This window comes from Microcebus murinus, chromosome 3 (genome assembly GCF_040939455.1).
Source record: "Microcebus murinus isolate Inina chromosome 3, M.murinus_Inina_mat1.0, whole genome shotgun sequence".
In the NCBI taxonomy this organism is placed as follows: Eukaryota; Metazoa; Chordata; class Mammalia; order Primates; family Cheirogaleidae; genus Microcebus; species Microcebus murinus.
In genome coordinates, this window is record NC_134106.1 from 18,084,825 (window position 1) to 18,156,913 (window position 72,089).

The 72,089-nt window shown below is 40.9% G+C and overlaps 1 long non-coding RNA gene across 1 annotated transcript; it reads right to left on the reverse strand.

The window, feature by feature from the left end:
• Positions 1–22,165: 22,165 nt before the first annotated feature.
• On the reverse strand, positions 22,166–42,793 carry LOC105884307 (uncharacterized). Its single transcript, XR_001160162.2, has 3 exons — positions 42,710–42,793; positions 23,250–23,467; positions 22,166–22,503 (listed from the first exon to the last, which is right to left on the reverse strand). It is a non-coding gene; the product is annotated as an uncharacterized LOC105884307 (long non-coding RNA).
• Positions 42,794–72,089: the final 29,296 nt, after the last annotated feature.

The window sequence follows — 72,089 nt, forward strand, 5'->3', positions numbered from 1 at the left end:
ACTGGAGACCTCGTCAAGAGCATTTTTATGGAAGTGGTGGAGAATCCACCCAAATGAGATTTTCTCATTTGGGTGGATTCAAGGAAAAAAAGGAAGAGAAAAATTGGGGACAGTCTTTATCATAGATAATTCTTTTGAAGAGATTTGCTTTTGAAGGAGCAAAATGAGATGACTGTTAAAGTGAAAAATGAAATCAAGATATATAAGTTTATTTGCTTTAAAAATAAGAAACATAGTGGGATGTTTATAAATTAATGGAATATGCCTCATTCTCTAAAGTCTAGTATTCTCAGGGTATCAGAATATCTGATGCATTTTGGGGGAAATAATAAATATAAACATATCTATCCATAAATTCCCTTAAGATTTTGAGAGCTGGTCTGGTCTCCAAGGAGCTGATTTTAATCTTTGCCCTCTCCAAATTAGACAACTTCAGAGAGTAGAGCAATAAATAACATCTCTGATGTCTTACAGCATCAATTGATGTTGGCCAGTATGACAGTTCCTAGTAATTGAAGAACCCATGATTGACTTAGTTCTGCCTCCTCCACACTCTGTCTCTGAAACGTGAAGGACTCCCAGAGGGAAGGAGGCCATCAGGGAAAGATGGGAAGGGAAACCAAAAGCGACTTCCAGACAATCCTTACTTAAATGCCAAGTTCATTGCATTTTGATGCTTTTGATTTAATCACTTTTCTGTTTCCTAGCTCACCACTTTGGCTTCTTCACCCAACGAGAATAAGAGGAAATAAAGCGAGTCAGGAGTAGCATTAATTTTTTCTTTATTTTTCTGAATTTTGTCATCACTGTCTTGTAGATCAGGGAAAAATAAATAAATATTCTTCCATATGTCATCCTGAAGTCCCATCTCCCTTTTCTGGGCTAGGGCTTTCTCTTCCTTGTCTCTCTGCTCTCTAAACAGATTCTTTCCATTTCTACACTACTACATTTCCTGCCAAAACACAAACTGAATCAGGGGTGAAATTGCAAGGAAGACGTGAAGCTCAGTCTGGACAATGATTAAACTCAGATGTAATAACCAGGGAACCATGTAAGCCACAGGCAGGCTGCTGATACCAAGGAAACGAGGAGTTGATTAGCATGGTCCCAGGGTTAACAACTAGGGGAAATGAGAAAAATGATTAACAACAAGAAAGCATTGAGCAGTGTCATTCCCTGCTGGGCCCTGGTGGTCAAGTGGCTGAGGAGTCCTTCCAGATTCCACACTTCTTTGTTCCCTGCACTCAGTCTGTCACCAACTGCTGCAGCCAACAACTTCTGACTTTTCTCAAAACACTTTTCTTTTGTATTTCTGCAATCTTAGGCAAGCTCGAGGCCTCCAAGCATTGTAGCTCCATGCCTGTCTTTGCCTTGGGTAAAAATACTCTCCAGATGGCTTCCACCAAAGAAGTTTCTGCACAGCAGCAAGAATGTGCATTTGTAATTCACTCTATTTCCAAGTGCTTCCAAAATCAAATTTAGAGTCCTGATCTTGAGCTTTTGGATTTTCTATCATTTGCAGGTCTGTCACCAGGTTCCCTTCAGAACTGTAATGAATTCATGTCTTCTCTTTTAGATCCCCACATTCTCCCCTCTTCTGGCCCCCACCTCAGAGCTGGCAGGCTTTACCTGGGCTATTCAATGTGCTCTTGGAGATCAGGTACACTCTCAACCCCAGTTGATATGATTCTGATATGATAACATTTTAATAACCCCATAAACACTGTACACACTAAGTAGACAGCAAGCACTTCAGAAAAAAAGTAATTCATATAGTTCATTGTTACAGCAAATTAATGGGTGGGAGACATTAAGCATGACTTACCCAGGCAGGTGTATGTCTTCATAAACCTTAGCTTATCAGCATTCTGAGCCGAGGGGTATAATCTTTAGCAAACAAACTGTAATCCCTTCTGCATAACAACAAGATAGCCCTTGCCTTGGCTCAATGAGAAAATTCATAAAGCAAATGTCTGGGGAGAATGGGCTGGTGTGCTTTGTCAGGGATGCTGTAACCGAGCACTCACTGCATTGTCTGCATTTACAGAAACTTTACAGCACAGCATAGGAGCCCCCCACCCCTAGTTCGGCTCCTGACAAGCCCCAATGGCAGGAACTCACAACAGACGTGTAGATAGAATGATTACATTTTGGAATCTGCTTGACTTATTTTCTTTCTAGACTCCTAACTAGAAAGGTTTCTTTGGAATTCATTCAAAACTAACCCCAAGCCAAAGTCTCAAACTAAACATATGGCAAATGTTTCATGTAGGTATGGGGACTTCTCGGTCCCATCACCATATACACCAGGGGTCCTCAAACTTTTTAAACAGGGGGCCAGTTCACTGTCCCTCAGACCGTTGGAGGGCCGTTGGAGAGTGCGGCGCACATTCCACACATGCGCACTGTGGGCCCAGGACAAGTTGGCTGCTAAGCAGGACAGGCAGCGGCAGCAAAAACACCCAGCAGACTGGATAAATGTCCTCAGCAGGCCGCATGTGGCCTGCGGGCCGTAGTTTGAGGATGCCTGGTGTACACTGATCTCAGTATTGTACCAAAAATCCAGATATTAACCTGTACTCTGATGTTACTATGTGGGCATAGCTCAAATTCTGCAACAGTTATATTTTTAAAACATTAAACCATGCTTTAAATGTACTGCTGCTGCCCCTTGCTAGTTTAAGAAAGTCAAACTCTTTTGTAAAATAAAATGTTTCCTAATATAAACTTTTATTTCTACATGTATCTAGTTTGTAAGTTTAAATTTTGCAAACTTGCCTTCCTCATATCTGGCTCCACTGTCATTATTGCTGATCATTCAGAACAGAAATCTAGGTGCACAAATTTACAAAAGGTAATCAAATAGGATAATTTGTGAGAAGATACAGAATTCCTAGTTATTCTCATACATTCCTCAAAGGAATTCAAGGGATTCCTAGTTATTCTCATACATTCCCCAAAATTAAGAAAACAAAACAAAAAAATATGCAATTATATTATTAAAATACACATCAATAGCATTTAATCTCTATAAAATCACTACAAATTAGGCAAAGAAATCATTATTATTAATATTACTATTTCACAGATGGAGAAAGTGAAATCTAAAGAGAGGTTAAACAAACAAAAAATTTTGGGTTATTGAGCAGCATAGCTAAGACTAAGCCAGGCCCAGGGACTTCTAGTCCTATGCTCTTTGGAGCTCTTCTATAGGGAAAAAGCCAAGTCCAGTAATAGGAGTACCATTTATAACTTGAGTTGATTTCTGAAATCTCCATTTTAATGAGCTTGAATGAGTAGAAATTTAATCTATCAGTGGGAGAGAAATGTTTACTCAGAGAACCTTGATAAGAGTAACATTATTGTAAGTCATTATAAATAGGTGGGCTTGACTTAAAAAAAAAAACTCATGTAATATATGATATGGGATATTACTCATGTAATTATCATCTTCAATATAAAAAAATGATATATGCCAAAACTTGTATCCTTATTTCAACCTTCATGACAACTTGCAAGGTAAGTAACAGCATTCATATTTTATAGATAAGAAATTGAGGCTGAGAGAAGTTACTAAATTATCCAAGTTAACATGGAAATTTCACCAGTGTCATCTCCCTCATTCTTGGCATTATGCCTGGAGCAGGGAATGTTCTTGATAAATATGTTTGAATGAATGAATGGCTGAATAAGTGAATGAATGAAGTGATAAAGCTGAGGTTTGATTCAGCTGTGGTGCTTCTTAAGGTCATATTTTCCCCCTATGCCTTAGTCTTCACTTTCTAAATAAATGTGTTGCTGGCTTCTCTCAAAGACAGAATGTCCTCCACAAGCATCGAAAGTAATAATTAAGTCACATATAAGTTTTCAGAACACAATCTGCTATGTAAAGTGAGCAAAGTCTGGGTTGTGAGATACACTCCACACTGGTGGCCCTCACTCCTGTCTCTCATCAGTCAGTTGCCCTGTCTCAATGTGGGTGACATTTAAGGCTGGTTGATTAGTGACTGGGCCCCCTCTTCTTTGGCTGCTCTGACTCCACCACCACTCTCTCTGGGTTCTCTCCCTAACTCTCCAGGTTTCTACTTAAAACATTCAGACACCTGAGCATGCTCTGTCTATAGGCATCTGGACAGTTTCAAGGAGACTATTATTTCCAATAAGGAGAGACGGCCAGTGTCAGGTGAATGCAACTCATTATATCACACAAGGACAGAAAGGAGGTTCACTTGCCATCAATGTAACAAAAACAGGAATGAAGACCCCTTGACAAAATCATGAATGCGCAAAGGGAAATCAGAAGGTAAGGTACAGCAGCATCCTCTTTAAAGGCAGGAGGTTTTCTTCCATATCACTGGAGCCCTTGCTACAGTCAAATTTTCAGTAAGCATCAAAGACAAGTTCACAAACCAAGAGAAAATGGAGAGAGGGAAGCCAGGCCACCACAACATGCTCAGCATTGACCTTCAGGTGGACAGTTCACGCTGCTGCAAACATGCCCAGCAGGTAACCCTGCCTCCTCCATATTTTCACCAAGGCTCCTCAAATCTATTATTGTAAAGTACAACAATTCCTCAGACTCTTTGACTCTGTTTTCTAACCCCACATGTTGTCAGGAGATAAAGAACCCAGCACATAGGAAAGGCTCATGTAAGGGTGAAGAACTACAAAAATCCTAGAAAGGCACATGGGAACACAGTGCACAGGTAAGAATAGGAAAGAGATGTTCTTATAGAACCCCAGCCCAATGGAGGAAAAGCCAGAGACAGTGGATCATAGGTAGATAAAGTCATAGCACAAAATTGCATTCCCTAAGCCCTTTTGGCCTAAAACTCTGCTCTGCAAAACCTTTGTCCCACCTAACATCCTAAAAACACAAACTACCCCATCATCATCATGAATTCAGTTCTCTCCAGGTAGAAGGAAGCAGCAATGCAATCTGGTGTTTGCACAGAAAACACAGCAGCAGAGAGAAAAGGGGAGGTACATACCAGAACACCTGCTCAGGGACACCACCTGAGAAGCAGTCACACACTCACAGGATGGAAACCTGGAATTGCAGCATGGGGCAACCTAGAGAGAGAAGTAGGGTAGGGAGTCAGAAATCAAATGATTCAGATAATGTGGAAGGAGGTGCTAAAAATAAAGACGCAGAGGTTAGAGAAGGAGCAGGGACTTGGGACTCACTGTCTGGGTAGGTTTCAGCACAAATGATGAATGTGGGTCTTATGGAAAAAGAATCAGTATCCTGTGCTCTAGGAAACATTAGAATGTACACAAAGACCCCCAGTTTACTGCTAAATGATTAGATTTCTTGCTCCAACTCATAGATTGTAAGCAGGAGCAGGAAAAATCCAGGTGTCTCTTATCAGGACCATGCTGGTTTCTCTACCCAACACCTGAACTCTTGGCGGCAATTACAGTAATCATTAGTCTCTCACCCCTGGAAAGTTCTTCTCCCTTGACTTCTATAATTCCTCTCTGTTGGGGTTCTCTTATTCCTCTTCCCAGTTTTCCCTAGCATCCTTCTCTTATTCTTCATGCCTCCATTTTACCTTGAATATTAGCCAGAGAGTTATTATTCCCCCTTGATGTTCTATCTCATTCTCTTATACATATACCTACATGCTGGTAGCCTCTAAACTTCCATATCCAGTCAAACCCTTTCCTTAGCCCTAGACCCACATAATTAACACGATTTTTCACATCACCACAGATAGCACAATCCATACTTACCAAAGTGGGCTCCTGCATGGCTTGGACAGCTCAGCTGATGGGCCAGTCTGCATTCCCAGAGGCAGCCCCTTCCTCGTTTACTCCCAGCTGCATGGAATGTGCCTTTGAGCTCCTGCTATTTTCAAAGCATAATGTTGATATAGTTCTTACCTTACAGCAGCACATTTTAGTTGTCTGTTTACTACTCTCCCCAGTGGACTGGGAACTGTTCGAGGATTGAAAATGTCTAATTCATGTGGCTGCAAATAGAAAGTAGGCAGTTAAAGTTTTTTGAATGAATAAATGCAGAACCTAGTCCAGTTAGAGGTACCAGCATAGCATGTCACACAAGCCAGGAGTCATTCTAAATGTTTCCTTTCTCTCACTTTCAGTTCTGATTAGCTTCCAAGCCATATACTTAGTTACCCCCCATATAACTTTTGAACATGTTGTATATTTCCAGTTTCCCCCTCTTCTTCTGTCCCACCTGGCCCATTTCAATCCTGGAAGATGGAGAGACCTCAGTGAGTAGAGAAAGGATTAAAAAGCCTCAGAGGTTAGTACAGAAGAAGCCAAGCAAACCTCTCTGTCCACACAGACAAATGGCCCAAAAAAGTTCCAAAGAAAGGGAGATACCAACTGGAGAAATAACGAGGTTCATAATTTGGAAAGAAGTGCTTTATTTCTCATAAAGGGTCATAGCCTGTGAGTAGTCATTCTGACAGGCAGAAAAGCTAAGCCCCTGGTCAGAAGCCAAGAACATGTGCTTCAAGTGAAGGATGATGGGAACAGGAATTTACACTGAGCAGGGTGAACAAATATACACATTAACAAGCCATAAGAGGAGTCATGAATATTTATGAAAGGAGAAACATGCACATGAGCAATTGAGCTTCATACCTCTTTGTAAGTTGCGTGTACAAAAAATGGTGATGTTAGCATGAATTGAGAGTGGAGTTTTCAGCTCTCTAATATCAAAAAGTGAAGCAGACAACATGAAAACCCTGACTGTGCATATGTAGTCTGGTTAGACCCACTCCATTGTCGGTGGCCACTTATTGGGAAAGAATGCTGATCAGTTCTTGTGCAAAAGCCACAAAAGGGGAGAAGCAGCATTAGGCAGTTGATTGAAATCAGCAGTGGAACAAGTCTTCCCAAAGGCCTGGTTCTGTTCAGCCTTTTGGGAAGAAAGCCTAATGGCGGTTAGCAAGGGAGGGGGCATAACTCAGTGTGTCTGACCACCCATCCTGTCACAGCTGGGAACTCGATTTTAAGGTTTCTTTGGGGTCCCCTTGGCCGAGAGAAGGTCCATTTTTATTCCTCAGAGAAAAGACTATTAACTTTAAATAAGTATGTAGTTCTGATTATGAATGGGAGTGTTCATTCTATTTGTTGAACTAAGACTTTTTGAAGGACTAGAGGGACCATAGGACCTTATGTTCCCAAAGAGTGACTAGAGAAGCCATGGAACCTCTTTCTTTTATCTTATCTAAAAAGAAGGGAAAGAATTACCCCAGAGAATGAATTTGGAGGGACAGAGGGAAACTAAAGTAAATTGGCTCTATGATTACATTATAGGTCCTGTTATTCAGCACAACATTTACCAAATTTGAACAAAACAATTTAAGAGCTCAGTTGGGCTGTAAAGAGTTAACATAATTCCATGGTTTGTAGGCATTTAATTAAAATCATTTCTATTTTGATTTGGCAGCTTTCCAATTATGAAGCTAATATTTCTCTCCCCACCAAGGTCCCAAACAATTTGTGGGTCCTTGTAAAGCTTGGGCCCTCAGCAGGGTGCTTGCAGAGCCCAAACGATAAGACCGCATTGAAAAAATGGCATTTACTCAGCCAAAATGCACTTTAAAAATGTAAATCTGATCATGTGCTCCCCTTATTTGAAATACTTCCATTAATCCTAATCACCTATAGGACAAAGCCCATTCACAGCTTGGACCCATCTCACTCACCAGGCTCATCTCTTGCCAATACGTTCCGCCATTGCTGAAAGATATGCAAATGCAGACACACCACGAAAGTACTTTCAGCCTCCACTGCTTTGCACATATTTTTACATTATCTGGAATGTTCTTTCCTGTTGCATGTATCAAGTGAAATGTTGTACCTTTTTAAAGATTTTTTGAAAATATCACCAACTCTCTGAAAACTTGAATCTCCTTTCCCAGCCTTCATTATACTTTACCTGCTATTGCCCTATTATTGTTTTTAACACATGCAACTACTGAAATATTTGTTAAGTCTGCCTTAGCACCTAGACTGGGAGCTTCTTGAAGGCAGGGACTAAATTTTATTCCAGTTTGCTTCTCAAGCATTGAACCTTAAACTTGACACATATTAGGCACTAAATAAACTCTTGTTGGATGAATAAATAATGTTGTTGCCTGTATTGGCAATGTAAATTTCAATAATTTTTGTGCAGTAAATAATATATACATTAAAAGAAGGCTTAGGCCAAATTACCCAAAGGGACTTTAAAAGGAAGTTCAAATGTGTGATTATATAAGCCACTTTAAATGCCAGAGAAGGTGGAGGAGATAGGGAAAATTATAGAAGAGCAAATACTATTCTAGGTGAAAGAAGATTGATTCTGAAATCTAGAGATAGATTCGCTTGAAATATTCTCTGGCAATATTCCATAAAATAGTATCAAGTCCATTATGTGTGATTTAATATAATCTACAGAGAAAACAATAATTAGTGTGAGCCAGCATTTCATCCAAAAAAAAAAAAATCACTACTTATTTTTGCTTTCTTAAAGTTACCAGTCTGATAATTCAGGATAATGAAGTATCTATAAATGAAAATTTGTCAAAACACTTATATGAATCATTATAATACCCTGTTAAGTCAGAAAAATATTAAAATATGAGTTAGTTCAAGTATCATTACATAAGAGAACTACCACACCTCACAATACCATAAGTCCAACATCAAGTAACAAGCAACAGCAGTCTACCATCAAGAAGGGAAAATAGGAGAGAGACTCCTTCTGTGATGAGTACATAATAAAACTACTGAAAGGCAATGGCAGAGCTGGAACACTGAGAAAAAGACTCCTGCACCATCCTCTACCCAAAGAACAAGATAAAAGCAGCTCACCACATGAGGACTTTGAAGGCTTGTTATACTATAGGTAACCATGGTAAAAAAAAACTACAAAAAAAATCTAGCTGATATATTTACCAGATTGATTAAATCCTCCATATAATGGCCTAACAGAGATGTACCCATTTTTTTTTATAAATTATGTTTACTTCAACCCATTTTATTCTCCAATATACCATCTCTGACAATCAATCAAAAATTATGAGACAAACAAAAAAAGCAAAGAAAATAACCCATTATCAAGAGATGAAGTAGTCAATATAACCAGACTCAGAGATGACTGGAACTATCAGACAAGGAAATTAAAATAACTACAGATGATATTGTAAAGGATCTATACAAGGAGTCAGCAAACAATGGCCTACAGGCCACATACAGCTTGTTGCTTATTTTTGTAAATAAAGTTTTATTGAACACAGCCACACCCATTCATATATGGTTATTTATGGCCTTAGCACAACAATGACAGAGTTGAATAGTTATGATAGAGACCCTAAAGCCTAAAATATTTACTATCTTGCCCTTTATAAAACTAGTTTGCTTACCTCTTGTCTAATAGAACTGTTTCACAATCTGCATAAACAAATACATAATTTCAACAGAGAGATGGAAACTATAAGAAACTAAAATAAAACTACAAATAAAAATTATATCTAGGCCGGGTGCCGGTGGCTCACCCCTGTAATCCTAGCACTCTAGGAGCCGAGGCGAGTGGATTGCTTGAGGTCAGGAGTTCGAAACCAGCCTGAGCAAGAACGAGACCCCGTCTCTACTATAAATAGAAAGAAATGAATTGGCCAACTAATATATATAGAAAAAATTAGCCGGGCATGGTGGCGCATGCCTGTAGTCCCAGCTATTTGGGAGGCTGAGGCAGCAGGATTGCTTGAGCCCAGGAGTTTGAGGTTGCTGTGAGCTAGGCTGACGCCACGGCACTCACTCTAGCCTGGGCAACAGAGTGAGACCCTGTCTCTAAAAAAAAAAAAAAAAAAACATATCAAATAAATTCTTTCAGTGGGCACATTAGTAGAGTGAAAACAGCATAGTAGTAGATTAATGATCTGGAAAATGCTTCAATGTCAATAGAAATTATCCAAATTGAAACACAGAAAGATAAAAAGGGAGAGAGAATAAAAAGAACAGAAGATCCAAGAGCAGTGTGACAATAGCAAATGGTCAACAGAAATGTAATTGGAGCCCCATAAAAATATAGAACAGAGCAGAGGAAATATTTGAAGTAGGAATGAAAAAGTATTTAAGAAGTACTGTCACTTTGACCTCTAGCTGGTTGAATGACTGACCCTTTAACATGGGACAGGGAGAGCTAATCAATGGGATGACATAATTTGGACAGAAGTCTTTAGAACACAACAGAATTCTGATTTATATCCTGTCCTTTATGCATTTTGATGACACATTCTGATAATTTACATGAAAATATAGGTTTACTAATCGATTTTTGGGTGACATTCATCTCAGACACAAAACAAGTTCTCAGCAAGTGAAAGAATCAGAATCAGTGTCAAACTACAAATGAAACCATAAAATGTAAACATACTGTGTAAGCGTGGAAAGCAGAGGATGGATGAGGCTTTGCTCAATCACATTACATATCCAAGATATAGTGCATTTACATGAACATGAGTCCAATACAAACCAATATCTGTGTTTAATGTGACTCCCAAATAAATAGATACATGCTCAAGGTTATCTGCAGAGGCACAGAATTTAAGGCAAGACAAGTGTTCCTTTCTAGTCTATGACTTGACTATTGAAATTGGTGGGCTATTTGACAACCACATTCTTGATAGGCAGACAAACTACATTGTATTGAAATATAAAAGGCAAGAATGAGTGAGAGGATGCGAAACCATATCAATGGAACAAGAGATTTTAAACTTAGAGAAAAAAATAAGCATAGCCAAGACATTAAATAATCTTCACAAGTAAAAGATGAATTATATTTATTTTATATGGCTCCAGGAGATAGAATTAAAGTATCAATAGAAATTCTAGGAAGCCAAATTCTAGTTGAATATTGGGACAATTTCTGACAACAAAGCTGTCCATAAGTGGAATAGGCTTCTTATAAGGAAATGAGCTCCCCATCACTAAAGATGTCCACATAAAAACTATGTGCTACAGAGCAGGCACAATCATAGGATTAGTAGTTGTATTCATGCCCTTCCTATCTGGATAGTCCACATTTCTGTAATTCTGGAAAGAGGAGGACCTCTGGAGAAGGAAGAAGGGAAATGAAAATGATGGTGGGACCAGTCGATAGGATTGGATTTAAGGAAAACATCTCACATTTCATTTTGGACATGTTGAGTTTGAGTACCTGTCAGATAGCCTAACAGAAAGGTTAAGTTGGTGATGAGTTATACTGTCTATAGTTCAAAGGAAAGATCTCAGAGATAATTTTTGGTATATTCATTTCATAGATCAATACTGCCTGATAGAAATATGTGAAATTAGTTTCAATAATATATTTTATTTAACCAAATGTATCAAAATATTATCATCTTAATATATAACCAACATAAAAATTATTAATCATATAACTGCATTTTTTGTTATTTGCATTAAGTCTTCAATGCTACTCTAAGTGTTTTACTACTCTAAGTGTTTCAAACTTAGAGTAGTAAAATTCAGATGCCCACATTTCAAGTGCTCAGCAGTCATTTAATTAATGATTACCTTATTGGACAATGCAGGCATAGATGATTATTGAATTTTTAACAAAAGATAAATATAGAATAGAAGAGGATTTAGGATTAAGCTTTGAGAAAGTCCAACAAAAGCAACTAAGATATAGCCAACAGAGAAGAAAAATCTAAGAAAGTGTATTATTAGGAGAGCCAAGAGAAGAGAATGAGGATTGTGTGGTCAATTAATTAAACATGAAATCCTGCTGAAAATTCAGGACTAAAAAAATAATCTGTTAGATTTAGTGATGCTGAAAAAGTGGGTGCCACTAGAGAACAGAAGCCACATGACAGTAGATTGCAAAGTGACTGCTCAAGTTTCACTCTTCTCAGTTTGAGGAGTGATGTGCTCAGGCACTGTGGTTCTCTGCCCAGGCTGCCACAGGCTTTGGATCTCCACTGGATAATCCATTAAAGGGAAGAGAACAATTGGCATGCTGCAGGGCACCTTCTCAGGAGACTCCCGTGGAAGGCACAGAGACTAAGCAGCTGCGATGCTTCCCTCCTATGCACATCAGAGGCTTTTGTAGTGGATACTTTCAGAGGATGTGCACTTTCCTTCTATTCTTCAGTGGCAATCTGGGATAAAAATTGTTCAAAGCATAAAATAAGGCATTTCATCCTTTGAAAGAAGGAATCCCTGGACATATTTGGACAGGGATGGGATGAGGGAGCATCTTCATGCATGAAGCTATAAATGGCATCTCTTCAGAAGGCAAGATAGGTAAGCACAGGTGAATGGATGACTTTGAGGTGACAAAGGAAGGATGAATGCCACGTGGATATATGGCCTGGTCTGAGCTCCATTCAGAAAGGTCTCTCAGTTAAAATGAAGGCTAAGCCCCATCCACAAGGCACAATTATTTAAATGATATACGCATGTTTTACCAACCACAGGAAGGGCATGGTTGCATTACCAGTCCCCTCACTTAGAGGACCATCTCCAAGGGGCTTTCTCCTTGCTATCTGCAGAGCTGCCTCATCCACTGGAGGGACCCCAGCCACCACCATCACGGGTGAGCACCTCCCTGGAAAAGAAATGGGATAGAAAAGAATGAGATTTTCAGAAAAAAAAAAAAAAAAAAAACATTTATTGGGCCCCAATGCAGTTTTGGTTCTGAAGTCTTGGACTCTTCGAATAAAACTTAAAGTTTAAGCCAGTGAGTTCATATGAAGCACAAATAAAGATTCTATTTTATGGCCTATTTACTTTCATGTGACAAGTCTGTGCTTTGCATGTCTGTGCAAAAAGAGTCCTGAGTTCTAGCTCTGTGCTATATTGAGCAAAGCCAGACCCTTCCTGGGCCTCAGTCATCTCTTCCTTTCCAGCCCATGATCTGAGGCTACCTCCATCATTTGCTCCACATTCTCACTTTTCCCCGCTACCCCACGGCCCCTAATATTCTGCTCTCTTGAAAGCATTTTTCTCCAGCCAGCTCACTCAGAGGCTTCATGATGACTGTGGTTGCCATAGGAATGACTCATCTATCATAAAGGTAGCTGCATGAGATCACAAATACTACAAGGAGACCCAGGAGGGGGGAAAGTGAGATTCAAAACCAAGAGATAGATCCGCACTCAAAGGGGTTGACAGCTTAATGAGAGGGGGAGACAACGCTTGTGCATTTTCTCTAACTCTCAAGCATGTTTGCACTTCTCCTAGAGGCATGAGTGTGCACCCACTGTCAAATATTTCTCCCGCAGTCCTCCCATGCCCACTCGAGACACCTTCTCCACAAACGTAGAATGTAACAGGCTGCAAGGAAGCAGCCCCCTCCTTAAGTGCCAGCCAATGGACACACAAAGGTCAGGACAGCCTGGGGTGATCCTGGACACTACGCCCCAGACACCCACACCAGCTGCTAGTTTGTGATCATTCACTTGTCACTTACAAGGAAGCGTTGGAGACCATTTTGAAAAGATCTTGTTCTCCACGTGGATTGTTTGATACTTGAACTCACCATTTCTTGAGGTGGAATATTTTTATTATAATGTAATCCAAGTGCCATACTTTAATAATCATTTTCTTCTTATCTCTCTCTTGTGAGACTTAACCATAGCCTAAACCCAGATTACAACTCTAGCCTGAGTAATGCCACTCAGTTGTACACTGAACATCCCACCAACATCCTGCCATAGCCCGAGTCCCCTATTCTAGCCATACATAGCCACTCTCCCAACCCAAGCTGTGAGTACAACCCTGGTTCAGGCCAGAGACAGCCATGTGTGTGGCCTGAGATTGACCATGGTTAATCAGAGCCAGGTGTCTTCTAATGGCCCCAGAAGTGAGCAGATGAAAGGAGAGATGGACAGCAGTGGAGATCACTCCCACATGGGAGCCACAGTCAATGAGCATGTCTTTGTAGGGATGGGTCAGAGGCATTTTTATTATGAAATATGATACATTCATTTTACAGTTTCCTAGCAACAGGATGCCAATTAGCCAGCTGTAATTCAAGGATTCATTTTCTTTGTGATGAAGGAGTGGGAAGCGGGGGGGAAAGGGGGAAGCAGGAGAACTTCCTACCATGTGGTGAAACTGACAAAGCATGGTTTGAGGATGAGGAGACCAAGCCTGCCGAAGGAAGAACCTCAGACAGTTTGCTTTTATTTCTTCAGATTCTTTGACACGGACCCACCCTACTGCTGTTGCTGCTGCCACTTCTACCACTGGCTTCTCGCTCCTACAGTAATTACTAGGGTTGATGGGTATAATTTCAAGCAACATGGCACATTTTTAAGCCATGCATGATGCTTGCAACATGCTCAAAACATTGGCAGTAGAACACACATCAGGACAGAAACAATAACTCTTCTCAGGGCACTCCCCTTATGATGTTGGCTGGGCTTCGAAAATGCTGTAATCACTAAGTCAGGTGGTCACTGAGACATCATCTTGTGGCTCATTCCCACTCTTTTGAGCACCTGCAAATTTATTACATAAGATATTATTTTGTACTCAATCTAATTAGTTAGAACTATTTGTAGTCATTTGAAATACACTCCATGTTGATTAAAATAATTAGTGTAGGGCTACTAAATATTTACCTAAGATATGAATCCAGGGGGAATTTGATAAATTTAATTAGCAAGAACTAATTATTGTTATGATAGGAGTTAGGGTTTAATAAATATAATTACAGAGCACAAATGACGGTTTCTTAATTAATAGATACTAGTTGCAAACACAACAGCCATTATCATATTTTCTTGCAGGACATGCTATTCAGCACACCTTCCAGATGTCAACTGTAACAGCAATGGCTACTTACCATAAGAGGAGCAAACACTTACACGGTGCTAATGCTGTCAGGCATAGTCCTAAATGCTGTTAGCATGTTAACTCATTTAATCCTTACAACAGCCTACTGCTGTCCAGTGTTTACATATACACAAACTGCAGCACAGAAAGACCAAGTAACTTTGCCCCAGATTACACAGCTAGACAGGGCAGAGCCGACATTTGATCCTGTGCAGTTAACATGTTCCTGCTCTTAACCACTAACCCTAGTGCCTAAAACAAACAACAAAGAGCAAAAGCAGCAGTGACAACAACAAAAGCAAAAAGAGAAAGTGTGAATGCTTAAAAGGTTAGCAACCAAAGTCTTGAGTTCCACAGTTGCTATTCAAGTATAACAAACTTCTTATATTTGCATATACCATTTTCATGATTTTGGAGATTCTAAAGATGATTCCAAAATGATTGAATTATTCATATTATCAACATGAGGCAAGACCATTAGACTCAACCAAAGCTTCCCAGAGCTTTTTCTGAGAAAGAAGAGCTTGATTGCCTATTGTCATAGGCACCTGTCTTCAGATCCCAGCTCATATACTTGCCCAATGTCCTTCTCATCAAAAAGTCTAAGTCTTTAAGTCTTTAACTTGTGCCGTTGGGACATTGCGAAGTGCCCGGGAGTTTCATACATGGGGCAAATGGGCAATTATCATCACTAATGGGAAGAGACTGACCTAAGGGAAGATTGCAGAAATGCATATTGTCTGAGGCCCAGGATTTTTTATTCAAAGTGGAGTTCAGAGATCTGGCTTGGTGCCAAAGAGCAATGCAAGCCTAGAGACCAAGCTCCCTCAGGCTTAGCCTTATTTAGAAGAAATGGCATTTCTCCCCCTGGTCAATCCCGAGACAAAGTTTAATCTACGGAGAGCAACATGGGAGGGAAAAAAAGATGAGAGAAACCAATAAATAGTAAAAACAGGGAGCAGGAAAAGACAGGCCTGGATGCACAATTCTTTTTGTGCCTGTTAAATGAACTCTGGTGGGGATGAGTAGAGAGAATTATCCTATTTATATATTGAAAGGGATTTTAAATATGCATAGGCAGGGAGAGGGGATCCACAGAGATTGAAATGCAAATCACAGTGTGGTCTGTGCATCTCCCCTTCTATCTCGCAGTGCCATTAGCAAGTTCCTTGCGCAATTTTCTGGAAAGTTCCTTCTAAAACTCACAACCATCCTTCTACTTACTCAGCATTTCTGTCATAGAAAAGCCATTCTATTTTTAAAAAGGAATGGGTCTTCACTTGCAAAACACCTTGCAAATATATTGACATAGGAAGACAGCTCACAGTTTTACCATGATGCACACACATGTCCAGCTAACCCCTTCACACACACGCCAACCTCCACAACAACCTTTTCTTCTGCACCACAGTTGCCTGGCTGCTTGGCACCAGGGGCACGGAGAAACAATGTAGGTTCATGACACGCACAGGAAAGGGACATCTCACTCCATCATGCAGGAAGAGGGGAGCATGGATTAGATGGCGTGGGAAATTTGTCATCACTCCACCAAACACAATCACTTTTGGAACACGTAAGAGACAGAAAATTGATCATATTTCCTTATTAATGTGCCTCATCTACGTTTATAAAGCCATGCTCTGTCCCACACAAATCTTTACTTCCCTACCAAAGCCACCACTCACCATCCCCACCTCTAAATGCCTTCACTGAGGGGCAGATAAATTCCAGAATAGCTGCTACAGACTCCCCTTACCCTAGATCAGGCATCCTCAAACTACGGCCCGTGGGCCACATGCAGGTGTTTTCACCCTTTTGTTTTTTTACTTCAAAATAAGATATGTGCAGTGTGCATAGGAATTTGTTCAGTTTTTTTTTTAAACTATAGCCTGGCCCTCCAGCGGTCTGAGGGACAGTGAACTGGCCCCCTGTTTAAAAAGTTTGAGGACCTCTGCCCTAGATTAACATACACCGCATCCCAAACCAAAGTCCTGCTAGAGAAAGAAATTGCTTAATACAAATAAGACCTCTGTAAATCATCTTACTTTCCCCCCCATCTTCAATCTCATCTTTCCTCTCCATCTCTCCCAGACACACAAAGCCCCTGCCCCTCCTTGGGAGGTCTGCTGCCACTCTGCAGGATTTGGTCACTGTTATAGGTATGACTTTGGGACAGTTGCCAATCTCTGGTTATTTACAGGGGAGAATAGTTTCAAAATTACAAAGTTTGTAAATGGTCAAGACTTTCAGATTTTTATAACAAGCTTCCATTTAAGAATGAAAATACAAGAAAAAGGAAAGAGGAGGAGGAATGAAATGTGAGAGCACTTACAACATCTCAGTGTAGCATACTGTATGTCGTATGTCGATTTGGGGAGTAGGAAGAGCTCTTGGATGCTCTAGCTGTCTGTCTTGGTCTCCCACCCAAGACGCAGGAAGAAACCATTTGCCAAACTCCTGGCCTGCTCCCAGGCCCAATCACGCTCTGCGGTTTGCCTGGCTAACACCTGTTCATTCTTTAAGTTTAGCATCACTTTCTCTGGAAATCAGTCTCAGATGCTTTCCATCTGCATTTGAATGATCGTAGTTTGTAGGGAAAGGAATGAGGAGAGTAGATGACTAATTCCATGTGGAGACATGTGGGGCTTGTGGTTTCTATTTAAAATTCAGGGGTGACACTCAGTGAATGGTTGGATCTACAGGACTGGAACCAGGGGCAGAACTGACTGGGAGGCCCCAGCATGTGAGCCGTCCCGAAGGCACTGGCCTACGGGAGGTTCCGAGGCAGCCACCAAGCAGCGGGGAGATGCCACTTTCAGAGGAAAGAGATTAACTCCGGACTCCGTGTGGAGAGTTTCCTGTAGACCCAGATCCGCGATGGCAGGACAATACGAATCATCACGGCTGTAATTACCTTAATGTACCATTTTTCACTGAGAACCCAGGGAAGTGCTTACATCTACATTAGCTTTCAGGCAATCAAAGACCAGGAGGGGAAGAAAAGCCTGAAAATGGTATTAATGTGTGAAAAACACTTTATAAAACACGGATATCTCAAGAACATCCTGGAAGAATGTTTCACCAGGCTGTCTACAATTCACAGCTCCGGCCCGAGCTCTGGTTTGTGAAGATGGGGAACAAAGGTGCCTTCCTCCCTGGGGAATTAGCACCTGGATCACCTGCTGCTGTCCAGTGTGGCACCTCTCCTGGGAGCAGCTGTCCTGCATTGCCACAGTGTGTGTTGAAAGGTGACAGGTGGAGGGGGCCCAGGGCCCAGGTCTCCATTCGGGCCTGGCTATGGCTGAGGGGCCAAGGATGGCCCAAGCGTAAGCTACACCTGGCATCTCTCTGGGAACCTTTACATCCATCTGTGCATCTTCTTTGTAGCTTTCCTTGAAGCGGATTGGGCCAGAATTAGGTACAAATGATACCATATCTATGCACCAAGGATGGGAGTTTGGAAAAACATAAACCCACAGCCTGCTCAGATCCAGGGAGGTCCTGCGTGTCGTAGGCCTCCCACCCTGTCCACGTGTGAGGATGCGTGGAGCCTGCCAGGCATCTGCTTCTCAGTGCTGCTTCTGGCAGTGCCATCAGGACCTGTCGGCCCTTTTGCATGCAGTCGGCTTGCCTGTGGCTTTCCATGCTGCTCACTCCCCACGGCGCAGACTAAGGACGGCCTCCCTCTATGGCTGACGGCGAAATAACAACACCCAGCCGTGAATGTCCATGCAAGCCAGCAGCCCACCTGAACCCTTCCTCAGCTTCACGTCCAGGTGCCGTGTCCTGGAGACACCGTTCTGGACAGTAACACTGACACTGCCCTGGATCAGAGCCCCATCCTTTCTTATCAGAATATTTAATTTCATGTCTTTAGTTCATTCTCCCTGCAATCTTTTTAACATACAAAAGCAGAGTGATCTTTCTGCAGCGCATGTCTGACTTTGCCATCCCACCATTGAAAACACTACAGCCCGATCATGGGTTTCCCGTTACCTACAGACCCACGTCCAAACTCCTGCCCATGGCTTATGAGGCCATCCATGATCTCGTCCCTCTCTTCCTCATCAGAGCCAGCCCCTGTGCAAGACAAAATATGGGCTGAATGTCTGTGTCCCTCAAAATTCGTATGTTGAAATCCTAACCCCCAATGTGATGGTATCAGGAAGTAGGAGCTTTGGGAGATAATTAATTCACAAAGGTGGGACCCTCATAAACGGTATTTGTGTCTTTATATAAGAGACCCAAGAACTCTCTAGCTGTCTTTCCACCATGTGAGGACACAGCAAGCAGACAACAGGCTGCAACCCCAAATACGGTGCTCACCAGACAGCAACCACGCTGGCACCCTGATCTCAGACTCGCAGCCTCCAGAACTGCGAGAAAAAAACGTGTGTTGGTCCAGGCATGGTGGCTCATGCCTGTAATCCCAGCACTCTGGGAGGCAGAGGTGGGAGGATCGCTGGAGCTCAGGAGTTCGAAACCAGCCTGAGCAAGAGCGAAACCCCGTCTCTACTATAAATACAAAGAAATTAATTGGCCAACTAATATATATAGAAAAAATTATCCAGGGATGGTGGCGCATGCCTGTAGTCCCAGCTACTCAGCAGGCTGAGGCAGGAGGATCGCTTGAGCCCAGGAGTTTGAGGTTGCTGTGAGCTAGACTGATGCCACAGCACTCTAGTCCAGGCAACAGAGTGAGACTCTGTATCAAAAAATAATAATAATAATAAGTCTGTCTGTTGTTTTTAAGCCACTCTGTCCACAGTGTTTTGTTATAGCATCCCAAACTGACTAAGACCACATGAGACAATTAAGGAGATGATGTCATTGAGTCTATTGCAATAGGAAGAGCTGTCATCAAGGAGGAAGATATCAAAGAAAAGGAAGGGGTCTTGAGTTTCATAGAGGCAGGTAGATAAGGGAGTCATCAACAAGTCTTATGGAAGTCATGAGGAAGAAAGGAGATGAGTTTGTCTAGGAACACGCGAGTGCAGAGTAATCCTTGCGGTTAGCTTTTCTTGGAACACAAAAGGGTGGAAGACTTCTTGACAGCCACTGTTTCCAGGAGCACAGGGCTCAGGTGCAGATCAGTGTCGTGACCACCTGTCACTTGCCCATTCTCCATTGTCCTCCAGCCATAGACACACTCGCCTGAGCCCCATTTCATACCCCTAGGACAGAGCTCCATCTGCTCTTGAGGAACCTGTGTCTGCCTGCGATGCCCGACCAACCTTTCAAGGTTCAGCTCAAAGTTCACCCACCTTCTCCATCACATCTTAGCCAGGACCTACTTAGTCCAGTTGTCATAAGGTTAAATATTAATAGAATGATGTAAATAAAGTCCTTTGCATGCTGGCCTGGCACCTGGTGAGTGTTCATGAAATACAGACTTATTAAAGTCTTTTCCAGCTGAGCCCTGCAGACAGAGCTACTTCCATGCAAGGCATGGAAGGAATCTATCTTCACACCTGAGTCACCAGGACTCAGTTGCTGCCATTTGTACCTCCTCCTCATGCTATTGATTCATTCTTTCCACAAGCACCTATTTCTCCTCACTGGGGCTGCAACAGCAAATAAGACAGCCCTCCCTGCTGCTGGCCCTTCTGGAGATCACAGCCCAGAGTGGCTACATGTGAGTAATTAAACAATGGCAATGCAGAGTGAGATGCCTGCAGTACCAGGCTAGGTGCACGTGCTCTGGAAACACAAAAGTAGATACTCAACCAGACCTGAGCAGGGGTTGCAGGCAGGTTTCTGGAGGAAGCCACCTCCAAGCTTGGATAAAGGAAGGACTATTCAAAAAAATAATTTGTAAAAGGTCTCAAAATTGGAAGGTAAGGGCAAGAAAGGTGTGGGGAAAATGTCTCGCTTAGGGCAAAAGAACTGATCTGATCTCTCTTGGCACTCCCAGTTCTCTCTCTCTCTCTCTCTCTCTCCCTCTCTCTCTCTCTCTCTCTCTCTCTCTCACACACACACACACACACACACACACACACACCCTCATAGCTTATCTTTGTCTGCCTATAAGCATCAAGGTGTGAAGAATAAACCTTTGATCCTACATTTTGAGTGGATCATCTGTGTCTGAATATTTTGTTTCAGTGCTGATATGAATCTAAGTCACTGGCCCCCTTAAGTACTCTTTTAATTTTTTTTCCTTAGAAGGTAGATGGGACTAAGACTTTACTCTGAAGAAGAGCTAAGCAGAAGAGAGTAAGGTGGCCACATGATAACCCCTCAGTAAACATTTCTTTCCTTCGCCTTTTAGAGGGCGAGTGGAGTGAATTGTGCACTGTGTGTGTGGTAACATTAGCTACTGCCAGGAAGAAACCAGAGTTTCTTGTCCCAAAGCACCACACATAGGCACAAACTCCTGGGACAGGGAGCAGTGGGGGTGGGACTACTAGTGAGTGAGTAGGTGTGAGGACTGGTGCCAAAGAATGGTGAGGGGTGGTCAGCAAAGGCCCGAGAAGCCTCTCTGGAGAACTGAACTTATTAACCTCGACTTCTCCCTGAATCCGCAACCATCTTCTGCATGGAGAAGAGCAGGCATTCTCTAGATATGTGTACCTACTTACATTGTAGATGGGCCACTCGGTAAAACTCACACACACCCAACATTGCTTGGAGGCTGTGGGAGCCCTACCCTTAGCCACTGGAGAACTCTCTACCTGTTTGCTCTGCAAGGCGCCTGCCGCAAGTCTCTACTGACACACCATCAACACTCATGGCTAACTCAGAAACCACTCACCATCAAGTTCAGGTCATCCCACTGCTCCCTCCCCCATGCAGAAGGCAATTCCATGGCCAAGGATGCACAGGGAATTGTTAAGGATCTATGGATCCATAAGAGAATTGAGTAAAAAATACACACACATAGACACACACACACACACACACACATACACACACACACACATACAGTTGTCCCTTGGTATCCTCAGGGATTGGTTCCAGGAACTCCCTCAGATACCAAAATCTGAGGATGCTCAAATCCTGGATATGAAATGGCATAGTATTTGCATACAACCTACGCACATCCTCCCGGTATACCTTAAATCATCTCTAGATTACTTATGATACCTAATACAATGTAAATGCTATGTAAATAGTTGTTACGCTGCATTGTTTAGGGAATAATGATGAGAACAAAGCCTGTACGTGTTCAGTACAGATGCAATTTTTTTTCCAAATAGTTTTGATCCACAGTTGATTGAATCCAGGGTTGCAGAACTCACCGATATGGAGGCCAATTGTATACATACACAATGTAACAACAGGAAGGGTCCTTAGGAGACAATATTGGCTTCCTATTTTGCAGAGTCCAGGGAAAAATGAAAATGCAGGGCTCTTTTGTTCTTATTATCAGCAGTTTATTTCATGATGGCAACAGCAGGGCATGCAACCAAGCCCGGGCGGGACCCCATTGACCACCGGCCCTCTTTGACGGCACAGGTCACGCACCCACAAAGGCAGCCTGCCCAGTGGCCGTGTCATCCAAAACCCTATTTTATAGACAAGAAAACAGAAGCCCAGAAATGGAAAGGAGCCCCTTGTTCCAGTTCATTCCCACACCCAGGGCGGCCCGCATGCCGGGGTTCTTTAGTGGCTTTACTGGGGACCTGTTCCTCTGTCAGTTGTGAAACTCCAGGCAAGCTACTGCACCTCCTTCTTCCTCAGTTTCCTCATCTGTAAAGTGAAGATAATGATAGCGCAGACCTTGATGATTCATTGCGAGATTAAATAAGGCAGTGAAACAAAGGATTTAGAGGAGTGCCTGACACAGAGCAGCTCTCAATAAATGATCACAATTTTAAACATCAGTAATAGGAGTAACGGTAGTTGTGGTGTTTCAGCAAAGAGGCCCACATGCACACTTGTCTCCTTTGTCTGTGACCTTGACTCTTTGGTATCGGTAGGAGAGGACACCTTTCAGGGGCTTCCCTTGCGAAAGCCGATTGTGAGCTACCGGGTGATCTGAGGTGCAGGGAGTTAGGACAGAGTAGCTGCATCAGGCCCAGAGCAATGCTAGGCTTTGGAAAAAGCTGATCCTAACAGTCCTACTTCCAGGACTATCATTTACTCTAATCAAAGGTTGGGCTGAGCTGCCTGAAGTCAGGGCTTCCCAAACTCGGCTCACTTACAGTACATTGACCTGGCATGCTTGCCAAAAAGTCAGATTTCTGGATCCCTAGCCCAAACCCAGTAAATCAGAATCTCCAGGCTAAGATCGAGGAATCTGTTCTAACAAGCGTATTTCACCCCCGTGGGTGAGGACCACCGCCCAGGGCCAGCTGCAGCATCTCCTTCCCTATTGCTCTGCTCCTGTCAGGCTGGCGCAGCCCTGGGCAATCTTGCACGGGCAGGCCACCCAGCAGGCGCCAATTAAAGCGTGTTGGTTGGTTGTCGGACAGTTCACTGCACACGTCTCACACCTAACACACAGTAAAGGCCGACTGCTGTGCCAGCTGGGCAGGCCACTCCCTCTGGGCCTGGTCCAGAAAGCTCTGGCTGGGGTCCCGACGAGCCCAGAGGGGCTGAGCATGCACCGCGGGACGGTGTCTTGCTCTCTTGCAGCCTCCGACTGTGGGCCATCTCTTCAAACGCTGGTATTTCCTCAAGCTTCACACCTCACTGCTAAGCTGTTGGAGCTCTATAATAAAGGACAAAGGACATTTTGAGCCTCACTTTTAAAAAACTTCAAAAATTTCCCCAGCCAGATGCACAGGTTCAGAGACTGATTCAACACGGTAAGTTATTCCTGTGGGTGTCTACACCAGCTCTGCCAAGCGCGTGGCAGACAGTTCTCGTTAGCCAAGGCAGCCCACCTGGCCCGTCTGTCCTTCACTCTGGGAAAGAGAGAAAAACCCAGTGGAAACCAGGCTCTGGTCATCTTGGGGATGGTCGGGTATGGCTTCATCACTCTGCATCTCATCCTCCTCTCCCCAGCACCCAAATAGCCCCTCTTTCAAAGTACCTTTTGCACCTCTTTGGGAAGTTGGCAGAAATTAATTAAAGCTGACTTCACTCACTCTTCCTGGATGGAGTCTCCAATGGCCCCAAGCTTGGCCATGGGGTGCTGCATTATAAGAAAAGGGAAGAAGGACAGGAGGGGCATGGAAATGCCACAGCAGCCACCGAAGGAAGGGGGCCAGTGTGAGGAGGTGAGGCAGGTGCCCAGGGGACCCTCTCAGGGCTCTGGAGTCCCCGGCAACAGCTTCCAGACATCCTTGAGAATTGAGGCCCACTCAGCAATCCTCTCCAGGAGCAGCTCCCAGCCTGTGCAGCTGCCGGCCCCCATCACAGCCCTGTGTGACCCAGAGCCACTCCGCCAGCCCCCGTGTCACCTCCATCAGCAAGCCAGGGAGGTGGCCAGTGTGGATACTTATGAAAATGAGCACAGTACGAAAGAAGAAAAATCGCAGGCCCACCTCCCCCAAAGCTTTATTTTTCATTATTTTGGTTCACAGTACTTTTCACCAGGTGGATTTGTTTTGTTTTTGATTTTTATCCATTGGCTTATGCTATGACAATGTAAGCTTCACAAGGGGAAGGACTGTGCTTTGTTTTGTTCACATTTTAAGTGCCAGAAAACACGTAGATGCTTAAGATGTGGTTATTAGCAAGCATGAAGGAAGGAGCTCACTTAACCTGCCCCAATCCTGATGGTCCCGTCTTTCGGTGGCAGCAGGTGCTATCCGACTGAGATAGAGTATTTAACAAGCCATTGGGGGATAAGGAGTTTTGTTGACATTATTCTTTTTTAAAAGATCAAAATATCTGTCAACCCATTAATTTAATTGCTTTTTTCCAATAAATAGGTAAGAGCCTGAAAAGAAAACATAATAACAAAAAGCATGCGAGGAACAAGTGGCAAAGCTCTGGGGAAGGAAGCTCCATCTGGGGGCTGAGGCGTCCAGAAAGGGGGTGTCTTGGAGGAAGTGATTTTCTCGGTCTGTTGGGGCTATTGTGACAAAATACTTTAGACTGGGTAATTTATAAACAGCATGAATTTGTCACTCACAGTTCTGGAGGGTGGAAAGTCCAAGATCCAGGTGGCAGTTGATTCAGTGCCTGGCAAGAGCCTGTTCCTTATAGATGGCACGTGCCACATGTCCTCACATGGCATAAGGATGGCACAGGCCCTCCAGACCTCTTTGATAGGGTGCTAATGCTACCCATGACGGTGGAGCCTTCACAACTGATCGCCTTCTAAAGGTCCTGTCTCTTAACACCATCTCCTTTGGGGTCAGGTTTCAACACATGAAAGTTCAAGTTCAACACATGAACTTGAGGATGGCACAAACGCTCAGACCCATATTAGTGAGCATCTAGGTCATTAACTGGATTGAAAGGAAGACATTCTGTCTTCTGGCATTACAGGATAGGCTGGCTGTCCCCATAGCCTTGAAGATGACACCAATCACAGCACTTAGCAGGTGATATTTTAACACTGGTGTGGCCCTCGAGCTCCTGAAAGGTTCCATTTCATTCATCTCTGAATCCTTGGGCTCTGGCACACAGTAGGTTCTCACTAAATGTTTGCTGAACAAATGTCTGACCAGATGAATTGGCAGCTACATCAAGTGGGAGGAATGAAGTGAACAAAGGTAGAAAAAAATGGTGTAGACCGACATGGAGTATGTGTTTGCTCGTTGCTAATTAACTGGAGCTCTGGATAATTCATGGTCACAGTGACAGATGCACCTTAAGTCCACGGTGGTCTAGGCAAAGAGCTACATCAAGAAACCAGGCCCTCTAGCCTCAAAGCACCTTTGTTGCCGTACTTAGGGCATTACGCCATAAAGGCATTGCTTTTTCAATGGTTTTGTAAAAAATGAGTGCCCGTGTCTTCATCCTCTCCCTGGGGCTTTCCCTGCAGGCTGAGAGACCAGAGAGTCTTGGCTACTGCGAAGAAAACAGGACCCACTTCAGACGATGAGATTCTGGGACACACGTATAAACCCTGGGCAAGTGAGAAATGCTACCAAAATATCAGGTCAGGGGTGAGGTGGACATGGCATGGGTCCCTCCAGCTCTCTGCCCCTCACAGGATTTCTGGAAGAAACCGACTTGTGCGCTTTCTAACAATAATCTAAACCAGAGGCATCTGCTTTCATCTTTTTCAGCTGAAAGGCTTTTTAAGCTCCCCACTGTTTGTTTTGGTTTATTACTGAAAGGCTAAAACCATAAAAAAAAATCATTGTTGTGGGTATTTTCCAGTTGAGATGAAATATTTAACAAGGGCGAGGTGGGGAGGAGGAAGTTTACTGAAAATACCATTTTTTAAAGGTCAAAAAATGCATAAACCCATTACTTTAATATTGTTTGTTCCCACAAGAGGCAAAGTATCCAGAGCCCTCCCTCAACTCCAGATTGTCACGCACAAATGCACACACACGTCAAGTCCTTCCCCCTAAACCACAGCTATGATCCTCTTACAGCCCTGCTTAGAATCTTCCGTGGCTCCACCCAGCCCAGAAAATAAGATGCAGTCTCCTCAGCCCAGCGTGAAAATCCTACCACAATCCAGCTTGACCTACTTGTGCATCCTCACTGTCCACAGGGGCCTCAAGCCCCTCTCCAGATCAGCATGTCAAAAAGATATATTCTTGCAGAAATTTTCAATATATAGTTTTACTTTTTTGTGTCATCAAACCAGGCCGGTATCTGTTTGAATTACCTCCCACTTCTCCCTTCCCTTCCATAGTGACACATCAAAATCCTCCCCACAGCTAGTGCGGCCTCATCTCCTCTGGGATGTCTCCCTGTCACCGCAAGCAGAGCACCTTAGGGCCATGCGGCCACACTGTGCATCTGTTCTCGGCTGATCTCCCTGTTCGGGCCATGAGTTTCTTTTTTTTTTTTTTTTTTCCTTTTTAAATTTTTTTTTATTTTAGCATATTATGGGGGTACAAGTGTTAAGGTTACATATATTGCCCATGCCCCCCTCACCCCTTGAGTAAGAGCTTCAAGCATGTCCATCCCCCAAACGTTGCACATCTTACTCGTTGTGGTTGTATACATCCATCCCCTCCTCCCCCCTCCCGCCCTCCCGACACAGGCCATTCTTAAGGCCTGTAGATATCTGTGCCCCCACCAAACACATGCCTCCGCAGGGTGAGTACTCAGTATGTATTTTTTGAAAGAGTAAATTAAGAAAGAAGCAATCGAGCCCTTTCCTCTCTGCAACGTTTGCTTTACTATTTATGCAAAAATCAAATCCTTAGAACATGCCAAGGCACTCTACATAATGGATGCATCCTCTGATTGGATTATAATTAAAATAAGATTTTTTTTGGGGGGGGGTGGGTAATAACATAGTTACCTCAGTTGGCAGAAGGGAGGTGGCAGATGTGATGGATAGTTATCGAACAGTCTGCACGCTGCCATAGTGTCTGCCCTATTAGTTTCCTATTTCAACAAAGAGCTTTAGAGGAGCTTCCCAAGAACCTGCTGTTGAATATCACCCCCAAGGATAGCTGGATTGGACAGCACGAGGAAGTAAGAAAGCTGACAGAGCTGACGGAGGAGGAGGGTCACAGAGCAGGAAGGTCGTGGGGCAGAAAAAACGTGGCAGTCAGTTCTCTAAGAGGCTGCAGAGGGGCACAAAGCTGGGGGCTGAGCAGCCCGAGAGGCAGCGCCTGCTCTGCACACGTTCTAAACCTGCCTCTGGCGGTGCAGTAGCCGCCAGCTGTGCTTGGCTCCTGAGCACTTGAAATGTGGGCAGTGTGAAGTAAGATGTGTGGTCGGTGCAATGAAATACACACTGGATTTTGAGGATTTAGTATGTAAACTAAGTCATTAATGATTTTTCTGTCAATTGTATGTTAGAGTGATAAAACATTAGATATAGTGGGTTAAATAAAATACATTATTTTTATTGTTTTTAATTTCAGCATATTATGGGGGTATAAATTATAAGGTTTCAATAATAATGCCTGGCACAGTGGCTCACGCCTGTAATCCTAGCACTCTGGGAGGCTGAGGCAGGTGGATCACTCAAGGTCAGGACTTCGAAAATACATTATTATTAACTTCAATTTTTTTTATTTTATTTATTTATTTATTTCTATATATATTAGTTGGCCAATTAATTTATTTCTATTTATAGTAGAGATGGGGTCTTGCTCTTTCTCAGGTTGGTTTCGAACTCCTGACCTCGAGCCATACACCCGCCTCGGCCTCCCAGAGTGCTAGGATTACAGACATGAGCCACCACGCCCGGCCGGATTTTTTAATTTTTTTATGTGGCTAGTAGAAAATTTAAAATTACATATGGGGTTAGCATTTGTGGCTGGGCTGGAATTGTATTTCTATTGGACCATGCTAGTCTAGACTAAGTTTTCTAGACTGAGTAGGATGTCAGTTTTCTCACCCCCGAGGAGGATAAAGCGCATCATTCATACTCTAAAAATAGCAGGTGCCGGAGCCAGGCAGCCTCATGGTAGCATGAGAGTCATTTTCTGGCCAGATGTACATGGTCATTTTCCCACTGCTCAGAGGCCTAGGATTGCCATCTGAGTCTAAAGATAATAAATAAACAGTGTGGTTTTTACCACAGCCTTAGGATTACTGACCATCCGAAGCCCCAAGCAGGAAAAGTGCCAAGAAGTATCCATCATATTTGCATGTGGGAACAAAAATAAAAGGTCCTCTAGGCAGGAGCTGTTATGCTTTTGCTTATATTTTTTCTATCATCATAGGGCTCATTCATATTAATGGTTTATTTAACCTGGTATTTCTAAATGGGCTGATAAGTATGTCTTCACTGATTCTTGATTGGCTTTGGGTACCATTTACTGTGGATGCTTAGGCCTAATTTCTTATCCCCCCCCAAAATGGCTTTAAGATTAATGTATAATCAAAGCAGTCTCAGAAATAAAAACTTTGGACCACTGCTTCTCTTCTTCTGCTTGAGTAAACTGAGATTTAGCATAGCAACCAGTTACGGGCAATGCACACTCCTGGGTGGGGGGAGGGATGGAGGGCAGGGTATTGTGCATGTGAATATCCCTAGTATCAGCAAAATTCTCTTTGCTGTAATTGACTTACCCCTGAGCTTAAATTATGTTTGTACAAAACCTTTACTTGTGCAAAGGTGGTGTATTAGTTATCTATTGCTGTGTAACAAATTATGTCATAATTTAGCAGCTTAAAACAATACACATTTATGATCTCACAATTGCTTTTGGGTTAGGATGTTGCTGAGCTGGATCTTTCCTCTCAGAGTCTCTCACAAGGCTGCAACCACGGGTGGCCAGAGCTGCAGTCATCTGAAGGGTCAGCTGGGGCAGTATTAGCTTCCAACCTCACTCACATGGTAAAACTTTCATAAATGTGTGTATGCATGTGTGTAGTTACTTATGTTGCTGAGACAAATACTTTCAAAATTGCTATTGCTTTTTCTAGTAACTACACAAATTGCTCACTGTGAATTTATATCTGCTCACCACTCCCCTACCTCCCTTCCCTGTTCCACATATACACAAGCCTTCAATCACAGATAAATTCATTCCACAAAAGGCTGAGTCAGCATCTTACATGGAGCCAGCCTCCCTGTATCACATGTGAATTCTACCAAAAAAAAAAAAAAAAAAAAGGTTTGTAATGCAATTCTTTGTGAGTTTTCACTTGCAATTGTACTAATGGATTAAAGACCAAAGAGGGAGCAACCTCTTACATGGCAGAATGCCAAAGGCTCCTTGAAACCAGACCATCAATCTCTTGACAATCAAGTGCCCACCCTTTTGCCAACCAATTCATTCCACCCAAGAGACCACCTGAAAAGCAAATGGACTCAATGTGAAGTTGTAGCTTTTGAAGTAAAAAGGAAAGACAGAGTAATTTTTAGAATAGGTATATTCTACTTCCCCCATGCCTTTCTCTTTGTTGAGGCTTATTAACCCCCCTGCCTCTACCAGCCAAAGGACCATGGTGTCAGGAACTATGAAAGGGAAAAACTACCAGTGCAGCAGCACCCCTCAGGGCAGACAGCCACAGACCCACACCCAGGCGGCAGGTCCAGCACGAGGAGGCAGCCTTGTGGAGGTCTGCAGCCCCAGGATGTGGAGAGGCCTCTCTTATATCCCAGTGCCCCCACTCTGGCCCCTTGTCCAGTCGTAAGGGAGCCCCCGCTGACGTTTCAACTGGCCTGCCAGTGGCTGTAATACCACCATCCATCACAGTTAGGTTTTACTGCAAAGCTCTTTTATATTTTCATGGTTTCTAAAACCTATCCATTATTTCCCTGCCTAATTAGATAGTGGATCTGACTATTATGTGTATAACCTTTTACTGATGACTCAGCTACCAAACACGGATGACCTCAAGACTAGGAATTGTGTACCTGTTTGTTCACAATCAAAATAGCCTCATTTTCAAGTTCTTATATCCATTTTGTACAGATTTGCTCTTTCTTCTCTCAAAACTAGGCGTTTGACCATTATTTCTATATGTGGTTAACCAGCCTGATTAGAACCGTCTCCTGTATGTAAAACAACACACATGTACATGCATATGCTCCTTTAATGTGTTGTTTCTCATCCACAATGGGCTTGGGGGAAAGAAAAACCAAACGAGGAAATCTATGTAAAATGAGTTAAAAGGCTCTGATTAAAGGTTTCAAGGTATCTCCTATGAATTTAATGCATTCTCTTTACCTTTGTTACTTAATTTGTATAGATCCTTACAGTTTCATAGCTGTGCTCCAAATAGCTACAAAGAATGATAAACTCTGGGTATGTGATTAAAGTTCAGTTTACTCCTTAACTTTTATGCGTATCTAACAATGGTGGTGGTGTGTGTGTGTGTGTGTGTGTGTGTGTGTATGTGTGTGTGTGTTGCATTTCACCAGCACATTACCCACGCTATTATCCAGGGCAGGAATATTGGAAGATATTATCTCAAAATTCTTCTTCAGCCTTCACATTGATAAGTCACCAAATCTTTATGACTCCACTTAAAACATTTCTCAAAGTCATCTCTTCTCATGTACCCCATTTGCTATCGCTATTTGTGTTAGTTCCCTGGGGCTGCTGTGATGGTTAATTTTATGTGTCAACTTGACTGGGCTGTGGGGTGCCCAGATATTTGATCAAACATCATTCTTTGTGTGTCTGTAGGGATGGTTTTGGATGAGGTTAACACTGAATTGGTAGACTGAGTAAAGCAGATTGCCCTCCCCAATGCAGGGCAGGGGCTCATTCAACAGAAAGGTGGAACCCTCCCAAGGGTAAGAGGACTCCTCCTGCCTGATTATTGAGCTGAGACCCGAGTCTTTTCCTGCCTTTAAACTTGAGCTGAAACACTGGCTCTTCTTAGGTCTTAAGTCTGCCAGCCGTTGGACTGAAAACACACCAGCAGCTCTCCCGGGTCATCAGCTTGCCGACTCTAGATCTCACAACTTCTCGCCCTCCACAATCACATGAGTCAGTTTCTTGTAACAAATCTCTCTATACATATTTGGCTATGAATACATACATTGGGTTATTTATAAATATAGATGGTTATAAATACATGTACATACATATTTTTAGATATATTTGTGTGTATGCATGTGAGTGTATCCTGTTGTTTTGTGTCTCTGGAGAACAGTGAGTGCCAAATACAGCCACCACAACAAAATACCACAGGCTGGGTAAACAACAGACCTCTATTTTCTCATAGTTCAAGAAGTCCAAGATCAACAGGGGCCTCCCCTGAGGCCTCCCTCTTCAGGCTTGCAGATGGCCACCTTCCCGCTGGGCCCCTGTGGCCTTTGCTCAGTGCAGGCACACCCTGGTGTGCTCTTCTGTCCCAACCTCCTCTTTTATAAAGGCATATAAAGACTGTGTTGTGCTGGGTACCCTAACAATGCACTTTAACTCAATTACCGTTTAAAGGCCCCACCTCCAAATACAGTCCCATTCTGATGTACTAGAGGTTAGGGCTTCAATGTACAGATTTTTGGGAGACAAAATTTGGCTCATAGCACTATGACTATACTTTTAGTTTATGGCTGTTTGTCTTCTATGATTTTTTTGTCTTTCTTCCTCCACCATTGTGAACTTCCATATCTATGTTAACTAATCTCCCTCCAATCCGAATTGGATAGGGCATTATCTGCTTAATTTGGTCTAAAAGATCCTTGATGCTTCATGGCTTATAGGGCGCAGTTGAAAGGCTTTATCCAGACATCACCAAGATCATCTGGGTCCTACCCCTAACTACCCTTTTCTAGCCTCATCTCTCATCATCCTTCCTCACTTGCCCAAAATCTTATTTGTAGCCATCCCAGACAACTCTTTGTAGAGAGCATGTACCTTTTTGTTCAACTCAGAGGCTTTATCAACAATATCCTTTGAGATTTGCTGCCTCCCTGAACACATATCTTCCAGCAATTGCTGCATAATTATCAGTGGGTCTGAATCTTCCTTTCCAGGCAGAATATAATTCTTGAACTTCTTTTTGTCCAAGTAACAAATTGTATTAATTGGTTAAACAATCAAATATTTGCTGGGTAACTACTTTAGGTCCAGCCTTTTCCTAAGGATCAAACTGCTCAGTCTATTTGGGAGGTGGAAAATATACATGGCATAGAGAAATAACAGCACAATTCATACTCTCTTGGCCTTCTCCCAAAGACGGCCAGCAGAGATAACTCATTGACATCTACTGCGAAGGATTTGGTAGAATCAATGGTTTACAATAAATTGAAACACACTGTCTAATAGAATAGCAACTTTTCTTCCAGCATAACATATACAACAAACTCAGTAAGAGCCAGCTCCAGCAACCGCAGATGTGCCACCTAGAATTAGGCACATCTGGAAATAACATGGGTGTGACAATCTAAAGACTCTGACCATCTATTTCGGATGTGATTTCAAAAACTTGGTGTACTTGGATTTATAGGATGAATAGGCTACTACTGCCATATTCTAAAATAAAATAACATAGATCCCAAGGAAGTCTGGGAAACTGAGGACACTGTGTGCATATGGTTACATGGGCAGGGGTGATGTGGTTGGGGGCTACCCATAAGCCGAAATCTATACATTGAAACTTCCAGGACAACTTCAACCCCTTACGATAAATTAGGCAGTTAAGTGCCATCAGTCAATTTCTCCTTCCCTGTCAAAACAGTAAGCTACAATATCACTATTGTTAATTATCTAAACAAGCTGCTTACAGGAAGAAATAATACTATCACAAAAGAGATCAACAATGCCTTCCTGGGAATTTCAATTTTAATTTCATTTTAAGATGTTATGGTCAGGTGAGTAAAATTTCACCAACAGAAAACTGTCTTTTCCAGGTCTTACCTAATTGACCAAACTAAAGGGAGGAAGCACATGGAAGGGGGATTTGAATACATGCTAAACATTGCCTTTATAAAGTTCAAGGGAGAACTGATGAAGTCATGATAGAAGAAATCTTACTAATAATTCCCAGGCCGTTGGCACAGAGACTGTAACTACGGTATACAGAGGACATGTGCTGACATGATATATTAATTTCTGGATGGATGACCAGACCACAAAGCTCGGGGTGTTCTAATGTGTGAGGCAATTGCTGTCATAGCATTCTTGGAGTGATAACTCATGCAACGTTGCCCTGTTCGGGTGATGTTAATGGGGGCTGAAATGGGAATAACATCCCCAGAAAGTCCCCCATGGTCCAAACATCAGCGGTGCCTGTGAATTTTTCTGGTCCATGGCTTAGCCATGGGGCCATTGTATTGAACCTTCTGTTTTGAATGCATCCAACCTTGAATTTGAAATGATGGATCTCCTTGGGTTTTAAGCCCCTGACACTATCCATTAATAAATATTCATTTTCCTCTTCTCCCTTCAGTAGCATTTTCTCATCAATCATGACTGAAGTCACTGCTGTGAAAGCCCTTTATCCATTCCTGTTCATCACTACACAATTCCGTGCATCCTTACAAAATTATGAAATTATTGAAGATTGGGTGCAAACCTTTTGTTTGATGTGGGTTTTAATTGTCATTGAGTCCAGTGTTTATTCCCAGAATGAAATCACTTTGTTATTTTTTTCTCCATCTTCTTCTAGTACATGTATAAATCACCCCATTGGATTCTACTGTCTTGTAAAAATAAAAACGATCCCCAAATGTCCAAGAATTACTCAGGGACTATTCAGTGTTCAATATGTCAAAGCGGCCAAGACAGACAGTCAGGAAGAAGATTAGAATCAATGAAGAAAAATCCATCCCGGGCACAAGTTGTCCTGCTGCCAGCACTGCCGGGGAAAGGCCTGCTCGCGCGGCACTCTCATTACTGAGAGAAAAAGTCTTCAAGCATGAGAGCAGGGATGAGCCTGCAATCTCTGCTGCCTGAGTTCTTAGGACAAATCCACAGTTTATTTTGTCAAAATAGATACTCCTACGGTGGGGCTGTCTGCTGAGCGGCTTTAAGATCCCCTTTATCTCTCAGTTGCCTCCAGACAGGGAACAGAGAGCCACCTGGGCCACAGCAGGGGGCTCAGCAGTAACCCAAAAAGATGGGATGCTGAGCTCTCTCGTTATCCCCTGCGGATGCACCACCAACAGAGGCCCTCTGCCTGTGCCAGGCTTCCAGCTTGGTCCCTGTCTCTTCTCATCCTTCCATCCAGCACTGGATCACATCCAGTCTCCTCCTGCCCAATTCAAACTCATTCCACAACTGTGGGACTTTTTAAAAGGTTAACATCTGCCTGGGTTTCAAATCGAAAACTGGCCCAGGTGTTGATAGTGTTGACAATCAGAGATTATGGCAATCAACATGGGATCGATGAGCACATCACAGACCAAGATTGCATGAGCACCTTGTGTAGGCAATGGCCCCATGCCAGAGTGCACATTAGCAAAAGCAGACTTTGGAAATGGTGGGGTGGCTACAAAGGGTAAAGGCAGGGGGAAAGAGAGGCAAAGAAGTTGGGACAGGTTTACTCTGAGGAAAGCAAACACGGAGCAAAAGGTTCATCTTCCCTTTCCATGGAAAATCTAGAAATATACCGAAAAAGATATTTGCTCTCAAAGCATTGCTAAACTCACACAATGGCAAAAAGAATCCTGGTCTCGGCATCTACCTAGGTTGTCTATAAAGGCCCTTCTAAACCTTCGATACTGAGACTTTCTGTTCTGGAAGGGAAATAAATTCAATTCTCTTGGATGGAAGTCAGGGACAGGAGATTGATTAAATTCCTGCCTCCAATCAAAAACCCCCTCATTCTCAGAATGGAAACCTGAGGCCCAGGGAAGATGACAGTGGACCAGAGTGATGCATCCAGATGTTCACGTGAGCAGGACTGGAAGCCAACTCTCTGGGTTTTCATTCTAAGCCTTTTTCCCCACACTTCTTATCACTTGGGGGTGATAGTGGCAGCAGGTTTCTCCTTGCTACTGAAAGTTAAGTGCTAAATACAGCTTCCATTAGCCTGAACAAGTGATCCAGGAATGGCTGCAGGGTTGGCCCAGAAGACCCCATGGCAGGTTGTTATTGAAGTACCTGGCTTTTAACAGAAGCCTCCACAAATGTGTCTCAGGAAGTGCCACCAGTACCTATTGTGGCTTTGAGTGTGTGACTTGCACTTTACCGTGGTTTATTCATTTCTAAAATAAAACATAGAGCCAACTGCTTTTACAAGAATGCTGGAAGAACAAATTAATGATTAATTATGGCGCAAAGAATGCCATGAAAATTACTCTTACTTGACATTATGATTTCCAACAAACCTGTTGTTATAATTATATGTCCAAGAAGTAAGACTAAATATTGAAAGTTTTTTTTTAACTTAAAAGATGGCAAATGAAACATGAATAAAACAGTTTAATACAATAAAAGCTCATAAAATATTCCACAATCATACTTGACATGCACAGATCTCCATCACCAGCTGCCCAATGTGACAGACTCCCGACAGGCTTGCAGTTCTTCGTATCACGGCCAACGAGCACAGGCTGCTGGCATCCTCTCCTACCCACTACGATGATGCCAGAGAGAAAAAGGAAGCTTACAGATTTAAGAGAGGTACTCGAAAACCAGGAAAAATTTGTGTGAAGTTTCTGGGGAAAGAGAAGTTTGGTGGTCAAGGCTAGACAGTAGCCTTAAGTGGGGCAGGTCAGGGCCCTGTTGGAAGACATCTGGTCTACCACTCGGAGTCCCACTATGGCCCTTGGCATATCATTTCCTGGCGTCCTTCAACACAGGGTGGGACACAGTTGTTTAAATTCCCCCAAACATCCTACACACAATGGCATCACAGAGGGGGATACCCTAAAATAAGAAGAAATTAGGAAATTCTTTTGGAAAGGGCACAAGGAATGATTGAGCACGGATATCAACACCAGAAACTCTACATCCTCCTAAACTCATCAAGCAGAACACTCTAGGACCTAAGGTTTGTTCCTCCATACAGATGCCATCACTAGCCAAGGTTGCTGGTGGCTCCTAGGATATAAAGGTGAGTTCATAGAGAAAAGTGGGATAGCTAAAGAGAATGTACACTGTCAAAAAAAAAAAAAGGCAACAAATGGAACAGTTACAGCAGAAGACAGAATATATACCAAAAGGAAGACAGGTCTTTAATCAACTCAGACTTAGTTTTCTTGTAATTTGTGCATATGTGAGCTAATTCTTCCCAAATACATACTAAATGACCTATTATTTACTCTCTCACTAATTTGTGATGTTGTCTTTGTCCTATACCAAGTTCAGATATATATGTGGATTGAAAGAAAAAAAAACAGATTGTGAAAGGCAATAGTATTAAATTTACAGAGGAAATTTAGTAGAATACATATTGACCTCAGGTTGGAAAGGTATGTACCTTATAGTGAAAAAGGTTTTCTTAAACAAAACTCAACATGCATAAAGCATGAGTGGGGAAAAAAGTCTAAACAAAAAAAGGTATCTGTGCCTTAAATGTCACCTGTGCATAGGTCACAATGAGAGCAGCCTGCAAGAAGACATTGATAAGGAATTTCTAGATATATGAATAACTTTTACAAATCATCCAGAAGGAGATCATAAGACCAATACAGCATAAGCAAAGGATGAGAATAGGCAACTCAGGAGGAATCTGAAAGGCCAATAATAGAAGCTCACACTCAGTGGTCATCAGTGAGTATCACTTTGCTAGCATCACAGAAGCAAAAATTAAAAGTAGGTAACATTAAATGTTGGAAATAGAAATGTTCATGCACTGCTGATGCCATTCTGGAGAGAATCTTGGAGAACTCAATGAAATTAAATATACACATAGACCATGACCTGGCAACCATCCCATCCCTGAATGCGTAACCCAGAGAAGCCGTCTCCCTAGTCCACTAGGAGGCATTTATGAGGAAGTCCAGGTCCACATTATTTGTGACAGCAGGAAGTTGACAGGCCATGACTAGAAAATAGTACATGAAATATGATGGGACTCTACCATGAAAAACTCTGCAATGGTCCGAAATCACCAACCAGTTTTGCATAGAGTAATAGGAGAGTATGAAGTAAAAAAATAAAAATGAGATTTTAGTCAATTGCTATTTATATGAATTAAAATATACATAACATGTGTTTTTAAGGGTGCACAGACAACTAAATAAACATGGAAGTTGAGTTGGAAGGATATACATTAAATACACTGGAGAGAGTGCCAATGCAAGAAGGGTAGAGGGAATGGCATTTGCAAAGGAAAGTAATACAATTAAAATGAAATGAAACAAAAAGGCACCTTGCATGGGATAATGATGATACTGCACTATTCATTCATACATGTGTGCACTTGCTCATCTGGTGAATACATGTCCAGTGCAGTGCCTACTTGCACCTTGCACACATGTTAGGATTACAAAGGTGAGTGGACAAGACAAGGTTCCTGCCCTCACTCAAGTTCATACTGGCAGACTAAGGAATAGAACTGAGGGTTGTAAGTAAATCAACTGGGCCTCTATGATTCTAAGGGAAATTGAGGTGATGATGATAATGATGATGACATTACCTTGGAAGTGACAGATATCCCAATTTTAATCATTTCCAAATCTCACTGGCATATATATTTAGATGAAATGAACTTTGGCAAGCAGGGTGTTGGAATGTGGTGAATTTCCTCTGAAGGATAGTTTAGACCTCCAAACCATAACACAGGAATTCATTGTGGAAAGACTAAGTTATCTGTTGCCCAGCAGCAATTCTCATGCTGTGTTCTGTCCACCGGATACACACAGCTCTCCTACGACAGTGGATGGGGAAAGGAAACATAATACCACCTGATTAGGCAATTTTTCCTACTGTTATCCCTCATTAGGTTGCTCCCTGGTGCCCAAACATAGCCTGGGCCTCCGTTGCCATGCTGGATTCTGTTCCCTGTGAATGGATCTGCCTCTAATCCAGATCGTCAAGGGGAAAAGATGGAGATAGATCTCCTCTAGAACAGAGAAAGTGCTGGTCAGTGCAAAGTGAGCACTTGACCCAGCCCCTGGCCACTCTGGGCCCTACCTTAAAACCATCCTGAAGAAATGCATTTTGACAAAATTTGCCCATGCAATCTGCATTTACAAGACAAAGCAATGCCTTTGCAACTTCAAACAGTGGCACAGGTATGTGGGTTTGTGCTTGCAGAAATGGAAGTGAAGAGCGAATTAGGGGTAGATACAAGAGGGGATTAGAATATCCTCTGGGGATAGCACCTAACCTCAAATTTGGAACTAATATATCTCATTCTTAAGAATGCTTCTCAGAAATTCAATTTCCAAGAAAAGGGGCTCATTTCTTTTAAGACCCCATCACTTGGTATTTCTACCTTTCTTAAACACTAAACATCCTGGATTCCTTCATTTGTCCCATGTTTCTCCCTTTCTCCTCTCCATACATTTTTCTGCTTCTCCTGGAGGAGAGTCACAATCATGATCACCGAGACTATTGATAATGACTGAGGCTAGAGGTGGAAAGAGATTTCCGGAAGTAAACATGTGCACTTTCTCAGGGTCAAAGCACAGCACTTAAAACCTTCAGACACAGGGTTTTCGAGACATCGCAATACCCTCCAGCGTTGGCAAAGGGACAGAGAAGTGGACACTGTCACAGCACTTGGCAGTGCATTCCAAGGGCTTTATACTTGTCCCCAACCTCTGACCAGTAATTGCTCTTATGGGAATTTATACATAGGAAATTATCAGAAATACAAAGATTGACATTTAGAAATACTTAATGCAGCATTTTGTATGTGACCCATGTGTCATCTGAGGCCTTCCTGTCCTTTGAAAATTAAATAAAGTCATTCCAAGACCCTCTCTCATATCCTATGGAAATTCCAATGTCTTCCTCAAGATTTCTGAGGATTTGCGGGGACTTAACCTTTAAGTTCCTGTAATAAATGAATTCTAAATCTTCCCAACATCAACCTAAATTCGGAGCTTTATACCAAGAAAGGCCAGGGAACACGGTCCCTTTTCTTAACTTTCTTTCCAGAACAAACACCTGGAGTTTGTGTATGCTTCAGTCTTGATAAAGGAATCAGGGAAAGGGGTAGAATATACACCATAGGAACACTTTACATTTTAATAGTAAAAGACCTTTCTCAAAAAATGTCTTTAGTTACTCAGACTTCCAATCAAATGCTGGCCTCCTCCGTGTGGCTCAAGTCACCGCTCTTTTCCATTTTAATCTCTTTACTTTTCCTTCTCCCACTTTGCTGCTTGCCCTAACCCTGAATTTTATCCAGAACAATAAACAGAGCCTTGTAACTCTCTGTGTTTTGCTGTCTACAGGTAGACCAGGCCCTCACAGCCACACCAAAGAGCCTTTTGAGATATTTTCTTAAAAATGGCCAGTTGTGTAGGATTTCTTTCCTAATGAAGACATGCAGAGTGCAAGCTTCCCTGTTTGTCAGCTGATATCATCATGCTTCCTTCCGTGTGATGGCCAGAACCGTGGCTGTCATTTTTCTAACCACAGGGAGAAACACACAAAGGCCAAGAATGGAAGAGTAGGAAGGGCCGTGGGCCCTAATAACATTATTGAGCTGCAAAATTAATCTGAGGAGGAATTACCACCATTATTCTTTTTGTGATAAATAATAAATGTCCCTTACTTTTTATCATTACTCAAAATATTTTTACTTGCAGCCAATGACATCTTAACAGATGCATGATATATCAAATTCTTTTAATATCTTTAAGCCTAAGTTTCCCATCTTTACTATGGAAATTATAATAGTAATTTGCTATATCGAGTTCTTGTTAAGATAAAATAATGTCTACATATAGTAAATAATTTATACACATTATACTTGTTACTCATTTACTAATTCATTTATTTCCTGAATAACGATTAGATGTCTTTAACAATATGGTTTTTTTATGCCTTTTTTTTTTGACAAACCTAACCAAAAAAGTCTTTGCTCTGAATCCATCTAAATCACATGTCATTCACCTAGCATGCTCTGTGCTTCCTTGACTCTGTATTTACTATTCCTCTGTCCTGGTCTTTACTCTCCTTTTTCAAGACCCAAGGAACTTATCCCTCCCTGACTTTCCTACCTACAGAATATATTGGTCATTTTGTTTTCCTCTGTGATCCATAAAATGTGTATATGTCTCCATCGGCATGTTTCATGAATATTGATGGGAATGTGATGGTATTAAGGCAAGGGTCCAAAAAAGAAAAATTGAATTCTACTAATCAATGCTTCCCCCAATGGGATTCTGAGGGAAATATTCTCAAGTAACTGTAGCCAAATGGGAAATAAGGTACTGCTATTAGCTCACAGTGCCCCCCTTAAAAGTTGGATTCTAGAAATGGGCTTGGCTCACGGCCAAAATAAGGCCTCCTATTTCTTCCTTTCCACTGTAGTCTAAGTGTGGCCTATTACCCCCATCACAGAAACCACAAGAAAGAAAGATCAAAGCAAAGAGAAAAAGAAATGGTCAGGCACCAAAGAAGGGGGCACCTTGGTTTGCCATTTCTATAACATCAAACATTGCAGAATACAGAGAGGGACATGGACTAGCTCCTTTCTGAGGCCTGGCTCCATCTGGGTCTGGTTAACTCTGGGCAATGAGAAGTGCCTGAGGCATAATCAGTGCCCCGAACTCTGATCAATAAGGTTTTCTTCCTTGGGACATTTCTGATGAAGGGAGAGGAGACTAACACTTCCTTTCCCAATAGCATGAGTATGATTAACTTTTAAATATTTATGCCTTGGCTACCTGTGTAGCTATACCACTGTCCAACAATATTTATCGCCCTAGCCAAGACATTTCTTCCTGTGGCCATGCGACTTTCTTTGTCAATGAAGTATGAGCTTCTAACTAGATGACAACACTTTTCTCATTAGAAGCTTAAGAGCCAGAACTTGCTTCACCAAACTATGACCTCACTGTCAAGGTCACCAGGAATGTTCTGGAAAGTGGCTGTGTTTTCTTCCTGGGCCTGGAGTAAGGACATGGCTGACACAGGGTAGAGCCCCCCACCCAACCATCAACAGGCAAGTGCTGTGTGTGAACGACAAAGCTTATGTTTTTGAAGTAACTGAGATGCTCAAGGTGTCTGTGGCAGCAGCACAGTCTCCCCAATCCTGACGATCTTCTACTAACAGGAGCACAGCCATGGCACCCTCAGAGCCTACACAAAGCTCAGCACACATGCATGCTCAGTGCATCTGCCGAATAAACTAATGGACAGTTTCAACCAAAACTTGTGTTTTCTTCACTGGGAGACAACATCTAGGAAAAGACATTAGACTTTGGAGTCACAGACACTCACTTTAAAGTCCCACTTTGGTACTTCCTAGTTGTGAAAACTTAGTCACTTCAACTTTCTACAACTCAGTTTCCTCATTTAAAGGGATATTTTGTTCTAAATGCCATCCTTCAAGGGGTTCTTGTGAGTGTTACATGAGATAACATGTATAAAGGAACCAGTATGTTATCGGGACATCATATAGATGCTTAATACATTACGTTCAGTATTAACGATATTGTCCATTTTTTATTTTATGCAACAAAGCTGCACAGAAGTGATAGCAGTGGAGGTAAAGAAAAAGAGTAATATATTACAGATATTTCTACAGTACAATCAATAGTGCTGAATAATTGAATCGGTGTGCAGGATTGAGGAAGAAGAGGGGAGAAGTGAAAAAGAGGACATCACCAGATTCACTAAGGAGGTGGCGTGGGGACTGCTCTTTGATCTCAACAGAGCAGAGGGAACAGATTGTGTGTGACTTGGCCTGGATGCTGGGCGGGGGCAGAGGATTATAAATTCAATTTTAGGTATCTTGGATTCCAGAAGGCTGTGGGTCATCTCTGTAGAGTTGCTGAGTTGATAGTTGAATATATAGGTCTGAAATTTTGGAAAGATTTATGTCTGGAAATATAAATGTTTGTTGATCAAATTAATGATTGAATGGTTGAATGGGGGCCAAGAAAGATGAGTTAACACTCAATGAATTATTCGGTGAGCACATTTCACATTTCATGTGTACATTTTTGCATAACCAGCAATTGTTTACGGGGAAAGGAATCGGTCTACTGTGAACCTGATTTCTATGTCCTATTCTGAGAAAAAAAATTATTAACTATTTTGAGACTTCCAAAGTTGAATTAAAAGAGACCATGTCTATTTAACCAAATATAAAGACAGTCACTGCAGATAAAGTATTTGGAAAGTGTAAAAGAACTAACCTTCCTAAGCAAAGTTTTCAGAATGCTAATTTTTAGTACCAATTTTTGTGTTTCATATACTTTAGTCAGAAGTATCTTATTAGTACTAATTATTAATCACAGATGGAGTTAATAGAAGATGATGGAGTTTCCCCAGATTATTCATTCAACACCTTTTTTTGAAAGCATCAACTCTGTGAAAGGTATTGCCTTGGCTATATCTCAGAATGACAAATTAAAAGCTAACATGATTCCCACCTTTAAGAAGTTCACAGCTTCGGATGGGTTGATGATGCAGGGCATGATAAGGACTGGGACGGTTCTGGCTTGGGTGGAGCAGGCAGTGATGACTTCCAAGGAGGTGGGGAATTTTTTGTGGGCATTGTGACCTTTGAACTGTACCCTAAAAGTTAAGCATTATCTGTATATGTAGAGAAAGTGGCTTCGGAAGAGCAATGATACAGGGGAAGTCACAGGGGCTAAGGTAGAGAACTGAGGAAGGGTGCAAAAGAGTGAAAACCTCAATTTGATTATAAGTGAGTATTTATAAAGTACCAAGCAGTGGGAGAGAAAAATGTAGATGAGGGCCAGGTCCTGAGGGATTTTTGAATATCGGGCTATGGAATGTGGTCTTTATTCTGTAATAGATAATAAGACTCCATTGAAAGAACTTTGAGCAGAAGAGAGATGATTGACTCTTACAGGGAGTTTCAAAAGAATGATATTTAGGGGCTTTCCTGGGGATAGGTTTTCTCATCATAAAGTCAGGGAAATAATATTTACTGCACGAGGATGGTTTTAAATGAGATAACCTATATAATGCCTTGCTTGGTAATAGATTCCCTCCCATCCGCTTCCCTGAAAGTGACCTGATAATATCCACCTGCTCCTCATTAGGACCCCACAGGCAGCAACTGCAACAACACGGAGATATTAACAAGGGCAGGTGCTGTAAAGGCAGCTGGAGCCCACAAGCAGGAATTTAGCAGATAAAGCAAAGGCAAGCAATAAAGAGAGAAAGGGGGGAAGAAATGTTTGCCAAGGGCTGTTGAAAAGAAATAAATTGGAAACCAGTTATGCATGTATCTGGGACACTGCTGTTAACTCAGGAAGGAAGGGACGGCTTACAAAGAGAGCTTCTGTGGGTCCTAGAGCGCCCAGGAAACCGGACCCTCGGGCTGCGAGCGCGTGTGTGAGGGGACAGCGCCGCACATCCCAGCTGCATCGGCTGGCAGAAAAGAGCTGGGGCTCATCACCACGATTGTTTCGTTTAGGAAAATTACTCTCATCAAGTTGCAATTGTGACAACATAGCAGTGTCTACAGACAAATTGACACTTGCAAAGTTCCTGCAAAAAAGTCTGCAGAGATGGGAGCAGGAACCCTCAGGGCACCACGAAGGACCACGAAGGACTAAACATATAGAGTGGAAACCACTGGAGATGGGTCCTACCGTTGCTTGGGTTAAGTTCTTATGTATATGCTGAAAGCTCCACCAAGGTAACCTCAGACTCTGATCCAACGACCAGCTGTTGGCCTGGCCGCTGAAGTATCACTGTCATTGGTGCTCATGGAACAACGTGCTCACAGTTTAAGAAAGGGGCAGAGGGGCAATGCTTGCTCTCCAAGGAGGTCAGAGTCTAGGTAAGGACAGACAATATGCCAGCTTGGAGTCATGACGCCCTCAGGGCCCCCGTGAAATGTGCAGACAGATACTGAGGTGTGGAGCTGCTCAGAGCGGCTGTGTGTAATCGAGCTGCTACAATCAGGGTGCTTCCCGGAAGAAGGGGCACAGGAGCTGAAGCTTAAAGAATGGATGCAAGGGAAACAAGAGAGCAGTAAGTTGGGATTGGAAAACACAAGGTAAAACAGAATAAGTGTGGGTAACTTATTCTTAGTAATGGCAAAGTTAACTCAAAGACTCAGTGACTCTTTGCTTCAGTTAGTGCTTTCACAGGTATAACCATCAAAACATCTAGGGAAATGTTTTAAAGTCACGAATCACTTTCCTTCCTGCTAACATCTCTCTTCCAGGGAAACTATAATACTAATACACACCCTTCTGGAGGACCCTGCAAGGCAAGCCTTCTGCCTGGCTCCGAGAAAAATATGGAGCTTAGGTTGTTTTCTAAGCAACCTCAAATCATCCCAGCTCACACCAGAGGTCCAAGGCAAGAACTGTTTGTTCTTCTCTCTAAGAGAGAGAACGTAAGTTGCATATGGTAAGAATGTTATTGAATGAATGAGCAGATGGATGGATGGATGGATGGATGGATGGATGGATGGATGGATGGATGGATGGTGATAAATGAACAGGGTAAATAAACTTTCCAAAAGAACTTAAGCCAGGGGCCTCATGCAAACCCTAGCAAGAGGGGTTGGCAACTGTTTACACATATAATTATCTGGTGACTGAATTCAATGATGTAAGAATTAAAGACTAAAAGAATAAAGCAAATAATGAATATTCTACTTCTAAAAGTGTCAGAGTTTTACTCCCTGAGAGAAGACACAGCCAGCGTGTGGGCAAGTTCTGTGACGTGTGCGCTGCAGCACTCGGCTCAGTACCAGAGTGGAGGGTCCCGGCTCCTTGCTCAGAGTCCTGCAGTATTCCTTACTCAATTCATTTCCTCACCTCAGCTGTGTGCACACCTTGCACAACGTCACAGCTGGGTATGACCACACAACCTACTGAGTTACCTAGTCAGCTTTTAGGGACATCAAAAGAAACCCATTTTATATATGAGAAAAATGACACTGATCCAGATTGAGCTTGAGTTGCAACAGTTGCAGGATTCTGCGGTTTGGACGGTGTGGCCTTCATGGGCTGGATCACTGGTGCCAGGAGAGGGATCAGGAGAAGTGTTAATATCCCTCCTATCTCTTGGCTTAATTCATTTGTGATCTCCTTTCCAGACAGACCTAATGGACTTTATCTTATCCTCCTCCTAAGTCACCCAGTCCATCCTGGCAATACCTAGAATCAAGATAGCATAGCCTCCAGCCCGTGTTTATTCTATGCACATCACCCCAACCTCAGCAGTGTGTTTTCTTTCCTGGTTGGGAATGGGGCTCTTTGGGGGTTGTGAGCATCAGTGAAATTTTCTATATAAACCTTAATGTCCTGAGATTTCGCATGTGGCTGTCCAAAGGCACAATCTATAGACAGAGGCTCCTACCAGAGCTTCAACTCTGAGACCCAGGGTGGATAGAAGATATTTGCTCATCACCCAAATGTTGCAGACTGCTGCTCCTTCTCCACAAGGACACTGCCCAAATCCCCAGGGAGTGGCCTTCCACTCGAGCAACAGCCCACCAGTGTGACTCAGACAAGCTCAAGTTTTGCATGGCATTTCGTTTAGTTAAGCTACATAAAGCACTAGCTTGGTTGGGCCACCTTGTGGTAGATAATTATCCTCCCCAATAGCTAAAATGCTGAGGAACTCCATTGCCTTTGTGTCCACAGTTCCTGGCTTGCATGAGAGTTTTGTTCTATTCATAAATCTCCAAGCAGACAAATACTGAGGCTTGGAGATTTATGAATAGAACAAAACTCTCATGCAAACCAGGAACTGTGAACAGCACACTCTCTACCTGCAGAAACTTGTATTCAGTCTGAGGAACAAGCACAGCTCCATTCTAGGGAGCAGCACAAAAATGAGCTCATCCCAGCAGACAAAGATGGGGCCCATTAGATATTCATCTCAGCCTTGGACACAAGCAGAGCAGGAAGCCAGCAAAGTGCCAACTGCTATTGAAGTCAACGATGAGACATGGTGGCCGTGACCAGGAGATGACTCGGTGAGGCTGAGGGTGGCAGGAGGGTTGGGAGGTGGGCTGGCTGCCTGGAGTGCAGAGACATAATTTCCTCTACCTTCTTGCTGTCACTCACAGTGCTTTATATAGCTCCAATGTCATGCCGCATCAGCTGCACCTGTGCCCTGCGTGACGACTTCCAGACTCAGATAAATACCATCAGCGGACCTGAGGATGATGGGCACAATGGAACACCCTCATGATTGATCTGTTTGTTTCCATCCTGGGGCTCTGGGTCTATTAAATAAACACTGGTATTTTGGAGGAAAAATGACTATTGGGTGGACTTCATATTTCTATTTGGTTTGAGAGATGGTGGTAGTTGTTTGTGCTTCGGTTTTGTTTCATGGGTTTTTTGGGTTTTTTTATTTAGTGGGGATGATTTTTTTTTTCCCAAATAGATCTGGACACAAGCATCAGGACTTTATTTGCCAGGTCCAATTCCTCACTGACTACATACCACAGCTGGCAAGATGTCAATGATTAGCTGCTTTCTCCATGCAATTGCAAAGTTTGCTCTCTGGCCAGATTCCCATGAGCAGCGGGGCCATGTGACTTCCCCAGGGGCTGCACCCCCTCGGTGCTCCCAAAGCCAGTCCTCTCATGTCAAGTTGATAGATAGAGTCTAGAATAGATCACACATTTTCCCTCATTTTGCACAAAGCTAGCTAGGATGTGAGAGCAATGTTATGCTTAACTGCTGTATAATTCATTGCATTTTTGGATTACATAATTTTAGGGGAAATTATTTAAAAGAAAAATATGTATAAATGGAATTATTAAGAAATTCTAGGTTATAAAGATCTGCTGTCCTCCAAACTTTGATATTCATTTTATTTTCCAGTTTTTAAAATCCTAGAAAAAAAAAATTACTCAGAATTTGAGTGTCCCTTTGCTTCCTTATCTATTCACCCAAGGGAGTCCTTCAGTTAATATGTTACCATTTCTTTACCTATAAAATTCAGATAATATCACTGAGAATTTCATGATTGGCATGCTTTAAAACTACTTTAAGAATCGCTTTTTTTCCTTATGCCCTCCAGAGAACACTGTACCTTAGAGAGTCATTATATCAACACTGACTACACGGGACCTGGGAACACCACCGGTTAACTCTGTCTGCAGCCCCATTGGGCCTTGAACCAAGTGATCCTGGGGCCAATGTGAAAGGAACCTGCATGTCCTTGTAGCAACTGATAGATTCAAAGAGATAAACTGGTGACTCCTTGCCTCTGCTCAGCAATTCTCCTGTAGTCAGCCTAGAATTAAAGAGTAAGAAGTAGAAACATAAAAAAATAGTCTGTGCATCATAAGAAAACTACCTCCAATTTTCTCATTTTGTGTGGTCTGTGTACCAGGGCCAGAATGCATACTATTTGTCTTTGATCTATAATGAGACAAATATAGAAATGAAAAGTAAACATATAGACACTTGTATAGCAATTTGACATTTTTAAAGTATCAAAGGAAGTTAACTGTGGACTTAACATTTTTGAACAGGGTACAGACTAGACTGGGTGTTGTCAGACTTAGCAAATGACATTGGCCCTAACTGTATTCTAATTAGGTGTAATAGGATGAACACGTCTGTGATAGATTAGAAATAAAAAATGATAGGAAGATGATGGGCAGATAGAAAGAACAGATTGAAGGTCCTATGCCACAAATGGTTTGGGAAGCACAGTTTTATCCTTTACACCAAACTTGTAAATTACTTGTTCATTGTCCTTCCTATGAGAGTGAACATGAACTCCACGAGGGCAGGAAACATGCCTGTCTTCTTCAACACTGTCACCAAAACCTAGTGCAATTTCTAGTTTGTTGAATGACCAAAAGAATGACTGAATGCAGAGTTCTGCCTCCCTCTCAGGTTTGGTAGGCACTGAATGTTAAGAGAAAGAGATCACAACATTAGGTGCATTTGTTGAGTCACAACAAGGATCACTCATAAGCTCTCACTCTCCCCTCTCCCTGTTTCCCAGCCTTCAATATCAAGAGAAGGAGATAGAAGACTCAGGAATACATCTCTGAATTTATAAGTCATGCCTCTAGAGAAATATGATTCCCTCTATAGAATTCATCTTATCACCATCTTTTCAGAACCACAGATATTCTAAAAGCAGAGTAAAGCTGACATTTCTTATTATGCTTATTGTTTGGAAGTTATCAGTATCCCATAAGCATGTCATGGTTCTTTATAAACTTCAGAGATCAAATGAGGTTAAAGTTTCAGGGCTTCTGACATACCAAAAAACCACAAAAGTCATGACTTAGTTCTTTTGTTCTCTTAGAGCAGTTGTCCCCAACCTTTTTGGCACCAGGGATCAATTTCATGGAAGACGATTTTTCCACAAACTGAGGATGAGGGAGTGAGGGGGTACGGAACTCAGGCAGTGATGTGTGGCCAGTTTCCTAACAGGCCAGAAATGGGCCATGGCCTGGGGGTTGGGGACTGTAGCCTCAGAGGACTCAGGAGAGACAGACCAAACTCACCATATCACAATATTTTTTATTTTAAATGTATTTTGTTGGCAGGTCATAGAAAGAGAAAGCATTAGGCTAGAATCTATAGTGGCTCCCACCTGGGAGTGATACAGTCCCATAGGAGAGACAGAAATGTGTGGCTACTGCACTAACCTATTGCTGCATAGCAAACCTCTACAAATTAAAATGACATACACAATCACTATTTTATTACACTCACAGTTTTTGTGGGTCAAGAATTCAGTCAGGGTACAATGGGATGGTTTGTCTCTGCTCCACGTTGCTGGGGTCTCAGCTAGGAAGATTCAAATAGCTTGCAAATGCTCAAGTAGCTGATGACTGGAATCATCTGGAGACTCCTTCACTCACGTTTGGCAGCTCGGCCAAAATGACTCAAACACCGAGCTTAGCTGGGACCAGAGCCATTATATTTATGGTCTCGCTCTACAGATTGGGCTTCCTCACAACATGGCAGCCTCGGGGCAGCTGACTTCTTCTGTTGCATCTCAGGCCTCCAAGGTTAAGGCTTCCTGCAAACAGGGAAGAAGTTACATGACCTTCTTTGACCAAACCTCAGAAGTCACAGCGTCAATTTCATTGTACTATCTCGGCCGAAGCAAGCACAGATACACCCAGATTCAATGACATAGGACCCACCCATTGATGGGAAGCGTGTCCAAGAATAAAAAGCCATGTTTTAAAACATCTTAGTTGGAAAAAAAAGTGCTGGAACTTTAGGGAGCAGCAGCCAGGGATGTTAAAGGTTCTACAAAGCATGTGATAGTTCCATATCTCCGAGAACTGTTCTTCCCAGGATGCCAGGAGTACCCTTGTTTACAAACTGAACCCCAGCATTGGAGAACTGGAAGGAATGAGAGAGGTCATTTCTCCCAAGAACACCGCCCCTCTACCTGTCCATTTTACAAAGAGGGAATCAAGGTTAAAAGGTCTGCCTGAGGTTACTTGCTAAAACTGGACTCCAGGGCTCTTTCTTTCACCTTTGACAGTTTTAAGCTCCTTTGCTGAGATAAGACTGTTTCTCCAAGTAAATCCATTTTAAAACTCCTAGTGCATAAAATCATCAATGGATGTTAATTAAAACTCACGAAAGTGTGATGAGTAACAGGATATTTACATATCTCAAAGTATCTGCCCACACATTATTCACTAATAAAATCAAGGAAAAGAGTAACTTTTCATTGGAAAAATCTGTTGGATAACACCTTAACCCAGTGACCAAAGTGACAAATGAGTATCATTTGCCACCTGACACAAGGCACTGAGAAGATACAACAGCACATCTATGATATCCCTGCCCCAAATGCACATCATGAATCTAATCATGATTGAGGACCGTTCTACAAATAATCAGCCTATGCTTTTCAAAAAGTGCAAGATCATGAAACACAATCTCTTTATTCTCAAGTAATTCAGAAAAAAAATATCGTACAGATAGAAACACAAATAATAGAGAATCAATGGGATAAAATATAAAAATTGGTAAATATGGAAAGGGTTTTGCACAAGTCCATGTACTATTTTTGCAACTTTTCTATAAGTTTTCTATAAATTTGAAATTATATGGAAATTAAAAGTTACACCATCAGCAGCAATAACAAAACATCTTATTTGTGAATTTTGGGATGGCATTCTCCCAGGTACTGCAATGAATTCCATTTCTTCACTCTTCAAGCAGGAACAGTTGAGACAAACCAGTGTCCAGAGTTGTGCTTTCCTAAGGTGCTGGTTGGTGTTTAGGAAGTAAATCTGGGCTATATGGGCAGATGTCAACCAGAATATTTCAGGGTGCAAATGAGCCCTACCTACAGATCGTTTAGGGCATGGCTTAGTTAGATTACAGGTTAAGCTGGTATAACAGAAACCCAAAATCCAGAGGCTTCAATAAGATATAAGTTTATTTTCCTCTCACTGAACAGTCAGAAAGCTTGGGCAGCTCTGACATCCTCAACCTGTAGCTTCCATCTCTGTGTCCAAATGAGCAGCTTCAGTTGCCATTTCCTGACCAGAGCGGGGAGGGAAAGAAAGACGGAAAGGCATATAGCTTCATTATAAAAACTCAATCTGGAAGTTTGCATACATCACTTTCATTATCACTTTATTGGCCAAAATTTAATTACATGCCACAGCTAGACAGTAGGGAGGTCCAGAAATCAGCACAGCATAATGGTTACAAGTGTGGACATGGGCCATGTTCCCAGCTAACACTCAGGGTGAGGACAATGTTTTATTATCAGAAGGAAGAGAGAGAGAGAAGATAATGGTATATAATTAGAGTCTCTGCCCAGGGAAGAGAGATTGAGGGGCTTCTACAGCACTAGCAAAGCATCACAGCTATTGCACAGGGATAGACTTTTGGAGGAGGTGGAAGACCCATGGAAGGACCTGGGCTCCCAAATCAGACACTGTCCTGTTTGGTGTCAATTTGAGTAAACTATATAAGTATGGGATGTCCAGAGAGCCAAGGAACTTTATTCTGGAGACAAAGACCAATAAAAATTACTTCTACAATAGAGAGTCAGGATTGTCACATCAAGTTATTTTCAACATGTTGACAAAATAAAATGCCTCTCCGCACACAAAGGTGTCCACTCACAAAGTGCACAGCAACGCCCACATCTAACCGTGCACCAGGGTGTACCCGGTGCCAGCACCCTCTCTTAGCGCTTCTCTTCATTGATTGGGAGTGCCAGGATTATCCATGCAGTCAAGCCTCACTCACTTTATATGGCTACTAAATAGTTTCCACAAAATAACAGGCAAATTATTCAAACGTTGCATTTTAAGGGGCTATGTCATGACTTTTCGAATTTATGAGTGGCAAAATTGCTTTAAGCACATCTGAAAAAAATGACTTATCCCAGAGCAGACAAGTTAACATATCTGCATTCTAGTTGATTAAAGCTTTATTTCATTTTTGAGTCTTTTCCTTCAAAACAAAACATTCCCAAGTGTCACTTTCTCTCCCCCCACCCCACCCCATGTTCTCGAACCTTTGTAGGACATAGACCCACACACGGGCAGACTGCAGTGGGGTTTGCTGTTTCTCTCTGGTTTCACTGCATCCCAGGGATGCTGAAAGGAAGCAAAAGCCGGCCCAAGTGGGGACTGTCTGCTTTACTGCACTAGCTATTTTGCCATCTTAGCCCCAATCATGAAGACATGTGGACCACTGAAGCAGGTTAGGCATTATCATCATCGCACAGACAGAAGACAAGGCAGGGACATTCACACACTGGGAAACCACAGACCCTGAGGCCTCCAAAGTATCACAAAGAGGTGTCACAGTTCACCATGGACCATATTCCTGACCCTTTCTGCACCCAAGATCTAGAGGAGCTGACCCCCTTGGCCTCCTGCCAGTGCCACGTTCAAATGCCCACCTAAGATCTGCTTTGACTCCCCAGATCACAGCCTCAGGCAGCCCACCTGCACTGGCCCAAACAGCCTCGAGCCAAGGACTTTCAGAAAGGCTGCCAAGCGTGGCTCGTGCCACAGAATCCTCCACGTCAGGAGCAGGAGCAATCCTGGGCCTAATTGCCATCTCCATCATATCTGCTGCTTTATGATACCTGCCCACTTGGCTTTTCAAGCCCTGTGTCCAACCAGAGATTGCTCATGGAAGCAAGGGCCACATCTAGCAGAGGACAGTGTCCAGGGAAGAGGCGGCACAGCCTAACGATGGCAAGCATCGTGCTCCAGTACGAGTGGCAGCGTTTGCATCCTGGCTCTGCCCCTTTCTAGCTCTGTGGCATGGGCAAGGGACAACCCTTCTGTGCCACAGTTTCCTTACCATTAAAATCTGGTTAATAATAGTACTTGTTTCACAGGATAGTGTAAAATTAAGTGAGTTAATACATGTAAATGACTTAGAACCATGCCTGACATAATTAAGGCTCGATAAATATTAGCTGTAATTATCATCAGTAGTAGTAGTACTATTAGTACAGAATCTGACAATTAGAAGACCATTAATGACCTTGTCCAAAGCAACTTCAATAAATCACTGGGGTCTCCCAGCCAGTGGCATGTGGATAGATGAGTAAATGAGGGACCAGAAAGTAGAAACATGGATTTTGGGCAAGAAGAGAACATATTAGAAGTAACTAAATAAGGCCACAGGATCAAGAGGAATCAATTCCTTCTTTCACCATAAAATACCTGAACAGAAATATTATTTATTATTCTAAAGCTTTGGCAATTTTAATGAATTGGTATGAATTTAAGTCAATCTAGTAGCAGCTTTGAAAACATTAATCATAACTTATTTAAGGATAGTACTTCAAAGTTTTCTAAGTGGTTTCACATATATGTCACTTTATTCATGAGTCTGAGGATACAGACAAAGCCATCGATTCAACTCAACAAATGAGGAAACCAAGTCTCAGGTTGGATGCCTCGTCCCAAGCCACACATCTATTTGGAATAAACTTTTCTCCCATCTCCAAATTCTTAATATCAAAAAATACTTATATATGTTACCCTTATACTCACAAACCTCAGAGAATCTCTACTGTGAACGAGAGCAGGTCTACTTTGTTAGTTCGGAATTAAAAACTGCCACAATTTGCTGTGAGCCTTCTTGTCTGGGCTCCTCACTCAGGACAGGTCCCATAACAGAATCTTCCACGTCATTCCTCCTGGCCAACCCAGGGTCCCTGAGCAAAGTATTTGCCCACAATCTTACCCCATCCACAATCTTCCTCTCTTCGTCTTACTCCTTTTCTACCAGGCCACCCTGACAGCTGAGCCAAGGAGGAAGCCCCTCTTTTGCATTCAAAACACTGACCAGCTGGACCCTCAGCCAGAACTTAATCACCCCACTCCATCCCTCCATCAATCATTCTTCTAGATGGGCCTCTTACCTGTGTTTTGTTGTTCTTTTTGTTGTTCGAGTCAAGATCTCACTCTGTCACCCAGGCTACAGTGCAGCGGCATCATCATAACTCATAGCATAAGTTGGATCTCAAGTTGGAAAAAGTTCCAACTCCTCAGAGTCCTGTACCTGTTGCTGGTTGCTCTGCTTCCTCTTTGGTTCCACAGGTGGTTTGGGATCTAACAGTGGACGTTCCCTCTGACATTTCTTCTCATTGCGACACCCTGTGGTCCCACTGTAAGAGGTCCTGTGCTGAGAGATGCCACTGGCCAAGATAAACATGGCAGCAACTGATGTTTGCCAGGTCCCTCCGGGAGCTGAACCTGCCAAACAGGAGGCACGTGGGGGCAGGGAAGCTGGTGCCCGGGAAGCCCTCCCATCTCCAAAGGGGGCCGCACACTTGCTCCCCCAGAACCGTGGCTCACTGAGCATCACACCGTGGAGCACAGCGTGCTCTTTCTCCAGCCACGGCAGAACCATGGTTTAAGACTCTCTTTGGATATTTAAAGCAGTTTAAGAGATTTGGCCCTTTGTTTTACGTTCCTGTAAGACACAAGCAGCAGTTTTGAAACTGCATTTAGAGTGGGAAGAAGGAAGGGGTTGTAAAAATTAGAGATTAGACTAAGTAAATCCTCTAAAGGTAATTTTTTTTTTGTTAGAAGAGAGAGGTCAAGGAAGTAGGAAGGTTAGAGTCTTGTTCCTATCATAACAAATTACAACAAATTGATTATCTTACAGTTCTGGAGGTCAGAAGTCTGAAGCACGTCTCACTGGGCTAAAATCAAGGTGCATGCGGGGCTGGGCTTCCTTATGGAGGCTTTCGGGGGGCACCTATTCAGCTCCTAGAGGATGCCCACAGCACTTGGACAGCGGCCTCCTTCCATCTCCATAGCCAGCAATAGAGGGCTAAGTCCTTTTGACATCAAGTTATTTGGAGCTTATCTGCAGTCACATCTCCCTGTGTCTCCCTCTTCTACTTTTAAGGAAACTTCTGATTATATTGGGCCCACATGGATAACCAAGGCTGATCTGCCTATTTTAAGGTCAGCTGATTAGCAGCATTAATTGCATCTGCAACCTTAATTTCCCTTTGCCATGTAATCTAACACAATCCCAGGTTTCCAGAATTAAGATACAGACATCTTCAGAGGGGCCATTATTTTGCCTAGTAGAGTAGATATAATTGCAGCCATGTTCAGCACCAAACTTAGTGATCTGCATATTGAACTCTGAAATTGTGAATACATTTTCAAAGTGGTTGTCATCTTTCAACCCTGTCACTTCCTACCTTCTTCTATATCCGTGATAGGTCTGCCAAGGTTCTGGCCCCAAAGGCTCTTCAAGACTCAAGGCCCAGAGATGCAAACTAAAACAGTATCCTCTGTGATGTGGGAAGAACTCTGAGGGCTGTGACACAAATCTTTGTGGAACTCATTGACGTGAAAGCTCTCTGAACTGCTCTCCCCAGAGCCAATGACATATTTAATGAATACTCTCCACATCTTTGCTAAATCATATTGACTGATGACACAGCATGCTTGAAAGCTCTCTGCTGGTTGGCTAACTTCTGATATATACTAACACGGTCACTTCCACCAATTGAGTTGGATGTTCTGCCATGTCAGTTGTGATGGTACCCAAACCTATTTACACCAGTCGCAATTATGTAATTTAATTAAATGTCACATAAACCAATGAAAGATGAACATGAAAAGAGAGTCATTTTTATATGCACCAAGTGGAATGCCTGGCAAAGACTTGATAAAGATGAGTCACTTAAAAACAAAAAAGAGGCATGCAAATTAGAAACAACAGTGAAGGATAGGAAATAAAAATCATAAAAGTCTCAAAGGCTTTTACCAAAAAGCAGAAGTGGAGCCAATAGTGGGTACCTAGCAATTGTTAAGAAAGTGGAAAGACCAGGGAACAGAGGGAGCAGGTGGGGAAACCCTCGATGGTCTATTCCAGTAGCACAAGTGGCCTAACCTTGTTTTTACTGGCTGAAGAGTGATGTGAATATCACGTGTGATCCATCCAAGGATGGATTTGAAGTTGCTCTGAGAAGTGCTCTACAGCAACGAGGAGTATTTATAAAGGCAAGGAGGGAGCAAGACAGCCAGCCCTTTCTCGGTCACAGTAGTTACCTTTCCCTGAAATCCTCCCTTGTCCCTGCCCGGAACTAGCAGGAGTCTGGGAAATTCCATTCTGTCTGAAAAGTCTGCCACCCTGTCTGATCCCAAGCTGACAGATTGGACCATGGGGATGATGCTTCTCTGAAAAACTACTTCCAGAAAACCCTGGCTCTCGGCTTGTTGACCTTTCCCCCTCTGGAGACAGTTACTAATCTGGGGAATATCGAAAAGCATCTGGTGCCAGAGCTTATGAACTGTTCTCCCTTCTTGTTCATTAGTGTGTCCAAAGAAGAGGATAACTACGTTTTGTAGTCATAACCTTACAGCCTTATGAGCCTTGTGCCCATATGCTGTAAGAAATCAGACCAGGTCCTAAATGTTTCCAAGACAGTGGAAGAAGACAGATCAGAAGCTGGAGCATTTTCCCATCTCTGCCTCTTTTTTTTTTTTCCACGTGGATTTTCTATCAGTTGCAACAAAGAGTCTGCTGTCTGTGAGTCTAAGATCTATGGCTGCTGTAGAAGCAAGAGTTGAGTCACTGAACAAGCTGGAATCCTGGCATGTATCGCAAACGCTAAGCAAAATATAGAGAATCCATTTCTTAGCCCTTTACCAGCCCTAACCCTAAAGAAGCAAGACAGAGAAACAAGAGTTCTAACAGAAACAAGAGGTGTGATTACATGTAGACAGATCAAGAAATGGATATTTTAATATATTTAATTATAAAAACAGAAAATAAACCAGTAGACTTAAAAAAAATGACAACTGAAGGTTGAAAGGAAAAGTAAGTAGTATAAGGGACATAAATTTCTCAAATATTAAGCCAATCAAATGATATTTTAAGTTGGTAAATCATATCTAGGTTACTACTAGAATTATTAAAATTAGAAATAGAGGAAGGTGTGGGACAGGCAAGGAACAACGTAAATTTTTTCTTTTCATTGGATACTCTTTTGTACTGTTTGAATTTGTGTTTAAATAGTAAAAGATCTAGAAAATTTATGTTAAACTTTTGAAAATGTATTCATCCAGAGATGGAAGAGTAGAAAGTGACAGAGAAGAAAGTATTTTTACTCTCTGTTTTTCCTAACCTATGTGTTATTCCCAATAAACATGTGTTTCTATTAAAATTAAAATTTGAAAAATTAACAAAGTGATTATCCATTTATAAAGTGAGATATTATGAAACTATTTAAAAGGCTGGTGCTGTGGAAAATTAAAGGCATGGAAAATGTAAACAATATGTGACCGCACTGCTAAGAAGAGCTTAAGTCCCATTCATGCACAGGTAAGTGGACCTGACCACGTTCAAACAAACAGATTCAGGGCTTAACATATTTTTTAATTAATTGTTTCATCAATTATAAAACTTTTAAAAGACTTGCTAGAAATAATTAAGTTAAAGTAGAAATGTAAAAACTATAGAAAAATCTTCATATTTCTCATCCCTTAGAGGTAATATTCTATTGTATGGTCCTTCAGATTTTTTTTCCATGAACATACAAATTTTCACTCTGTACACAGATACATATAAACACACACTTTTCTTAAACAAAAATGGCATAATTCCTACTATTCCATAAAAATAATGTGAGTGATTCAAAAATATGTGTATCATTCTTGCACTGGGGCCTCATTAATTTCTTGGAAAAATCTTCTAAGTGTATAATATGAACTGCTTTAGTGAGAATAGTGTTTAAAATATTATCAAAATTACAAAGACTTCTGAATTTAAAATGAGTTCAAAGACAATTAGCTTAAAAAGCCCAAAAGGCTTTATTGAGTTAACAGTGAGTTTAAAAAATGAAATTAATTTTAAACCATTGATTTTTTTTCTAAAAGAGTGAGACATTTAAATTGTTTTTTAATTCAGTGTTTCAACTTAAGAAACTGAAATTAAATCAATTTAGCATTTCTATATTATTTGTAAATAGGTCTTAATATTTGTATGGTCTAAATACCACAACACACTCACATCCTGGACTGCTTGCTCTTCTGCAGAAAGCTGGTTTCTGCAGCCAGCAGGCCAGCCTTCGACAGCACCACCTGGGAGATATGTGATAGACGGGAGCACCATTTAGTTCTGGAGGCTCCTGAAGCAGTCCTGAATGTGATGGTTTAATGCTATGAGACCTAAAAGCCATGGGATTGATGTTTTAGGTTAACCCCTGTTCTAAAGGAATCTAATCTTGGAAAAACTTCGTTCACCAGCTCTAATTGTTGCCATGCCCTGGAAACCTACCACCCAGGACCACAGTATCTGCTATCATCCTCTATTGTGCTTCCTCTTGATGGGAAGGCTGCTTTCATTGAGAACTGGAGGGAAAAGTCACTGCCCCTGCAGGACACGGCCACACCATGGTCTTCCATGAGAAGCAGAAGAGCCACACCCCTAAATGAGGCCACAGAATGGGCATCTGACTGGGTAGTGTGATTTATGGAAGAATATTTTAAACTTCTCATATATAATGCTCTGCTCTGGAAAGCATGTCCATCAGTGAGTCTGGTTTCTGTGTTCTAACTCCAGGGCCTTCTACAAAATATTTGGATGATCTAGAGAAAATAATCTAACTCCATTATGACTTAGTTCCCTAAATGTAAAAATGGGGATACTAAATACCTGTGTAATATAATATTTGTAAAATGCTATCTTGACCTAGTTTTGAGGCCCTGGCTAGAGGCTGGTCAGTTTCCCTTCTTGAAAAGCTGATTAAGTCCATACCCCTAACCACCACTCTTATCAGAATCTTACACTCCAAGCTATTATACATGCACCCTAATCATCCCAGGGCCAGATATGAGACTACCATAGCCCTTATGTCTGAGAATCTGCTGAAATTATTCAAACTAGCCAATCCTAAACCAGCTTGCCCACCCCCACTCCCCTCACCCACTTTCCCCTTTCTTTCCTGCAGAAACCATAATGGAGATGCTTGCTCACAGTTCCCCATCCTCCCTCTGGTCTGAGGTGCCCTATTCAGCAGCAGAGAAAAGCATAGCATCAAGTGACAGACACACACCATGGTAGACATCACTGGTGTTCATCAGCATTGAGTTCTCTCCTTCCTGGGCACACTGGAGACTACATCTGCTACACCTGTGCAGAACCAAGTAATTGTTTCTGACAAAAGGCTATGATGGTAAATAATATGTCTCACTTCCAGGTTGATGCAACAAGGTCCTGAAAGATATTCTAATTCTCATTTAGCAGTGGACATGGATTACGAAGCCACAAGTTCTAACAGGCTGGATAATTGATTCAATAATACTGGCAGCCCCTGAGGAGTAATCTTACCTCTTGCAAATTTTGCCTGAGTGAGAAATTAATTTAGTCCACAAGTCACTGGAATTTGGGGTATTTTCCATTGCACAAGTCTAGCCTAGCCTATATAATACACAAATAAGCATGTACAATATTAAAACGCCCTGAAAAGTTTCTGACTTAAATATATAAACAAATAGGACAGTTAAAATATAATTTTTATATATATATATATATATATGTTACTATTAATACAACCAGATAGCCAAATATTATGTTGAAAGGTTTTCCAAAGCAATAGTTTCCATATGGAATGGAGAATGACTTTGAGAATCCTGGTAGAGGCTTGTCTATGTTCAACAGATTAATGCTTCATTGACCAAATGTACGCAAATATCAAAGTAAATCAATGGAGGATTTTTACCAGTGGGTATAATAAAGTAACTAGTACCACATTTGCCCTCCTTTCACAATCAATTAGAAAACTATACAAAAATAGAAAACAACATATATAACTGCACATAAAAAGCTCAGGATCGTGATTATGCAGAGACAGGAAACAGAACAAAATTAGCTCTAGGATTTCTTTACTTTCTTCTTAGGGGCACTTTATGGACTATATATCAAGGAGGGAGAATCCAAGCAGAGAATGGTTCTCCTTTAGTTCACAAGATAGTGATCAGAATTTCAGGAGGCTAAGGAAGCCAAAATTTTCAGGTCAAAGTGTCATAAAGGAGAAAGATATGCAGAATTAAAAAACCTCCAGAAATTAGCAAAGGGCCTCTTGAGTTTTTAAGCTGTGTAATCATAGAGTGAAAGTACCTAAATAAAAGCAAAGAATGACAACTGAGCATCTGTAAACTGAATAAATCTCAAAGTTAATACAGGACTGAGAGATATTTGAGTCCCAAGGAACTAGAGTTGAAAGATTTCACTGAACATTGAGGGCACTCATTAGAGACCAAAAAAAAATTATAATAATAAAAATTAAAAAAAATCACAAATTAAAAATAAAGCTAAACTAGTCCTAGAGTAAAGATTATTCTATCCTTGCTCTTTAGAAAAGAGAAAAAACAACAACAACACAAAAAACCTTTACAAGAAATCTAAAGGATCAAGCTAATCTGTAACTCGCTTGCCAAAGCAAAATGCTAACACTCATTAAAAAAAGAAGCAAAACCAACAAAATCCATACATTCAACAACATAATAAACAATTTCAAGCATCCAGTCAAAGATCACTGGACATATGGAGGAGCAAAAGTGATCTAAAAGCAAAAGAAAAATTAATCAATAGAAACACATCTAGAAACTACAGAGAAAATAGAACTAGCAGAAGGGGATTTAAAGGAAAAAAAAAAAAAACTCAGGTAGCATGAAAACTGACTAACTGATCTAATCTAACATCTCTTTCCAATGTATCACATAGTTTTAATGTATTCCTGGACACAATTATTTAACATCATTTTACCTAGTCTTTTTCCACTTCATTATTTCATCAGTTGGTTAATGATATTAACAAGGAAAAATGTACATGACAAATGCAATAAATTGTTACATTAAAAAAAAAGAAATATACATATAAGGAGTAGGAGAAATGGAAGATATAAAAATAAACAAAAGCAAATTTACTGCTGAAAAATACATTGCAAAATTGACTGAATATACTTTATAGTAGTTTAGACACTGAATAAGAAAAGATTAGTGAACACGAAAACAGAATAATTTTACGTATACATACATAGCCACAGAGAGAATCCCCCAAAATAAATAACTAAACAGAACCTCAGTGACCTGTGTATAATGGGAGTCACAAACAAATGATGGCAATGGACAAACACTTGAAGGTATAGTGGCCCCAAATTATCCAAGTTTGATGAAAACTACCAACACACAGGGCAAAGAAAAGCTCAGTGAAATCCAAGCAATATAAACACTAAGTAAGCAATATCAAAGCACATCATAATTTAATTGCTATAAACCAAGGACACAGAGAAAATAACTCGAAACCATCAGAGTAAAAAGATACATTACACATAAAAAAACAAAGATAAAAATAAACACAGACTTCATTTCAAAAACAATGCAAACAAGAAGAAAATAAAATAGCATCTACTTAAACAAAAAAATCAACCTAGAATTATATATTTAGTGAAAATAGCAATAAACATCAAAGGGAAATAAGGATATATTTAGACTAACAAAAGCTGAGAGACTCTGTTGCCAATAGAAAACTTTACTACAAGAGTTAGTATAAAAATATCTATAAGCTGACCTTCACATAAAGGAAAGAACACCAATAGACATAGTAAACATACAAATAAATATAAAAGACTTTATCTCATGTTTCCAATTAACCATTAAAAGGCAATAATAAAATGTATATGGGATTTATAATAAATGAAGTAAAAGAAATTATGGTACCAATTGCATCAATGACAGGAGGGAGCAAATGAAAGAAAAGTGTTTTAAGGCTCCTATAGGCAAAGCGATATAGCACAATATAAAAGTAGACTGTGAAATACTAACTATGCATATTTTAAATGCTAGAGGAGTGCTTTTCAAATTTGGGATTCATTTGATTCACCAAGAAGATTAAATAGACAGACTGCTGCATCATACCAACGGTTTTTGATACAGTAGGACAGGGTGGGGTGAGCCTGTGGAGAGGCTAGAGAAACAAGCCTAATAGCAAAACAAAACCTCTGATCAAAACAAAATTGAACTATATATAAATAACAGAAATACTGGAAAAATCTCCAGAGGAAAAAATCAACTAACGCTAATGGTCTGGGAACCTCAGTTTGAGAATCACTGCCTTGGAGCAACCTTTAATAATGGAGGTAAAATTAAATATTGTAAAATACTAAATGCAAATAAAGAAGAGGAGGGAAAAAGAGAGCAAAGAAAACATGGAACAAATATAAAAACAAAAAGAAAAATGATAGACCTAACAAACCATAATGATAACCACATTAAATATAAACACTTGAATTAAAAGACAAATTTCCAGACCAGATAACAAAGCTAAGCTCCATTATGCTCTCTACCAAAACTTTTTTTTATTTTTTTTTATTTCTTTTCTTTTTATTTTGGCATATTATAGGGGTACAAATTTTAAGGTTTTAATAAATCCCCTTTCCCCCCTCCCCCCACAAGTCTGAGTTTTCAGCATGACCAACCCCCAGATGGTGCACATCTCACTCATTATGTATGTATATACCCGCCCCTCTCCCCCCTCCCCCCTGCCCAATACCCTATTACTGTAGTACCTATGTGTCCACTTAGGTGCTGCTCAGTTAATACCAGTTTGCTGGTGAGTCAAAACTTATTTTAAATATTAAGATTCAGATAAGTTAAAAGCTAAAAGGCAGACAAAGATATACTGTGCTAATATTCATTATAAGAAAGCCTTGACCATTCTGAATCATTCACATTATCATAAATGTGTAAGCATCTAATAACATAGCTTTCGAATACAAGAGCTGATAGAACAAAAGTAAAAATTCAAAAATCTATTACTATATTTTAATTTTTATATCAGCAAGTATATAGAAGACTTGAACAATGTACTCAAACTACTTGACCAAAATGATAGATATAGCATATTATATTCAGTAAAGACAAGGTACACATTATTTTCAAGTATGCATGGAACAGTCACCAAGATAGAATATTCCAGGTGATAAACGAGTCTCAATAAATGTAAAAGGGTTGACATGGCACACAGTATATTCTCTGATCACAACAAAATTAAACTTTATAAATAATAGAAATACCGGAAAAATCTCCAAATATTTGAAAGTTAATATATTTCTAAATATTACATGGGTAAAATTTTAAGTTAAAAGAAATAAGGAAATATTTTGAACTAAATGATAATAGAACAATTTATCCAAATTTGTGAGATGCAATGGTTAGAGTGAAGTATACAGGATTAAATGCTGTCTTAGAAAAGCAAAAAATCCTGAACCCAAGAATCTAGGTTAGAATAAAAAAGGAAGCACTAGAGAAAAGAACAGAAATTAATGAACTAGAAAACAGAACAAAGAATAGAGAAATATTAGTGAAAAACTGAAAATTGATTAGACAGAAGATACAAATTACCAATATCAGAAATGAATGATGGGATATCATTATTATTCTTATAGACATTCTAAAAAATAGAATACTGTGAACAACCACATGGCTATAAATTTGACAGCTTAGACAAAATGGGCACTGTTTTTGAAAAACACAAATCATCAAAACAACACAAGAAGAAATGGAAGATGTGAATAGCAATAAATCTATTAAAACAATCAAATTTGTAATTAAAAATTAATAAAAAATTCTCCAGGCACAAATGTTTTTACTGGTGAAAACATTTAAGAAAGCAAAAATTTCTACACCAAGACTCTTTCAAAATAGAATATGTAAGAACATTTTCTAATTCATTTTATGAGATTGGCATTATCTTCATAACAAAACTAGACAAGACTATGTAAGAAAATTGAAGACTAATATCTTTTGTGAATATACAAACAAAATTTCTTAACAAAATATTAACACATAAAGTACAGCAATATATAAAAGGACAATCTATACAATGACAATATATAAAATGACAAAGCGGCGTTATTTCTATCATTTTAAGATTAATATAACAATTTTAAAATTAATCAATATAGTTTATCATATTAAGAAAATAAGGGAGAAAAGCCATGCAATCCTATGAATAGATGTAGCAAGATCATTGGACAAAATGTAACACCCATTATCTTTTTGTGATCTGATAAAGGCTGTCTATAAAAAACCTACAGATAACATAGTATTTATCAGCAAAGACTCTTTCCCATGAGGAACAAAACAAGGAAAGGGTGTATGCTCTCACCAGTATGGTTCAGCACTGTACTAGAGGTTTACACTCGCTCAACTAGGCTAGAAAAAGAAATAAAAGCATACAGATTGAGAAAGAAAGAGTAAAATCTCTTTGTTCACACAGGACATTATGATATACATAGAAAATCCTAATAAATCTACCTCAAAATTCTTAGAACTAGTAGTGAGTTTAATAGAGTTACAGGAAATAAGATCAATACACAAAAATCAATTGTATACTAAAACAGACAATTGGAAATTGAATTTTTTAAACATACCATTTAGAACAGCATCAAAAATGAAATACTCAGGAATAAAATTAAGAAAATATTTGCAAATTCTGTTCACTTAAAACTCTAAAATTTGGCTATGAAAAATTAAGGAAGACTAAAATAAATGGATAAACATTACATGTTCATGAATTGGAAGACTCAAGATGTGAATTCTCTCCAAATTGATCCATCAATTCAACTCAACCCAATCAAATTCTCAACAGGATTTTTTAAGAAAGTGACTTGATTCCCAAGTGTATATGGAAATGCAAAAAATATAGAATATCTAAAACATTTTTGGAAAGAAGAAAAGCATAGAGGAATTATGCAACCTAATTTTAAGACTTACTATAAAGTTATAGTAAGACATAAAATAGATAAATAGTATTTGAAGCCTGAAATACACCTATGCAACGTATGCATATATGGTCAATTGATTTTCAGGGACCAAGAGAATTCAATTGGAAAATAATTGTCTTTTCAACAAATGATGGTGGAACACCTGAATATCTATATAGAAAAAAAAGCCTGACCATTATGTCACACTGTAGATAAAAATTAATGTGAAATGATCATAGGCTTAAGTATGAAGGCTTAAAACTCTCAAACTTTAGAGGAAAACATAGAAAATATATCTTTGCGACCTTAGGGTAGGCAAAGATTGCTTAGATAGGACAATAAAAGAAAATATTGCCAATTTGGATTTCATCAAAATTTAAAACATGTGTTCTTCAAAATATACTAATAAAATAACGGTAGTCTAGGTTAATATATTTGCAATACATATATCTGACAAATTATTTGTATCCAGAACATATACCACACTCTTACAACTCAACAGCATGAAGAAAAACAATGCAATTTTTAAATTTGTCAGAAGCATGAGAGAGAAAAAGAGAGAGAAACAAACCTGAAAAGATGCCTTAAACTATTAGTCTCCAGGAAATGCAAATTAAATTAATGCAAATTAAAACTAATACACATTCTAGAATGGCTATATCAAGTATCAGTCAGGATGTAGAGCAATGGGAACTCCCATGCATTGCTGGTGGAAGTATCCCACTTGGGCAAACAATGTGTTATTTTCTCATAAAGCTAAGCATACTTTTACCATATAAACCAGTAATACCCCTCCTACATATCTATCCAAGAGAAATGAAAACATAGGTTTTCATATGGAAACATGGAACATGAAACATACTGGAAATGACCACAATATCCATCAACTGGTGAATAAATAAATAAATCATATATCATTTATATAATGACTACTACTCCATTCCTATAAAAGGAATAAGCTATTGATATATGCAACAACATGGATGTGTCTCAAAAACATTATTATGGAAAAGAAAAAAAAAAGCTAGTCACAAAGAGTATGTATTATATGATTCCATTATATTTGAACTTCTACCATATGCAAATCCAACCTAAAGACACAGAACATAAATCAATATCTGGGCCAAAGATGTGGGGATTGACTACCAATAGGAAGGAACATTCTGGAGTGACAGAGATCTCAATCTTCATTGTGCTTGTAGTTAATGAGTGTATATATATATATATATATATTTATTTATTTTACCAAACTCACTGAATTATACACTTAAAATGAGTTTATGTAAGTGTATGTGTATGGAAATACGTTGATAAAGTTTATTTAACTTTTGAAAAGGTAATCAGTAAAAGGTATAGTCTGTTTGGCAATATGAAAATATGAAATTTATTTTGAATCTTTATTCATGATAGAAATAAAGAAAACAAGAGCTTTAACCCAAGTTCAGGTACCTACATCCATCTCTGGTTAATAGGACTTTAGAAGGAGGTTGGCACGTATGCCCAGCTATCCCTTTAAAAGGATCATCTGAAATAGGAACACCAAAGGATGTCTATGAAATAAAACTTGAGCGTCTTATTTTGCCTAATTAACCCAAGCTTTTTGGAAGCAACAAAGAACGTGAAGAAAAATACATTTTCTTTCATTGATACCATTCAGCCCCTTCAATATAAAACAAACAAATGAAATGAAAAGGAAAGGATAGAGGGAAGACCTGAGTTTGAATCCCACCTCCTCTACTTAATAGCCATGTGACTTTGGCAAGGTACTTAATCTTTTTCAGGCTTGTTCTTCTCATTTGTGAAATGAAGACAAAAAGTGAAACTCAACTTCTTTGCAAATATTAATGAAAAACCATATGGAAAATGCTTAGCAATGTTTGAAAGACAATATGCTTGCAGTAAATGGCAGTTAAGGAAAAAAAAGTGGCTTTTGCTATATGAGGTTTTATCACGTCATTCATTGTATCTTATGTTAACATGTATTACCCAGAATTCCTAGTGTTTCTAAACATTTTACGTTATTTTTCAAATAGTTCAACAATGCTTTTCAAATGTCATAACTTCGGCTATTAGAATATGCTCCAGTTCTTTAAAAATAAAATAATACACAGAAGTTTTGTATATTGTATTGTAATTTTTCTTTTATTTTTTTGTTTGTTTCTTTTGTGGGAAAACTGACAGAAATGCAGAATGGATTTGCGGGTGATTAATTTCAAGGGTCTAGGGAAACCAGAGGGAACAGATCAGGCAGTTTAAGTTTAGCCTGGATTTACTTTCTTCTGCAAAGTTTAGAAGGAAATTATGTCGCCATTTTAAGTATGAGAAAGAAGAAAATTCTTATCTAAATGTGAATGATCAGACAGGAGCAGATCCACATCTATAAGTCTTAAATAAAATTAATGGCTAACCATCCTCAATGTTTAAATCCTCCCAACCATTCAGGTTTATTCAAAGATTTATTTACAGTTTCTAAATTTATTGAAATCTGTTCAACTGTTGACAGGCAACAAGCAGATGGAGTTTAGGATTAGTGAATTCAAATCATCAAGCTCACAAATTGAAAGAATGGACTCAGTCTAAGAACAGACTGCATTGTTGAAGATAAAATGAAAGGGTAACCTTTACACACCAGCATTTTACTGCTGGAAAGTTCCAGACACTGATGAAAACAGTTGGTTGTCCATCTGGAAAAAGTATTTAAAATTAACTTAAATGCAGACAACTATTTTAAGGTAACAATTGCTTTCCATAAATGTCCATTCTATTCATATGTAGCCTTCAAATTCATAGAATATAACACTGAAATCTCAGTGATCTCAGTACTGAGATACTGTCTGTAGCTCTAAAAGTCATCACTGAATCACTTTAAAATTGAGACAGGTTGTGGTAGTCACTAATGTCAGCAATTTATGATGAATTCAGACTATGAAAATGCCAGATGTTAGGCTATAAGATATATATGACTGCATTTAACAAGTTTTTCTTTTCAGACAATAATTCTAGGCTTTTAATAAAGTGTTCTAATCAATAGTAAAATGCCTGACCAAAGCTATTAGCCTTAGCATTAGAAGGCTAAAAGGTAATACTATCCCAATTATATCATAGCTGCTAAGATGGCATGGAAGCAATTAGCCTGGAAATATGGTTAAATTACTTAAGTGTTACCTTGAATAAACCAGGAAGCAGACACACCGATTTCCAGTATTAAAGTCACAATGGACCCACATATCAGGTCTATAGCTCATCGGTAAGTCCTTTGGATATCTTGTTCTGTCCCCAAAATATGCAAGTTCATAATCCTGTCTATAGATTTACAGACCAGAGGGTAATATCAAAGCAGTATAATCTCTTCTCTAGCTACCAGGTTTCCTTGTGTATCATTAGCCAGATACTAAGAATGGGAAGGCAGACACAGCACTCAACAAAACATCTGTGTGTTCTTCAATATTTCACAGTCTCCCTTGCAGTTAGGTTAGCGCCATGCAACTGGGTTCTGGATAAGAGCATAGGAGTGGAAGTGATAAACCATGTGGACTGACTATTAAAAACATCTCAGAATGGGACTGTCTCCAATGTTTCCCTTCTGTGGTAATGCTAGAAGTCATAGTAGCTACGTCTCCAATGCTTCCCCTTCTGTGGTAATGCTAGAAGTCATAGTAGCTACTAGACAGAGGTAGCCTGGGCCTCAAAACTCCTTGCTTGAAGGAGAGACACAGGAGAAATGCCCAAGCTAAGCTAAAAGCCTCAGAAAGATATGACCATTCTCCTTTTTGTTGCTATTGTTAAGCCATTGGGATTTCAGGATTTATTTGTTATTGCAGCATAGCCTACCATATCCTGACTAATACAAAGCTAATAAGAAGGGTCTGTTTTGACTATAATACAGTAGACAGTATGTTTGGTTCCTTTTTATGCTTCATATATTCCTGAGAGTTTTCTGTTATAAAAGAGAAAATATTCAACCAATAAGAGGGCTCATATGTGTAAGAGAGTAATTTTAGCCACTATTAAACATTAAGACTAATATAATTGTTTAGATTATTATTTATAATGTTTTCAGGTACTAATCTTTACAACAGCCCTAGAACATTTTTGCTGTTTTTAAAGCCTGTAAAATTACAACTTTATGATTGAATAAAGTGTGTAACAGCAGGATTTTAAGTGAGGCGTCCAGTAACCCAACCAGTCAGCAGCAGGGATGAGACAGGTTGCTGCCTTTAGTCCCTCTGTAATCAAGAAATGTTCCATGCTTGCAGCCTCATTGTAGGTTTTTACAAGCTTCACTTTTAATAGCCTTTCTCCATTGCATTCCTGACTTACTGCCTCCCTGGCTCCCAGCACTCTTATTTATGTGCAGGCTCATTCCAGTGCACATTCCAATGTTTATGCTGTGTTTACTGCGCTGTCTCCTAACTAGAGTCCATTATCTGCTGAAACAAGAAGGATGTGCCGAATAAAACACATCTTGCCTCTGGCTTCCAGAGTAGTGGAGCCCATCATAGGGGGTAAAGATGTATCTCTGCTGCCGAGAGTAACCTGCTGCTTTTGTATGAGCATGTCCTTTGGTGAAGAACTGGCTCCAACAGTAGGAGACGGACTTGAAGGCTGAGAGCATGTGACTTACTCTAAGGAACCACACCAAGCACCTTTTCAAAGCTTCACTTCCAGGCGAGCTTTGCCTTCTGGCCAGGAGCCAGACCTCAGTGTAGGCAACCCAGTGCATAGCTGCTGAGTAGACCCTACACCTGGGAAGTTGCATTTGTCGTCTTGGCTTATACAGAAGACAGACTTTATGGAGGTGGCAGGGAAACACTTGACCTAAATTGACTACCTGAGTATTTAACATAGCTCAAAGACAGTTTCAAAAGCTGTCCCCACTCCCTGTCCGGATCATCGATCTGCCCCATTTTGAATAAAAACACAAGCAGGGGCTTACTTAGGCAGTGCAGGAGGGACTGGGAGGATGGGCTGAGCACCACTGGGTGAGTTGCTCTCACCAAGAGCCAAGGGACAGGTTGAGTCCTCCATTCTTCCCTTCTGCCAGGTGTTTCTGGCCATTACGGAAGTTGGTGAGACATAGGCAGAAATGTAGGGATAATGTAAGGCTTATTGGCTTTGAAGTCAGACAATTATGTTTTAAAAATCTGGCTCAGTGCTTAATAGCTGGGTGACCTGGGTCAAGTTATTTAACTTCTCTATAACTTTATTTTCTCATATGTCAAATATCGGAAATAAGAATAATAACTACCTTTGCTGAATTAAGGATTAGATATTCTCTATACGAATGCACACACGTGTGTATAGAATACTTGGTGTGGCAGAGCCTGGCCTATGACTGGCGCTCAGGAATAAAATGATTCTGCACTCTTGCTCTGATCCACCTCTCACTATGCCTATGCAAACCATCTGTGTAGTACCAATCTCCAAAATGGACACGCCTCCTTTATATGAAACAGAAGCTCACCAAGGTGCCCAGCGCTTAGTAGGTACTCAATATATATTTGCTGAATTGAATTGAACTGAATTGTACCCGGATTTTACATCCATAGGCAACTTCCTTGGTTTACATCACTAGCTTCTATATTGCTCTAAAAATTAAGTTTGGCTTACCCTTGCCTGGAGCTTCTGAGAGTTTTAGCTGCAGTTCTGAAGTGTTTATGACGTTTTATGTATGAAGACTTTTATATTTGGTCATGTATATATTAATATCATGGTGTAGTTTTAAAAAAATATGAACAAAAAGGATGATTACATTTTTATCTAAAGCCATACATTTTGGTCTGATCTTATGAAAAAAAGTGGGAGAGACTCACAAAAAAAGGCTTTAGAGTTACAGCTATGTGTAGAGGGGGGGTGATAGTTTAATATTGCAGAATGTCAGTGTCAGGTCATCTAAGTCTGTCACAGGGTCTTAAGATTGGAAGGGAACTTAGAGGTCATCTCTTCCCACCCCCACCCAGGCAGCATCTGCCGGCTCCCACCAGGGAACCTGCAAACAGCCCTGGCTCCACGGGCTCTGGCACCAGCCCCAAGTCATACTACCAGGCCCTGGGGCAGCAGATGCCCACAGCTAAGGGGGAGCTCATAGGCCTGTGCAGACAGTGTTGACCACTGCAGACCAGGGAGTCCTGCTGGGTCCTCTCCATCTTACACAATGAAACAGGAATATTTGAGGCTTATTGAATCAGATGTACTTTTAAAGCCTAGAGCCCTAGAGCATTAAGCATATTCATATGGGCACAGGCGCACAGTCAAAGAGTTATAACCAAAGAGTTATACAGTTGTATCCACAGTGAGGACACGCACTGGGCACAAAGCACAATGTAGTTTGAAGACAACCTTTTATTCCTGGAGGTTGCACACAGTCATGGCTGCTTAACAATGGGGATACATTCTGAGAAATGTGTTGTTAGGTGACTTCATCATGGGGACATCATAGAGCGCACTTACACAAACATAGGTGGCACAGCCTACTGCACACCTGGGCTATACGATATGGCCTATTGCTCCTAGTCTACAAACCTGTAGAGCATGTGACTATCGAATACTGTAGGTGATGATAACACAACGGTGAGTGCTTATGTAGCCAAGCATAGAAAAGTACAGTAAAAATGCGATGTAAAAGAAAAAAATGGGACACCTGTATAGGGCACTTACCATGAACGCAGCTTGCAGGACTGGAAGTTGCTCTGGGTGAGTCAGTGAGTGAGTGGTGAGTAAACAGCAAGGCCCAGGACACGACGCTACTGTATACTTCATAAACACTGTCCACTTAGGCTATGCAAAAGTTATAAAAAAATTTCTTTCCTCAAGAATAAATTAACCTTAGCCTACTGTAACACTTTAACTCTACCAACGTACTACATTCTCTTTTTTACTTTTTGACTGTTATAGTAATATCTTAAAACACAGACACACTGCACAGCTGTATAAAAATATTTCTTTTCTTTATATGTTTATTCTATAATATTTTTTCTACTTATTTTTTTCTTACTTTTTAAATATTTTTTGTCAAAAACTAAGATGCAGACGTACACATTAGCCTAGTCCTACCCAGGGTCAGGATCATCAATATCACTGTCTTCCACCTCCACATCTCTTCCCGCTAGAAGGTCTTCAGGGGCATTAACACACATGGAGCTGTCTTTGCCTATGAGAACAATAGCTTCTTCTGGAATACCTTCCGAAATAATGATAAAAAGTATAGCAGAGTAAATACATAAACCAGTAACAAAGTCATTTATTATCATTAACAGGTGTCATGTCCTGTACATAATTGTTTGTGCTCTACTTTTATACAACTGGCAATGTGGTAGTTTTGTTTACACAAGCATCAGCACAAACATGTGAGTGATATGTTGCACTGATACATTACGATGGCTGTGGCATCACTATGAGAGGGGAATTTTTCAGCTCCATTATAGTCTTAGGGGACCACTATGGTATATGTGATCTATCGCTTACCAAAACATCATTATGCAGTCCATGGCTGTGTTACTTTTTAAAGAAAACCTGCTTTGGTTATTAACCTAGACTTCATTTAGTACACCTCTGTGAAAAGGTGTCTTAAGGCATGCATTT